Source organism: Sinocyclocheilus grahami, unplaced genomic scaffold (assembly GCF_001515645.1).
Source record: "Sinocyclocheilus grahami isolate Dianchi unplaced genomic scaffold, SAMN03320097.WGS_v1.1 scaffold349.1, whole genome shotgun sequence".
In the NCBI taxonomy this organism is placed as follows: domain Eukaryota; kingdom Metazoa; phylum Chordata; class Actinopteri; order Cypriniformes; family Cyprinidae; genus Sinocyclocheilus; species Sinocyclocheilus grahami.
In genome coordinates this window covers 302,687-354,063 of record NW_015505528.1, presented here as the reverse complement: position 1 = coordinate 354,063, position 51,377 = coordinate 302,687, and the positions used below count along the sequence as shown (strand labels likewise).

General features: G+C 35.9%; 4 protein-coding genes across 6 annotated transcripts in view; 2 read left to right on the top strand and 2 right to left on the bottom strand.

Annotated features, from left to right (window-relative positions):
- Positions 1 to 6,819: 6,819 nt before the first annotated feature.
- cunh2orf68 (chromosome unknown C2orf68 homolog) lies at positions 6,820 to 12,465 on the bottom strand. 2 transcript variants are annotated; one of them, XM_016229230.1, is made up of 5 exons: positions 12,449 to 12,465; positions 11,605 to 11,723; positions 9,823 to 9,938; positions 9,086 to 9,231; positions 6,820 to 7,987 (listed from the first exon to the last, which is right to left on the bottom strand). In XM_016229230.1, exons 2-5 carry the CDS (start codon positions 11,712 to 11,714, stop codon positions 7,865 to 7,867), a joined length of 495 nt encoding a protein of 164 aa, XP_016084716.1. In that variant the 5' UTR covers positions 11,715 to 11,723; positions 12,449 to 12,465; the 3' UTR covers positions 6,820 to 7,864. The 2 variants fall into 2 exon arrangements, with proteins under 2 accessions (XP_016084716.1, XP_016084715.1); XM_016229229.1 differs by lacking the exon at positions 12,449 to 12,465 and having other exon boundaries at positions 11,605 to 11,802.
- Positions 12,011 to 23,159, top strand: usp39 (ubiquitin specific peptidase 39). Of its 2 annotated transcripts, none has more exons than XM_016229228.1 (13): positions 12,011 to 12,213; positions 13,540 to 13,621; positions 13,708 to 13,802; positions 14,046 to 14,182; positions 14,356 to 14,508; positions 16,591 to 16,816; positions 19,194 to 19,268; positions 19,401 to 19,468; positions 19,650 to 19,838; positions 20,080 to 20,222; positions 20,337 to 20,472; positions 20,568 to 20,654; positions 22,309 to 23,159. In XM_016229228.1, exons 1-13 carry the CDS (start codon positions 12,162 to 12,164, stop codon positions 22,360 to 22,362), a joined length of 1,497 nt encoding a protein of 498 aa, XP_016084714.1. In that variant the 5' UTR covers positions 12,011 to 12,161; the 3' UTR covers positions 22,363 to 23,159. The 2 variants fall into 2 exon arrangements, with proteins under 2 accessions (XP_016084714.1, XP_016084713.1); XM_016229227.1 differs by lacking the exon at positions 12,011 to 12,213 and adding an exon at positions 12,256 to 12,430.
- A 13,610-nt stretch (positions 23,160 to 36,769) lies between these two features.
- Positions 36,770 to 40,267, top strand: spaw (southpaw). Its single transcript, XM_016229211.1, has 3 exons — positions 36,770 to 37,043; positions 38,723 to 39,519; positions 40,115 to 40,267. The coding sequence occupies exons 1-3, from the start codon at positions 36,770 to 36,772 to the stop codon at positions 40,265 to 40,267; spliced, it is 1,224 nt and encodes a 407-aa protein (XP_016084697.1).
- A 5,032-nt stretch (positions 40,268 to 45,299) lies between these two features.
- The window catches only part of ank1a (ankyrin 1, erythrocytic a), an 84,822-nt gene continuing 78,744 nt past the window's right edge, over positions 45,300 to 51,377 (bottom strand). Inside the window, exons 38-40 of the mRNA XM_016229209.1 lie at positions 50,639 to 50,782; positions 48,739 to 48,836; positions 45,300 to 46,392 (exon numbers count right to left, since the gene is read on the bottom strand). Of these exons, the coding sequence (XP_016084695.1) occupies positions 48,762 to 48,836; positions 50,639 to 50,782 (219 nt within the window). The 3' untranslated portion in view covers positions 45,300 to 46,392; positions 48,739 to 48,761. The remainder of the gene's footprint in view (positions 46,393 to 48,738; positions 48,837 to 50,638; positions 50,783 to 51,377) is intronic.

The following is a 51,377-nucleotide window of genomic DNA, read 5'->3' as shown; positions in this document are numbered from 1 at the left end:
CTTCCTGAAGACCCGGTTCACATCCTCTACACAGACCTGAAACACAGGTTGAATGGTGGGGGAGGGAGGGAGGGGGGTTTCAGGGGTGGTAGGTGAAGGTGTGAAGTGCAGATCAGAGTGGATGTGGGGTGGTAGACTATCCTTTTCAAATCTGCAGTAAAACACATTCAGATTGTCAGCCAGTTGTTGATTCTCTGCAGACTGTGCCACTCTGATCTCCTTTGTTAGTCTGTTCCTGGCCTGGTTATACAAGATTTTATCCCCACTTCTGTAAGCATCCTCTTTGGCGTGACGAAGCTGTTTGAGTTTCCCAGTAAACCACGGTTTATCATTATTAAATGATAAGAATGTCCTGGTAGGAATGCACATATCTTCACAGAAACTGATATATGAAGTTACAGTCTCTGTGAGCTCGTCCAGATCGGTGGCTGCAGCTTCAAAAACACTCCAATCAGTGAGGTCAAAACAAGCTTGTAAATCCTGCTCTGCTTCATTAGTCCATCTTTTAACAGTCCTTAAAACAGGTTTAGCTGATTTCAGTTTCTGCCTGTAGGTCGGTATAAGATGAACCAAACAGTGATCAGAGAGCCCCAAAGCTGCTCGTGGGACAGAGTGATATGCATCCTTTATTGCTGTGTAACAGTGATACAATATATTGCTGTCTCTGGTGGGACACGTAATGTGCTGCTTGTATTTTGGCAGTTCACGGGACAGATTTGATTTGTTAAAATCTCCAAGAATGATTCAAATAGAGTCTGGGTATCTTTGCTCCATTTCAGTTATTTGTTCGGCCAGCTGTTGCATCGCGGCGCTCACGCACGCGTCTGGAGGCATGTACACATTCATGAGAATGAAAGAGGAAAACTCCCGCGGCGAGTAGAAAGGTTTACAGTTTATGATGAGTGCCTCTAAGTTAGGACAGCATACCTTTTTCAGTGTTGTTACATCTGAACACCTTTCATTGATGTAAATATTTAGCTGATGTCAGCTAAGATAAATTATGTGGATGGTCCATGTTTGATATTACAATCCCACTTAAAAGTTTTTAAGAGATAGTACAACCAAAAATGAAAATTTGCTGTTATTTTACTGGTGCTCCACTACGGTTATGACCTCAAGCATAATCTGCAGCACTACGACTGTGACCGTAATGTCATAAATAGTCAGAACCGAACAGTCCATATGTTGTACAGTATGTTTAAGGATTAAAGGTTAAAATGGCTTTTCACTCAGCAGCTAAACTGGCAATGCCTCTAGGCAGTTATTTCAGTCATGCAAGATCAGCTCCCATCTACTTGAATAAGGAACTACAGAAATATTGCCAAACTCAATTTTAATAACATATTTCATCAACAAAATCAGACATAAACTGTCTTTTTTTTGCTCAAATAGTGTTAAAAAAAGCATATTTTCAGGTGGTTCCAACCTATGTGCAAGTGCAGTCCTAAGTATTCATCTCAGGATGTAAACGTTCTTTGCTAAGCGGTTAAAAGAAATTTGAAATACCTGAGCAGTGGTATAATGTTAGTAAACATTTTGTTGTCAACCACACTGTTAAAACCAATGGCATTTTGAAGTTGTAAGTTCTTCTGGAAATTTAGTGCTGGCGAGCTGTTCAAACCACTGAAACAAACTCCAAAACATCTTTATTTTGGCGAGATTTTATTACAAATGCCATCACACCCATTTATTGTTAAATTTTTGTTTTTCAGTTTGCTGTTCAATAGAATACTGCAAGGATGACGTACTTTTGGTCACAGACCTTATTTACTGTAGTTATTCAAAAGTCAATGGGAAAATTCTATTTGTGTTTTGTTGAGGGAATCATGGTAAAGATAACTTCTCAGTTGGCCTACAAAAATACGTCATCACTGCAGTGTCTCTAGTGGGTATTTATTATTTTCAAGATGCGACTTCCTTTATGAGAGCTGCCATATTGCATGTTGCAGTTTCTCCCAGTTATAGTAGCAATCTTTGCTTCCAAACAATTTTTTGTTTTGGTTCTGCCCCCCAAATTCCCCTGTAGAGTGTAGCGTCTGCGTAAAATCATGGATGGTCTTTGGGGTTTATTAACATTAAATCGTCCTCCTCCCATTTTCACCTTAAAATTATTTTTAATTAATTATTTTTTCTGCCTCCCCCGACGAGCCGCCACTGCATTTATATGGGTGCTAAATTGTCAAATGGTGCCCCCCACTATCAAGGAGATGCTAAGCAGTCTACCACTATCATCTCCCCATCTGACTTCAAACAGTTTCCAAAGAGAAGTAAATGACCCCCCGGTGCCAGGCGCCAATGGGCCTGGCTGACCTGCAAAACTACAACATACACACAATACACAACACACACACACATATAGACCTTTTCTTTATTTAGACAATAATTAATCAGTTACAATTGTATCTGGTATATGCATGTGTTGTTTGTATGTTTCCCTATTGTATTAGCCTAGTTACAACTCTTTATTTGTATTAGTTAGACTCTCAATGCTTATATTCAGGTATATGAGTGAATCTCTGCTTTAAGATCTTCTTGATGTTTCGTTCTTGGTATCAAAATGATTCCAAATGATTATTCCTCAAACAATGATGTACACTATGTGACCGTGAAATGCATCATACTATTTGAACCATATTTTGGGTAAAACTGCACCAATCCTCCAGACCTATATGCATGTGTTGTTTGTATGTTTCCCTATTGTATTAGCCTAGTTACAACTCTTTATTTGTATTAGTTAGACTCTCAATGCTTATATTCAGGTATATGAGTGAATCTCTGCTTTAAGATCTTCTTGATGTTTCGTTCTTGGTATCAAAATGATTCCAAATGATTATTCCTCAAACAATGATGTACACTATGTGACCGTAAAATGCATCATACTATTTGAAGCATATTTTGAGTAAAACTGCACCAATCCTCCAGACCGGCCATAAACATGCAAATGGGCCATAAAGGGAGACAAAGAAAACTTCTCCCGTTCAAAAATTCACGCCTGGCATTGGCTATTCCCCCCAAAGGTGGGTGTGGATTGGAACTATAAAACCCATTAGCTCAGACTAATCTCTGCTCAGAAAACCTCTTCTTTTGAGACGACACTTTCCAAGACTCCTAAAACTCTCCTCGAGTTTGATTTTCCGGCAGTTTTTCATCTTCAAGTAATTCTGTCGATCCGCTGTGGACTTTCCTATCTTCAGAAGAACCAGAAGTAAACTTCCAGCTCACTTCTAAAAGAACATCGAGAACCGTTGTCTACCGCATCAGGACTCTTGTTTCAGCAACGAAACCAATGCAAGTAACCGTTTACAACTATTTAGATGCGTGTTTAAGCTTGAGACCCTTGAAACATCCTGAGTGTGTATCAGTTGCTTATATTTATATCTTGCATCATATCAGTGGCTTTTACAGTACTGATATGTGCTGACTGATGTGAAATAATATCTTATATCTTTTACTGAAAGTAAGTGTCAACTAAATTAAAGGTTAGATCATTAACTATCAGGCAGTGTGTTAGGCCTACAAGTGCCTAGTGATGCATTGATGCAAAAATACAATACAGCTAGTCATAGGAAACTACTTTTTTTTATCCACCTTTCGTAGAATGTTATCACTTATTCCAGTAACAACTTTGAATTTAGTGAATGGAAATACTTTCTGACCTTCACAAACATCAGCTCCGTTTGGAAGTTTCACATACTGGCCATTATTGCATCATCCACAGTTATCTGAAGCCATGTGACAAAATAGGAGCAAGAACACACTACACTACACAGACTGAGCTTAATCCGGATGAAATTTCCATTGGACTGAAAGGGGTAATGCAGACCTGAAATAATCCAATCAATAGGAAAAAACTAAACATGTAAACACTTGAATAAGACTTCTCAATCAGAATCAAAAATAACTTACGCAGATGTGCAATGCCTTGATGCATATGTTTACCAGAACCCTTTTATAATAAGATCTTTGATGTTAACATACAATTTACTTCTTACTACCATGCATATTTTTATTTACATCTTATGAACTCAGTGGAGTGGACTGAATATTTACTAAATATTCGCTAAAGACAAAAGGGTCAGCTTTATTTTAGATATCATCAAGGCAAAAATGAATAAATAAAAATGAACTAACTAACTAAATAAAAATAAATAATATAAATAAAAATACAAAATGTAAAACAAACAAATAAATAATAAATGAATGAATGAGTGAATAAATCAATAAGTACATTTAATTAATTAATTCACAAATGTTCCCTACACTCAACAGTCACATGCTTACCTCGTGACTGGTTTTCCCTCAGCTGTAACATGGAGTGGTAGGGTTTATATTGAGTTATGCTGAGAAAAGAACATGCTCATTAAAGAGCACTGAGACACAGGTCAGGAAGTCAAGAAGTAAATATCACTGCATGACATACAACTGGAGTATGTGCAGCGAGAACAGGTGGAAAGGCCAAAGCATTTTAAACTTTTACATGCACTATGGTGTCACCCAACTCAAGATCGATGTCTTGGTATCTATGAAATCACACAATACCAAATTACAAAAATGTAAAACTAAAATGTCTTCAGTAAATGAAAAATGCAAATACAATATACATTTAGTACTATTATTACATATATCTATGAATACTATATCCTAAAAATAGTTTTTATTCATTTTTTTAGATTTTTGTTTAGAAGTAGATTTAAAAATCAAAACAAATTTTTTTATGCAACAATTTAACTGCAAAAATATAATATGTACATATAAAATATGCTAAAGAAGAGGGCAACGTCACATTTACTATTGAAATCCTGCAAAATCACGACGTGGAGACACGTGCAGGGGTGTGTGTCAGACTCCTAGCTGTCTTTGGTCTCTGAGCATCCAATCAGGACGGAGAGAGATGGGTGAGGTCTGTGGGCAGAGCTTGGTTGCATGGGAATGTGTACATTTGTCTATTTCCATTGGACTGAAAGGGGTAATGCAGACCTGAAATAATCCAATCAATAGGAAAAAACTAAACATGTAAACACTTGAATAAGACTTCTCAATCAGAATCAAAAATAACTTACGCAGATGTGCAATGCCTTGATGCATATGTTTACCAGAACCCTTTTATAATAAGATCTTTGATGTTAACATACATGTTGATCCAGTGCCATAGCATCACTTCCTTGAAGGGCCTCTAATTCCTGTGGTAATGGCCCCTCTTGAGGAATACTCTTATGTAATCTTTGCATTAAATACAAATGATGAAGTACCTCAGTTTTATAACTAACAATTTGGTGCGGGAAACTGTACCTTATAAAATAGATCCCTCTAGCTCTAAAATCTGATTGGATGAGACATTCAAAACCGTTGTCAAGTTGCCAATATATACATAACTGATCACACAGCAACTGAAACACAAGTCGGTACCTGCTAATCAGGGCTGCCACTCCCTGACATATTGTAACATTACATTATGTAACTTTTGTTTGTTAAAAAAAACAAACAAATGTTGTTAATGAAAGAAAAAACATCTCACAAAAACTGTCCCGACAGCTCTAAAATATAAATCATTAGGCTATAGTTTTGCAATTTATTTCCCAGCCGTTTGCCTTCACAGACATAACCGACTGTTTTCGTAACTCATGTGTTTTTAACGTAAACTTGTGTGTGAACGAGAACTTAGTTTAGTACTCACATGCTGTGACAGCCGCTTTCTGTCGATGTGCTTCAGATGTTCGCTCTCAGAAAACCGTATATATCTGAAGTTTAAACTCATATGGTTTAAAACGCATTATTTCAGCACGATAAACATGATAATCAGAACCAAAACAGATGTTTTTAGCAGGTACGAGCTGTAATGGCGCAGCTCTAATTTGGAAAAGGGGGCGGGGAGTAGCAGCTTATTTGCATTTAAAGACACAGGCCAGAAAAACAGCATGTTTCTGCTTCCACTCAAAATAGGCATTTTCAAAATAATATAATAAATGATCTGTGGAGTATTTTGAGCTGAAACTTTACAGACACATTCTGGGGACACCAGATACTTATACTACATATTGTAAAAAGGGGCATAATATGTCTCCTTTAAGTTGGCATTTATTGTTCTCATGACCATGCTATATTAAGAGGCGAGCATTTCAGATGTGTTATTTCAGTTTTAACATTAAATGTGTGTATATATTTAATATTTATACTATATATTTGCATTTTGTATATAATATTTACATTACGCTTTTATCCAAAGTGACTCACAAATGAGGACAATGGAAGCAATCAAAATCAACAAGAGCAATATACAGTGGGTACGGAAAGTATTCAGACCCCCTTACATTTTTCACTCTTTGTTATATTGCAGCCATTTGCTAAAATCATTTAAGTTAATTTTTTTTAATTCTCATTAATGTACACACAGCACCCCATATTGACAGAAAAACACAGAATTGTTGACAGTTTTGCAGATTTATTAAAAAAGAAAAACTGAAATATCACATGGTCCTAAGTAGTCAGACCCTTTGCTCAGTATTTAGTAGAAGCACCCTTTTGATCTAATACAGCCATGAGTCTTTTTGGGAAAGATGCAACAAGTTTTTCACACCTGGATTTGGGGATCCTCTGCCATTCCTCCTTGCAGATCCTCTAATGATTTTAGCAAATGGCTGCAATATAACAAAGAGTGAAAAATTTAAGGGGGTCTGAATACTTTCCGTACCCACTGTATATATCAGTAAATATAAAATCACTAATAACTGTTGCCTTCAAATTTTATTTTAAGAGCCTTATTTTGGTGTACCTAACATAAAAGAACCAAGAATACAAGCTCAATGAATGAAACTCAGAACCAGTTAAAGGAAAATGTATTTTTGCACAATGTAATCATAGTGCACACTGCCATCATCAGTCTGTATGACAGAATTAACTATTCATCCTGCAATCTGAATTCATGTTGTAATCTCTACAATAACACAATAGTACACAGTTGGAATACAATTACAAAAATAAAAATCTACCTGTACAACGAAGAGCTGAAAAAAGAGACAGAGACACATATCAGTCCTTTTTTGTTTGGACAACATCATGAGCACCAACAGAGGAAAAGTTTATATTCATATCAGTATATCAATATAAATATTTATGAACATTAAGGGAAAAAGGCAGATATCCAAATGCATGGATATACATATCAGAGCAATGAGGACCTCATTAGTATTCTTTAACTTTGCTTAAACTTCCTCAGCTATTTCCACTAGCATCTACATCACAGCAATAAGTTGACTCCTTCAAACCTTCTTAGTCTAAACAGACTGGAAGCATTCGATGTTTGGTTTAATTTTTGACCTGATTACTGTGGAGATTTAGCCTAAACTGTATTTAAAACACTCTTATCTGGAAGCCTATAAGAGACAGACTCATGGGACCTAGTGAAGCAATGTACATCTTGCAGTTATAAAATCCCATTAAAATACGAGTGCCAGCAAGTCACCTCAGTTGTAAAAAGCGCCATGGCCAAGCTGCACAACATTTGCCCAACAGCTTTCTCAATTGTGAAGTGAGGAGTGACAAGGATTTCAATTTCCAGTTGAAAAAAAATGCAGGTTCTGTTTTCTGTATATTACCAAAATACATCCTATTTTAGATCAAACAAGATTGATTTCATGCTTAACTGTGTCATTTCTCTTGAGGCTCGAGTCCACTCTCTTACAAGAGCTGCACTTTCACATATTAGGATACATGACATCTCCAAGACATCTGTGAATGCTGCATGCTTGGTGCCATCATACAGAAATGCAGTTCAGTTTCATTTCTGGCTCAGCGGTGTCTCAGTGCCTTGCTCTGTTATTTACTTTATTTATCTCCACTTTTATTTAAAAATGTCTCTCTCTTCCTCTCAGCATTTGTCACAGCGTTTGTCCATTTCTTGTCCCAAACGTGCCAACAGCGCCGCCCTCATGGCCGAGTCCAGAACGTTCTTTTCTGCCACGTGCTCCACAATAACTTCTGGCTTGTCCTCCTGGTTGGAAAAATATTTAATTGTTGGTTTTTGCTTTATCACATACATTAGGATGACAATTAACAATAACAAAAAAAGTCAAGCTTAACTTATTGTATAATGCTTTACAAAGCAGCTTTACACAAAATCATTGTTAATGTTTATAATAGCTTAATATCTTCATTCCTTATAGTTGCATTTAGAAGATTTAAGATAGGTGACAATATAAATTTCATTTTGCAATGATACATGTAGCTGAGATTTGCTATAAAGTATATATCGCTTTACATCTGTATACTGTATGTATGGTGATAAAGTTGAACATATATATCCAACTTCATATAAAGAGCTGGGCGATACTTACATTTTGTTAAAAAGTATTAAAAATTATATATATTTGCCTCCATCCAATCAACTGACGGACAGAACCAAGTCCCCACCCATACATTTTTTTTCTTTTTCCGATAATCTGTTTACTCAGATAAACATCCCAATACGAAGGAAACTCATATAGGAACTCATGTAGCTTGAAAAATTCTTGTAGTCTGTGATGCATTAGAATTTATGGAAGCCCGTTTCCACCACGGGATAAAAAAATAAAGGTAATTGCAACCTATGATTTACCAATTTTGACTTTTTTTCTTGCAATTCTGATAAGAAATATCAGAATTGTGAGATATAAACTTGGAATTTAGAGATGTAAATGTAGAATTTAGAGACTCGTAATTCTGAGAGGAAAAGTCACAATTACTTTTTAGTTTTTAGTCAATAGCAGAAATGAACAGAAAAACAGAAAAGCAAGATATAAACTCGTAATTCAGAGAAAATAGTGAGAAATACTGAGAATATTTTTTTTCAGAATTACAAGATATAAACTCAGAATTGCCAAAAAAATATTCTGAATTCTGAGTTTGTCTCACATTTCAGAATTTGTTTTCACAATACACACAAAAAAAACACTCAAAATTGCAAGATATAAACTCACAATTCTAAATAGAAAATTCCAAATTATGAGATACAAACTTGCAATTGCAAAAAAGTCCAAATTGTGAGATAAAAAGTTGCAAGTACAGGCAGAAACGGGCTTCCATAAAAACCTTAATACGCCCCAATACAAACCTTGTGAACAATGAATGATGTTATTTGCCCGTTGTCAGCTTGATAATCGAGCCAGAATAGCTCTGTGCCAGTGTTTTCCTGCTCTGTGCCAGAGCTGCTCTCATTCCAGTCCTCTGCCTCTGCATTCACACCGGGTTCAGATCCATCTGAAACAAAACCAATCATCCAAACATGAGCACAGTGGCAAACATCAAACTCCAACATATCGCAAGTCAAGCTTTTTGTTAATTTTGATTATTTAACCCTTTGCCAACCTGGCCCATAATATTTACAATTACTACCATTATAAATCCCTGTTTAGCTAGTTACTATCCAGATGCATTAGTTAATTTCTTATAATTTATTAAAATATATATTTTGTTTTGTGTCATTTCTTAAATCTACCAAGTGAAAATAATAGTACTGTCAAAGCAGTGGTTCTCATACAGGTGGTTTGCAGGTCTGTTCTGACATTAAATGGAAAGTAAAGTGGAAATGGAAACACAATTTGGCAGTATTCTGGCACAAACAGACTTGGTATATGGCTAATACTAATACAACACTTAGGCCAGTGTTTGTACGATGTCTTGGGAAAGTAAATTACAATTCTGCTACTTTGGATTTCCAACATTGTCAAAAATCTGTGTTTTGGCACCGTGTTGCTCCTCACTGGATCCTAAAACAAAACCAGTTGAAAACCACTCATCACTTTACATTGTGAAATAATAAATGAAACTCTTTCTACCTATGTAACTTACTCTGGTGGCGTGGGTGGTACACCTGACGGTCAGGTCTTCGTGGACGCCGAGGGGTGTTGGTGTGTCTGCGCTCCTGTTTCTCCTTAGCCTGTTTTACCTCTCTGTCATAATCATCCCTGTAGAAAGATTAAACATGAATGTATATTTAATCTGTTGTACACAATTTACTACACGCCGTCCATCATCCGATTGATAGTATTAGTGTTGTCAAACGATTAATCGCGTCCAAAATAAAGTTTTTGTTTACATTATATATGTGTGTGTACTGTGTATACACACACATACAGTTTATATTTTGAAAATATTCACATGTATATTCATATAATTTATATAATGTATAAACAACATTTTTTTTAAATATATACACATGTGCGTGCATTTACATACATACAAATATACACAGTACACACACATAGGTGCAAAACTTTTATTTTGCATGCGATTAATCACGATTTATCTCTTTTGACAGCACTAGATAGTTTATCCTTTTTTTTTTTTTTTTGCAATTCATTTGTAAAAATGTGCTCCTTCAGCTTGTGTTCCACCGGTGAAATCTTTACTGATTTTTATAAAGTAAACGAAAGAAAAACGTTTATATTGTTAGTAATATTTCAGGATAAACATTGGACTGAAGCGACTTAAGTTTACCAATCATTTAAATATAGTCTTATTACGACACATTATTGAAATATATAGAGTGACATCTAATATTCATATGCATTTCATGCAAGTAGTTTGTTAAAAAGATCTAATTGATTTACATTTTGATCATATCAATGTCAGCATCTGCAACAAATCGCATATTTTTGCTCAGTTTGTGCCTCTGAATAATACTGAGGTGTTTTTCCCCCCTCCATATTCTCACCATATTATTTATTTATTTAATCATTTAGCAGACGCTTTTATCCAAAGCGACTTACAAATGAGGACAACAGAAGCAATCAATTGTAGTATTAAAATAACTAAAAACAGATCCAAAACGAAATGCTAAAACTTTATAAATACTACTTATACACATAACATTTAAATGAAAAACAAAAAATAAAGCTAAAAACAATTCAAAATATTAAAGAACAAAAGGTATAGGAGTATAATAATGATTCTAACATAACACTAAGCCAAACACCAAAAAAACAACTACATATATGTGTATGTACAACCACACACATACATATACATATACATATACACACATATATATATATATATACACATTTATAAATTCAATATATATATTAGTTCATTTCCATTTAGTTTGTTGAAGTATTAAAATAACTCGAATTAAATAAAAATAAACTTAATAAAAGACCTACACAGACATAATAAATTCAGACATAATTTAACTGAAATTAAAATAAATAACAAATAATACAAATCAAACGACAGTAGTTTATCAGTAATCCTAAAAAATAACACTGCCAAACACACATGCTAAAAAACAACAACTTACTTACACGTAGTAAAAAATGGTTATAAAAACTGAAACAGAGGTGAAATAAGTAGTATATTATACTATATGAGCCATAAAATCTTGATGTATTAAATATGATATTCAACAAAAAACACATGCAAACATTTTTTTTTTGATTTCTTCTATGTTTTGTAAAAGGTTCAATAAACTGTTTTTTATCTGGCCAATATTTATCAGGCTTTACCGCGTTAAGCTTGCGAACTACATATTAATAGGCTTCGCAGAAGCGGATCCAAAGCAACGTCCCGAGTAAACAATAACTAGCCACTTTACTATCAACTGACTGTTAGCGCGTGAGAGCGAGCAGAGACCTGGCCATCTGATTCCTCCTGATGTGCTTCAGGAAGCCGTGGCTCATGTCCAAGCGCCCGCCGGGCTTGTATTTGACACTCTCCCCCTCTGCATCATGCAGGACCTCCATGGCTATGCTCTGTAGATTTAATGTTTCTCAAAATAAATCCATTTTTAGTACCATGAGAATCATTCTCTTTACAACATCTCTCCAAACACTAGGGTAAAAAAAACAACACGTTGGCCAATAAAAAACGCACTCTTAGTTGTCGGGGTTGTTTGTTTGCTTTTTCTACAAACGATTGCGCTTGAATATTGTTCTTCCTATAACCCAAAGTGCGTATTTCGATGTTATAAAGTGAAATACATCCTATAATAGGTAGTTGGTACTCCAGAAAATACATTACACGACAAAGCCAGTGGTTTATTTTATTTCGATCCCGGGTTATTGTGTTCACGGCCACCGATTTTTAGAGCGGAAGTGAGGGCGGGAGATTTGTAACACTCGCAGAAGGCGTTTGAGAAGTGTTCATTCAACACTGATTTGACTAGAAATCATCTTGATATTAAACGTAAAATGATCGCAGGCGTGAAACGGGAGAGGGATGTTGATGAAGACGAAGAGGAAGGTATGTTCGGAGCGTTTATGAGCTTGATAGTTTAGCAGCAGTTTAGAGAATACCGTTTAAAGAACAATGGAGGCCCATGTTTCCAACGTAACGTTAACGTTGGTTGCTAAAATACATTTAACGTTACTGTTATGCAACTTATTTAGCAGATGCTTTTATCTAAAGCGACTTAGAAATGAGAAAAGGTACCAAACAAGCTATTTATGCTTAGGAGATCGTAAGTATATGCTTTCACCTGTGATGGAAAGGTGCTTGGCGCAGGAAGACAGATGGTCAGATGTGTTTAATATCTATCATATACATATCATATATCTATCTATCATATATACATATGATACTGGGTATCATATGTTTTGCGTGTCATGATTTCTAAAATGTAAACCTCTTCTTAGTTCAGTTGTCGAAATTTAAGTGAAACCTAATTTTTTTTTAATGCTGTGGGTTCCATATATTATTATAATTAATCATTTATTGTAATGTTTGCGGGTTAAACTGAACCTAACTGGCTTTAAAAATGTCATCAAAAATCACTAAATAGTAATCATTGCTAACCGAAAAGACATTAAAACCTTATTATATTACCAGAAAAGTGACTTTAAAAAATAAATTTTATTTAGTAAACATTTTAAATATTAAAAAAAAAAAAATTATTGTGTAGAATATTTTCATTTTCACAAGCTGTGTATACTGTATACAGTAAATACTTTTTCCCCATTCAAATTTTTTATGTTATTTTATTTTTTTGCTTTTTGAGGCTATGTTGGTCAGGGTTTTGAAGCTTCTTTAAAATGGGGCTCTTTTCTGGTTACAAACACTAGAAATTGGGACTGTCCCTGGAAAATGGGGACATATTATCACCCTAAGTGGGGAAGTCGTGGCCTAATGGTTAGAGAGTCAGACTCGTAACCCAAAGGGCTCAAGTCTTGTACCGGCAGGGATTGTAGGTGGGGGGAGTGAATGTACAGCGCTCTCTCCCAGCTTCAATACCACGACTGAGGTGCCCTTGAGCAAGGCACCGAACCCCCAACTGCTCACCGGACGCCGCAGCATAAATGGCTGCCCACTGCTCCGGGTGTGTGTTCACGGTGTGTGGTGTGTGTGTGTTCACGGTGTGTGTGTGCACTTTGGATGAGATGCAGAGCACTAATTCCAAGTATGGGTCACCATACTTGGCCACATGTCACTCACTAATGTGTTGATATCCCTTTTCAGAGCTGAGAAATCCTCACTGAATGGAATGGAGATCTTCATGTTTTGATGTTATTGACTTGAAACTGAAAACAGGATTCAACATGGTTTTTACATGTGGTCTTCGCTTAATTTCAGAGGTGCGTGTGAAAATTGGTCGTTCTCATGGTTTTGAAGATAAAAGAAGCCGCCATTGTCCATATCTGGACACGATCAACAGGTAATTATGACTAAGAATGTGTTTATTATTGTTAATCACTATTGCTCCTCTGCTATAACACTCACTCCGTTCTTGTCTTTTCTTAGGAGTGTTTTGGATTTTGATTTTGAGAAGCTTTGTTCAATCTCTCTCTCACACATTAATGTCTATGCCTGTCTGATCTGTGGGAAATATTTCCAAGGTAAGTGTGACGGGTAACCTTGTTTAAAAAAATGTAATCTTAGTTTTTGTAAGTTAGTGTCACAAAATTTCCCTGGTGTGTTTCATTGTCATTTTGAAAAGCCAATTATAGTGTAGTCTGTATAATTTAATATTAAAAATCCCAAAATATTTGATATTATCTGAGCTTATGCACCTCAGTTTGACTATGTAATCAGTGTAAATTTGAAGCACATTACTCCGTGTTGTATTTTATTTCTGTCAGGTCGAGGTCAGAAGTCTCACGCGTACATCCACAGTGTTCAGTTCACACACCATGTTTTCCTGAATCTCCACACGTTAAAGTTTTACTGCCTGCCAGACAATTATAAGATTATTGACTCCTCGTTAGAGGACGTTACGGTGAGTACATTCAAATTCTGTCACACGGGTTTCCTTAATTCAGTATATTATTACTCATTACATTGGTAAAAGCAATGACATTTTACTTTTATTTCAGCAAATCATGTGCTATAGAACAACGATGGTAAAAGACTAACATCTCTGATTCTTTCTACTTCATTTCTTTATTTCAGTATGTGCTGAAACCCACATTCACCAAACAGCACATCGCTGGTTTGGATAAGCATGGAAAGCTGTACAGAGCCTACGATGGCACTACCTATCTGCCAGGAATTGTGGGTCTCAATAATATCAAGGCCAATGACTATGCTAATGTGGTTTTGCAGGTAAGATGATCAACCAGGTATTTATTTATTTTTTATGTTAAAATGCTTTCTCCTCTCACAGCTTAAAGGGCTTTTCACACTGAACGTGAAAATTCGGCGCGATGACGCTTTTGAATAGAAACAATAGATCCCTTTGGGGCTATTCGCAGCGCGAAAAAGCGAAGATTTTTTTTTTGTCCTGTGTGTCGATTTTTTTTACCTGTCGCTTCGCGATGCAACAGGCCGTCCAATAAGATTTGAGCTGAGATCACGTGCCCGGAGCAGCTGCTGTTGCACAAAAAGGCAAAGAGTGGTGGTGCTGTTTCGAAAACCAGTGTAAACAAACACCGAAGAAGAGTATTCCAAGCGATTCCGAGAGTGGATGCCGAGCTCTTGTTATCTTTGGTATCTGAGAACAGATTTATTCTCACATGTTCTTAATATAATTATTAATTCTCCACTGAATTAATTAATTAATCTTAATTTAATGCTGTATATTGAGCAGCGGACGATGTTAAATCCATATACGAGATACATATCTGAAGAAAAATGTATTGTTGGTTGGCGCCACCTAGCGTGCAGGCGTGAATTAGTAGAAGGCGATCAATCGTTTCGCGCTCTGTGTGAAAGCAACGTTCGTCAGTGATTTGCCTCACTTTTTCGGATCGCGTTCAGTGTGAAACGGCCTTAAATGATATGGCTTTAAGTGAGCCATCTGTGGGTTGATTTTTACTCTGCTTACACTTTATTTCATGGTGTCTTTTGTTACAATGTAGTTATTCATTTAAAATGTTCCTATTATGGGTTATGAAAGGTTAATATGTTGGTTTTGGGAGTCCCCAACAACAGGTTGACATGCATGCAAGGTCAAAAAATACTTTCATTGTCTTATAATATGCATTTATTTTTACCTTATTTGCTCAACGACTCCCAAACGATTCAACGATTAATTTTTTCTAAACCCCTCCTTTGTGTGACGCTAATCTGCGGTGATTGGTCGATTGGTCTCATTTTCGTTTCATCATGCTTGTAATGCTTGATAAAGTAGCGTTTGTTCAAGTTTTCCCGGGTCTGAGCGCGCAACAAGTGGGCGGGCAATATGCTAATGTTTCATGTTGACATCAACATGAAACGGCTTGGGATTCGTTTTAAAAACGACTCGTTTAAATGATTCAGAGTTGACTCTTTCTTTTGAGAGACAATAACTATATCGTTATATCATTTTGAGAATATATTTTGCATGTAGTGCATCAATTCTGCATGGTATGTAAGACTCTCTCGCTCTGTCTCTCTCTTTGCGTGTGAGAAAAAAGCAAAGTGACGGTGAGTTGTGCGCCTTCACTCTAGAGTTTACGGTACGCGAAATACAGGTGCGCTGCGCATCCATTCAGATGAACTGAAAAATATCACAGATCGCTTAACTGAGAGTGAAACTCTGAAGCATTCAGGCAGAGTGTACTGTAAGTGAAAATATATATGTGCTAAACTTATACTTAGCCTCCAGCTCACACACTGGCGAGTAAAATCTGAGAATTTATTAGCCAGAGGCTAATATTAGACATAATTTAGTTGCCCAGAGTGAAGATTTAGTCACAAATGCGAGTGATTTACTCGCAATGTAGAGGGTTGACTCATACATAAATGAAACGGGTAAGATTTCCGCTCTCAAAGAAGACATGGCATATTAAATATTGAAGTTTTGATTTTATTTAAACAATCACACTTTCAAAATCCATTTATTCTATTGCTTAAAATTGGCATAGATCTGTTCAATATGAAAATACATTTATTTAGTTAAAAAAATTTACAATTAAAATATGACTAGCTGTTAGTTCAAATACATTTGAAAATTGAGATTAGATTTATTGATAGCAAAAATATATAAACCTGGTTATTGTGTATTTAAGATGCATTTAGTTTAATAGTACTATTACAGAAATCTTACCTGACTGAGAGAGATGCATTACATTAGGTTTATCAGTTTGTTAAAACAATGTAATCCAAATGGTTCAAAATTCGATTCAAATACATGAATCTTACATTTAGGCCTAAATATTATTTTGAGTGTACTATGGCACCACTTGTTTTTTTTTTTCCCCCAAGGCGCTGTCAAACGTGCCGCCTCTACGAAACTACTTCCTCGAGGAGGACAACTATTGCAGAATCCGCCGGCCACCGGGCGACATCATGTTTCTGTTGGTGCAGCGCTTTGGGGAGCTCATGCGCAAGCTCTGGAACCCACGCAACTTCAAAGCCCACGTGTCGCCACATGAGATGTTGCAGGCTGTGGTGTTATGCAGTAAAAAGACCTTTCAGATCACTAAACAAGGTATAACACCAAATTCTGAATACTACTGAACTGAATGCTGTGTGCACACTGACAAATAAGCTGTTATTAGGTTGTTGTCAAATGATGTTGCATGTTTAATTCAGAAAGTGGTGTAATATGAATAGTCTAGTAGTATGCCAATCAAACAGCAGTCTCTGTTATTCTTATTAGACAGGAACTTGTGCATGTTAAGTTTCGAAGTCGTCATTGGATTGGTTGAATTATACAGGATTTCCGGGAGACGTGTGTGTCGCGTTCTTCCGCCTGGAAACAAAGATGCCGTGGCACCAAACCCCCTCACGAAAGAAGAAAGCCATCGTGTTTACAACTGTGATAATAAGCGCTTATCATGATCAACTATACGTTGGATTTTTTTCAAAAGTATGTGAAATATTTAAAGTTCACGGCATAGAATCTTTAAAATACGTCCGAGAGTTTTACACACCGGTCTGTTATTGTGGCGACATTTCCACGCCACGAAACGTGACGCTGAACGAAACGAACTGTGATTGGTTGTTTGACATGTCGGTCAAACGGCCTCATGGGCAGGCTTTGGCCAATGAAAGCTGCCATGGATTCCAGACCTTCAGCCGTCAGTCTGAAGGTCTGGCTCAAGCGGCAACCTCCCGCTCTTTCTTGTGAAGCCAACATGGAAGTTACTAAAACTGCAATTCATCGACTGGCCGCTAGAGGCTGGCTCCAAAAGGGAGTCAGTCCCATAGACTTCCCATGTTAAAATGCCCAACTTTACAGCAGAATTTTTTTTTTTTACAGCCTGGTACAAAAAGGTTTTGGTCTATATAGCTATATAGCCTTCATGACAACTGTGAGGGGGGTGAATTTTTTTTATAATTCATCCGTTTAAATTCTATTAAGCCTTAAAGTTCTGCATAACTAAGGGCGTGACCACTTAGGCGACAGGTAGACTGCCGCTCTGCTCCAGAGAGTGAAACTCGCTAGACTGTGAAATTTAGAAAAATGGCTTTAAAGATTTTTATTTGTCCAGAAAAATTCATTATGGGTAGGACACTGGAAATCTGCCAATTAGATGTTTTAATGAAAATGATCTCAAACTTGATTTTTTTACCGCTATTTTGAAGTTATTGTAGGTACTTTGCCTTTGCACTGTCTGCAAAAAGTGAGATGTCCCGCCAAGGCAAAAGGCAGTAGCTTCCACATTATATACAATATTTGGGTGCTGATCACCATTTTTCAGAATCATTATAGTAACATCTGTATAAAATCTAGTGATCATTGGCTAGGCTATAACATGTAATGTGATTCAGTTTGTTTTTCTGACCGTAACAACCAGATAAAAAGTTAAACGTGAGTGGATACCGTTTTGCAACCAATTTATTTGCGATGTTCGCTAACATTAATGCAAGATGCAAGACATAGTTAGCCTATTGTTTTTACATCGAACTGAATGAAAATAGCTTAAACTATAAGATCGACTTGTAGATTGATGTGAACGCCAGCAGGAATAATGCTCAGAACATCTCCAATGACGTTCATTGCAATGGTTTTTATCGAGTTACAAGAAAAGGTAGGAAACAGATTTAATTGTGAACAGTTACTGATTTTATGTGATATTCTGTCATGGCATTCGACACGTGCAGAAGTGGGTAGCCCTAGACTGACAGCTGGCATCTGAAAAAAAAAAACCTTTAAAGATGATTTACGATTAATTATTGTTGCCAAGTTATCTAGTTGTTGCTTGTTTACAGTGCTTTGTTATATAAAGCAGTTTGTTAGATCGCGATCTATCTAATTTGTTTGTCTAAAGAAGTGCCGACAGATGTATGAAAGTACAAAAGTTGCACCATAATTTAAACGCGGCAGACTTTAATGTACAGTAAAATAAAGGCAGAATACCGTATAACTCCAGGCTGGCACAGTAATATTACCGAATACCGTAACTTAATTTGAGCGTTCTAAAACAAAGTCAAAGAGAGGTAACTGATGATACTGTGTTCTGCCTTGGTTTCGCCAGGGCTTTTCTCCAAGATACTTACACACATGATAAAGGAGGTCATATATGTCCCAAAATGATCAATAACTCATTTTCGACCGAAAACAAAGTTATGGTGTTTTGTCTTTGCACGGCAGCACTGCTGTCACTATAGACGGGCGTGGTTTCAGCAACCAGGCACCTCAGCTTCACCCACGTACCGCCTTTTTGCCCATTTTCGATTAACCGGGAGTGACGCGCTGCCAAGATGGCGACGGTCGGTTCCGCCCACTTTAGGCTTCAAAAATGCACTTCAGAAAACTACGAGTGACGTCACGGACACTACGTCCATGTTTTTTTTACAGTCTATGGTCTGGCTATGCGAGACTAATGTGTTAACCTGATGTTGTGCTTTTTGCCCTCTAGGGGATGCTGTTGACTTTCTGTCCTGGTTTCTCAATGCATTGCATGGTGCTCTTGGTGGGACAAAGAAGAAAACTTGTGAGTTTTGATGTAGATTTTTAAGAGGTGTGTGTTTGTGTGCTAGTTCACCTTCTGAGGTGTATCTTCATAAGTACAGGATGAAATCAGCTCAGTTGGCGTTTTTTTTTTTTTTTTTTTTTTTTTTTACAGCCATCATCTCCAAGGTGTTTCAGGGGTCCATGCGAATCTTCTCAAAGAAACTTCCTCATCCAGATTTGGTAGGTGTTTCTTACGTTAATAACTGTCTGATTTGTGCTTATACCATTTAAGCAGTTTAGAAAGCCTTTCTTTGTTATTTTTTGGGATTGACAGCACCTTAGGAACAGTGACACTTGTGTTAGCATCCAAAAAATCAGTATTTCGAGAAATGCTGTAAGTTTCCGTGCTTGTTTCTTACAGCCTGCAGAAGAGAAAGAAGCCCTTCTGCTTAAGGCCGAGTACCAGGAGAAGATGTCTGAGTCCACCTTCCTGTACCTGACGCTGGATCTGCCCACCGCACCTCTCTACAAAGATGAGAAGGAGCAGCTCATCATTCCTCAGGTTCCTCTCTTCAACATCCTGGCCAAGTTCAATGGAAACAACGAGAAGGTGTGAATTCATTTTCACATTCTTCTTTTTTTTGTTTTGTTTGCTTGTATAATATAATTTGTTAGATTATTTATTTTCTTTATCCACTCAACCTTTTGAGTGGCACATGTACTTTTTTGTAGAGATATTGGTTATGCTAATTGAAGTCTTTTCATGTAAAATGTTATATACTTATTTTTATTTGTGTAAAATAACATGCATTATATTATTTTATAAATGATTACCTTTGACTTTGTCACAGGAGTACAAGACATACAAAGAGAACTTTCTGAAAAGGTTCCAGCTCACCAAACTTCCTCCGTACCTCGTCTTCTGCATCAAGCGATTCACAAAGAACAACTTCTTTGTGGAGAAGAACCCAACTATTGTCAACTTCCCTATCACGTATGTGACCACCAGTGCTAAGGATAAATTAATTCACACTCTTTTAGACATTTCTATATTCTCTGTAAATGTATTTTGAAATATTCTTGCTGTGAAAACATTCATGCACAATAGGAATGTTGATTTGCGCGAGTACCTGACAGAAGAGGCGCAGGCCACAGAGAAGATCACCACCTACGACCTGGTGGCCAATATAGTTCACGATGGAAAACCCACCGAAGGGTCCTACAGGATTCATGTTCTGCATCATGTGAGTGTGTCACCAGCATTTGATTCCATTCCGAGCGTGGCAGTACTGTTATTGGGATGGTTTGTATAATATGGGTGGTCTGTGATGTTTGACAGGGCACAGGGAAGTGGTACGAGCTTCAGGACCTGCAGGTGATTGATATCCTTCCACAGATGATCACGCTCTCAGAGGCGTACATTCAGGTTTGCTGCTCATTACTCACATTTGTTATTCGCTAAGTTGATGAGGGTGCCTGAGAGTGATGTCTATCAATAAGTGGGCATTACATGAAAATTGTAGTTTTGTTGGCAGTAACCTGATTTGGTTTGCTAGCTTTTGATGTTTTGGTCATGCAGCAGCTGCAAGACCCATGATTCACAAGTCATCCTTCACGAGCAAAAAAACCCAATGAAAAAATAAGCTTCCTTTTAAACATAAGACTCCTTTTTTGTTATTTTCAGCACTGGTCGATTATCAGAAGTACTGGTTCCCTCTTTCTTCTTGACTCTACAAACTGTCTGTTAATTAATAATGCACACTTTCTATTTCCTTATTATGCATTTTGAGGAAATATTTGAACTGAAGTACTGTTGTGGACCTAATCTTATTAAATCATATGGGTACTGTAGTTGTTGCTATCCAAAATAGTTTTTTTTATCTGTGCATCACAGGGTTTCTACAGGTTTAATGAAGGTAAATAAAAAAATGTAAGACCTTTTAAAGAAAGGAATCAATTGAAGGAAACTCAATACTTTAATATGTTCTTTAAATGCAGATGTCTACACAGTGAAGTTGCATTAGCAATACTTCAGGTTTGAAGACACCTTCCAACCAGTGTTATTTTAGTCACTGAGATACTGTTAATATTTTTTTAATTCATATTTTAGATCTTTATATTTTGAGTTTTTTAATTAAAGTAAATTTTGTGGTTTTTGTAATTTTTACATATGTAACATATGTATTATGTAATATGTATATTATTAAATTATGTACATTTTAGTAAATTATATAGTTTTTATAATTTTTTTTTATTTCGGTGTTTTTTTGTAGTGTTTTTTACTACATCATTTAACTAAATGAACATTTTATGGCAGTGGCTATGAGTAAGTGAAAATAGCAGTATTTTTTAGCGATATGCTATTTATACTAATTGCAAATAGTGGCAATTATCTGCACCTCAGTATTGTACATTATAAAACAGAACAAAGAAATAATGCATTGAATGTAAATTATAATTTCAATTCAAATTATTAAATGTATGCCACCTCATTGGGACAATAAAGCCCTCCTTACACCTACCCTAACCCTACCCAATACTTTTCAACTTTTTATTTACATAATTTTATTGAAAATAGATGCCTTCCCGATGTGATATGAGATTTGAAACGGGAGACAAAAAGTGGATTCGAACTTGGGACGGTTGCATCAAAAAGCATGTGCTTTACCATCTGTTCCACTGGAGCTGTTGTTGGATGATTGTCTTTTATAGTGTTGAATAGCCCAATCACACATTGGTGGGCGGAGTTAGTGTAAATAGCCTCTGCCAACAAGGCAGGATATTTGCACTTAGTGTAACTAGACACTATGAAATTTTATTGGAAAACAAGACCAAAATACAGAGGAAGGATATTACATTTTTTACAGTGCATGCAACATTTAATGTCATGACTTTATGAATTTAAGATTTTCTGCTCCGATTAAAGACATTTTCAAAGCCTTGATTTGTGGAAAGGTAAATAAAGAAAAAAAAGCTGCAGAAACCCTGTATTATGTCTTAAAGATCTCCTAAATCATAGAAAGTTGAAGTTTTTGAGGCATCATCACCCAGCCTTATTTCACCAGATTCTTCTTTTGCAGATTTGGAAGAGACAAGATAAAGACGAGGGAGCAGAAAGCCATACAGGGGCATAGGAGGCCCAAAAACACAGCATTGGTGAGATGTAAATGAAATGAGTCATTTCTGTTAAGGCCTGAATGCACACCAAGGCTTTAAGTATGAAGAGACTGAGTTACAATGAGAGAAGACATTAAATGAAAACCCTGATGTGTTCAATTTCATGTAACTGTGCTAAAAAGTCTGTAAGGTGAACATAACACATTTCTGTGTTCCGCTGTGACCTTTTTTGAATTATTTCAGTTTGATTGCGACTGTTCCTTTGCCTGTGATGTTTGGCAGTTTGTAGGATGAGACTTTTATTAAAGTTTTAAAGACTATACAGTGTCTTTCATTCAGCTCTTTAGAAAACATGTATTGTGAATAATAAGCTAGACTGAAGCCTCTAAAATTAAAGTAGAACATATCTGATGTTGCGTTTGTTCTAGAGTTGTTCTAAATTGAAATTCAATGGAAATTAAAAAGAAACATGTATGGTTTTGTTGGTGAAATGAATAGAATTCATCTGATATTCTGTATCAGATGAATTCTGGTATTCTACCTTTTTTTTAAGAGAGATTTATTAAATGTTTTCAGGTATATTAGAGAAGATTATTAAGGCCTTCATTTGATTTGACAAACAGAAATGTCAGTTTTCTCTCAATAAACTGCGTACAATGCCTCAAAATATTAATCTATACAGTTTATTTCTTATGTCATTTTAACACAAATGTGAGGAAATAATTATTTTATATAATGTTACACTAAATGCAAGCTACTTTAGGATTTCCTATGTTAAATTGACTAGTTTAATGTTTACTCGGTGAGGTTCAGAGTATGGAAATACAGATAAACATAATAACATAATTGATAGGAAGTAGTTAAGTACAGGTACATTAAATACAAATTGGCACATGAAGGTTATTTGAAACTGATTGAACAGTCATTGTCTCCACATTTACTGTATGTCTCAAATTTCACTTGATTTTATGTGTGGCAAGGGGAGTGGATAGACAAAGCTTGGTTAAGTACAGTAAAAAGTTGATGCTTTTCTGATCTTTGAGTCTTGCTCGAACGATCACTTTCATTTGGGTCCCTTGCAAAGGTAATCTTCCTGTTGACAACACAAAAAAAATTGTTACTCATGTCTGAATCTCTCCAGTCCTCCTAGAACACATGAAGTGTTTAACAGCCCCAAAGTAAAGTTAATTCAAATGAGAGTTATTACCTCACATGCAGTAAGGGCTGGTTGTTTCCCATCGCTCTTCAGGAGCCTGTGGCCATGCAGCTTCACAAACCCTTCACACTAGGAGAGAACAAGGAGAAACACTCCAAAGAGTCAGACCATTGCATTTTATTGTGCATCACTGCAGGAGATTGTGTCAGATAATCTTTGAGTACTTCACATGTGTCAATTCAAATACTGAAAGAGCTTTCAATATATCCTTCATTGCTCAAATCATATAGATATTTAAAATAATTTGGTCCCACTTCACGTGTCTCTAACTGTGTGCTAACATTAAAATGAATAATTTAATACAATGCATCATGTACAAGCATTTTTCACATTGTACTTAGTTTTAAAATGCCTCTATGTAATTGCATATGCAGTTTCTGTAATTACATCTATAATTACATTGTTTGGTAGAATGCACTAATGTTTATATTGTATTGCAAAACACTTTTGTCACTATCAAGTTAGGTCAACAGTTTTATGTAAGTGCATAGTACTATGCAGTGAGATCAAGGATTTTCATAATGTATTGTGATCATTACTCGAGGAATAGCATTAGAGTGGAGGTGGCACATCTTCTGGAGCAGGTCAGAGGTCTGGATCTCAGTGGCATTGTGACTCAAATGAAACCGGGAGAGGACTGCAAGTATCTTACAGGACTCGCAGTCTGATACTAGAGAGGACACATAAAATTCATATTAAGAATGATCTCAAGAGTAATTTACACAGAAAGAATGATTCTCCAATTAGTTCTGGCCTGAGAAAAACTTCCACGGCAAGCACCAAGTCAGAATACCATTCAAATTCAGTACCACCTATAGTCACATTGAGTGTTTTGCGCTTTGTAATTTTTGTCATCAGCACAGTCTGTTAACGTCCATGCACACAGTAGCTGCATGCAGCCTGATTTGTGTCCATGCGAACAAAACCGCAAAGTCCCTTTAAGGAAAGTCATTTTACTCGGCAGCCATCTTTGAAACACCTCTAAGGCTGATGATACAGGGGGCAACTTTGGTTAATGTTGCCATCAACAGGCAACCAGGTGAGACACAGGGCCCACGATTGATCTAAAGTATCCAGATTGAAATTTGTTACCCATTCTCGATGGGAAAGTGCCCAAGAAACATTGCTCAAAAAAAGTTGCCCAGCAAAATTGCTCAAAAAGTTGCCTCGTGTATCATTAGCCTAAGGCAGCTATTTCATGCAAGATCCTATCTCTTTGAATAGAGAAACCAAATCAAAACCAAAAATTCTCCAAAGCTGTTCTCCAAGCTTACGATTACATTTCATATTTGAAATCAATAGGGAAATCTGACAGCAACTGCATCACAAATGTTGTTTTTATGCTCAAATAGCATTTTAAAACGTTAAATTCTGATTGTTTCTACAACAACCGGAGCTTCTAACACAGCTGCAGTGACGCGATGACTTTACCAATAAGCGATTAGCTCTTTTATTCAGAAGGCGGAACTATTCTGCCATATTGTGCTTTGCACTTTCTCCCATTCATTCAAGTAACAGAAGTGCACTGTCTTTGAATATCTAAAGTCTTTGACAACAGCGCGCAAATAATGGTGCAAATAATGTGAAAGCTATTTTTAAAAAAGCAGGTTATATTTCGCAAATTGTATTTTGAATTTCGCATGCCATTGCTTTGTATTTTAAGGTTAACGGAAATTGAATTGCGTAAAATTAATAGATTATGTCCTGGCAACAAATTATCAGTAGGCTACTTTTTTTATATTTTTTTTTTACAGTGCATGTGCAAGTGATTTGCCTAATTGAAAACAAAGATCCAATAAGTATGCAAAAAATGTAAAGATAAAATTAGGTCATATTTTGTAAACATCCAGATTTATATTGATTGTCAAAGTTAAAAAAATCTTTTCTGCAATAAGACTGCTCATTAAACATCCCATTCTCACGAGAAACGATGTGATATGATACATTTGAAAACATGCAATTTTTAGAAAAAAATAAAATAAAAATCAAGCATGAAGCTCCACCCTCTAAACCTAACTGCAATGAAGTCTAGGCAGAAACCATATGAATGTGATTGCACAAATTCATATGAATTGACCACAATGTAACATTTTTATAAATTGCCTTGAGATTTACATTGATTCGGCAGATGCTTCTATCCAAAGCGAATTCAAGGTGCACATTTTTATTTCAAATTTCAGTTCTTGCTTTTCTTGAGAATCACAACCATGACATTGGCATTGCTTGCGCCATGCTGTACAGTTCTGTTTGAACAGGAAGAAAGATCGCATTACTCTGCTGTCACTCATGCTACTCACATAGTGGTGTCTCTGGGAACAGACACAGGCCCAGCGCAGTGCAGATGGCATGTGGAGGGAGGATCGAAATCCTCTGACATTCTTCTTTACAAATCCTCGTTTTGTACTTCTAATTAGTGACCGTTGTTTTGTTTTGATCTCGCCGCTGCGCTTCCGCGTTCGTCACTTCTGAGCAGCGCATACGCAAAGCTGACCTCATACTTCATCCGCACGGAGCTGCTTCCGTGTACAACAGTGAGCGCAAGCTACATTAAAGTGATTATTACGTTTTGAATATGGATATTTTTCTTACAAAAACACATCGATTCACTACAGAAGGCCTTTGTTCACCCCCCGGAGCCGTGTGAGACACTTTTTTTTATGGATGGGAGCATTTTATTTAACTTCTTTTGGACTGATGCATGCAACACCCGCTGAGTGGCATTAAACAGCTTGAAAGATCAAAGACCATTTTTTATATAACTCCGACTGGATTCGTCTGAAAGAAGAAAGTCATATACACCTAGGATGACTTGAGGGTGAGTAATTTATGGGCTAATTTCCATTTTTGGGTGAACTAACCCTTTAAGCTCTAACCTGCTATAAATAGCAGTTTAGAGCTGAGCGATAGAATAGTTTACTGTTAGCGATGATATAAATGACCAACCAGATGAGATCTGCTATAGTAATTATCGCCTTTCATTTGAGTGTATGTGGGTAAAATTGGTTATGCATGTAATACATTTTTTTACGCAGTAATATTGAGTATAATGACATTTGCATGGTTTTGTTTTCAATTAATAACATTTGGTGTAGTGACAAACATATTTCAGATAGAAGTACTATACACTCTTAAAATAAACGCTTTTCAGAGCTGGGTAAGGATTGCATGTAATCTGGATTACGTAATTAGATTCCAAAAATCAAGTACTCATAACAGTATATTATATTTTATAATGCTCATAATCAGATTACAGTTACTTGTTATGTATTACATATTATTCCCACAATGGCAGTAAATCATTCATAATTTATTGATTCTCCATTTTCTCTTTGGAAATTTCCTCTGTAAAGATCGTACTGTGTCATACCATTTAGCGTTGACTATATTCATAATATAGAATTATCATGTAAATAATTTTGCAATACATTGCGTCCTCTTAAGCAGTTAGACTGTGTGTGTGAAACAAATAATTATGCAAGTAAAACACTGGTGATGTATAGCTGTGAAACAATATGTCTTCATATGCAGTAACCTTCAGTAACTGTTGATTCTGGACAACAATATTTCAAACCTGAAATACTTTGGGCATCTAATGTCATTGTTTTCATGTTTATTAATGTTTGTTAATGTTATTCGGGGATTCCCAAATAATTTTTGTCAGCTAAACCCCTCTGACTTGAAACATTAACTTGAAATATCTCTGAGGAAGTTAATATTTCAAATTAACAACACATTTGCATTGTTTGCAGTTGGAGGGTGCTTAATGATCACACTGACATGCAGGTAATACAAATTAAATATTTTTATTTTTATTGTTCAAGTGTTAAAATGATTTACATTACATTTTTATGACCTAATCAATCATGTGCTTTTTATTTACTCTCAAACCCACTGCAGTTCTTACAGCCCAGTTTGGCAAACCCTGGTTTAATGGAATGTTTAATGCATTTTATGATGCTGAAAAAAATGTTATTTCTCGGTCCCACTTTATATTAGGTGGCCTTAACTACTATGTACTTACATTTAAATTAATAATTTGGTACAATGCACTTATTGTGTACATACATATTTTTACATTGTACTTATATTTTTTAAAAATACCTTTATGTAATTACATTTATAATTATCATCCCTTACACCTTAATTTAATAATTAATGCATTTAGCAGACACTTTTATCCAAAGCGACTTACAGTGCATTCAGGCAATATATTTTTTACCAGTATGGACAACAGTATTCCCTGGGAATTGAACCCACGACCTTTTGTGCTGCTAACGCAATGCTCTACCACTGAGCCACAGGGACACTTAAACGCTTAAACTTACCCTTACCACCAAACCTGTCCCTAACCTTACCCATATCCCACCTCAATGCAAAAGTGTTTTGCAATACAATATGAACACAATAAGTACATTGTACCAATTTTTTGATGTAAGTACATAGTAGTTAAGGCCACCTAATATAAAGTGTGACCTATTTCTCTTAATTTTTTTTATATCAATATGGTATGTTTAATGGTAGGTTTAAAACAAGTTAGATAAAAAATTTTCTAAAAGTAACTTAAAAGTAGTCAGAAAAAATGACCTAAAACGAGTAACCTAGATTACGTTACTAACTACAGTTTTCATCATGTAATCTGTAACCAGTGATGGACTACACTTTGTAAGTAATCTACTCGGCTCTGTTTATTGGCATTGATGGTTCCATGAAGAACCTTTAACATCCATGTAAACTTTCCATTGCACAAAAGGTTTTTTATAGTGGAAAACGGTAGGCTATTTAAGATGATTAAAAGTTTTTCAAAAATGTTCTTTTAAGAATTGCCCACTTAAAGGTTCCTTTGGGAAACCAAAAGAACCTTGCTACGAAACCCCCCTTTTAAAAAGTTTAAGGTGATGTGTATCACTGCCATGTTTAAAATATTACGGTTTAAGATTTTGGTTGTATTGTCCACCCCTAAGCAGCTTCATTAAGTCAATTGACAGACATGCCATAATACTTTTATCTTTAGTCCACAAGTGTGCAAGCAACTTTAGGAATGAAACAATCCCATTTGAAGATGGATGTTGGAAAAAAAATCCTCAAAATCTTTTATACATAAACACACACACACAAACTTTGACCTAACTCGTACCTCTTGACTAGTTCCTCTTGAGGGTTTTGCATAGAGCAAACCATGCTCATTCAGGCCAACGGTGAGCTCTGATGGTGCTTTTCTCTTATTAGACTGGCTGCCACACAGTCTCAACACTGTACATATGTCACCATTTTGATTCTGTGATGAGGGCAAAAACATTCTGTTTCTTAGTGAATGGATTCTATTATTAATGTAAAAAATATATATTACTCATGTTTAGATATTTTAGATATTTAGATTTAAGAAAGAAATTAAGTCAGATCTTGGATGATAAATCTCCATTGTAGTCGGATAGCACTGCAATATTCAGCCAAGTGTTTAATATAATAAATAAAACCCCTAAAATTGTTCTGGCTTCTAAAATCACCCACTGTCATGATGTTAAACTGAGAAGTACTCACTGCAAATGCACTGAAATGTCTGATGATCACATGTACGTATGTCTTTGCTCCATCCATACACAAAGGGATGACGGGGTGTTCATAGCAAAACGTGTCCAGAGCTTTTTCAATGAGATGCTGTGAAAAGGGAACAATCAAGATCGTTGTACAAACAACTCCAAATCATTCGTAACAATGAGTTTAAATAATGTAATTCAGTGGAAACATCCATTCAAAGCAAATTATTACAGTGACAAACACTACCTCACATGGCTTAACTGCCATAAGAAAACAAAACTATCTTTTTAGTTTGAAAATAATGCAACTGCAAATTTCACTACTCTAAAACAGAAAATAGATATGAATTGCCATGAGATTGTGTTGTACAGGAGGTATTTACTTGGTCTGGCATATAGAAAACAAAGAAAAGGTATAATTCAAACTATGGACTAAAACGACTTAAACACTGATTTACCAAAAGTGTTCAATTAAATTAAATGAATATGAATGAAATCTAAGTATTAGTAAACATCACAATCACAATTTCACCTGTGAGTCTTGATTGGAGAGGATTTCTGTCAACAACTGTACAATCTTCTTGCAATCGGTGCACATGTTCATCTAAAGAATGAGGACAGTGGAATATCATGTTGACTTACAGTCATCAAAGTTATATTTTGTGGACTATTTGATGTAATATGAATAAAACCTGACTAGATATTTAACCAAATTTCAATATGAATGCATTTCAGTGCTTAGTTTGTTGGCTGCACTGTAAAATGTGCAAAGGAATAGTGTATACCATGTGATACTGTTTCTATCATAAAACCACAACCTCTATTTTAGGGTTGTATGTGTGAAAGAGAAATCTATCTTTACTAGAAAGGAGGAAGTGTAAAATATTCTCAGATCTTCTTTTAAGTTTCACAGTTCACAGATGTTGATATGATCTATCAAGAGCTGCAATTCTCTGCAACCTACCTTATAAGTATAGCATTCTGCAGCCTGCAACCAACCTTATACAAATAGTATTCATAAGACAGGATACAACATACTGACAATTTATCTACTAATGGTCCAAGTGGAGTAGAACCTGATGAAGTAATCTTAGTAGAACCCGAACCTATGTTATTGATGTGATGCTTTCCAGATTTACGTGTTATTTATTTAGATTTGGATCAAGCATGTACCTGTATGAGGAATAATGTGTAATGTTATTAGCACGACCTTCACTGCTATTGTGCAACATAAGAAATAACGTTAGCAGCCACTTGCAAATAATAAACAAAGATAAATGATCAGAAACAACTAGGTTCTATATAGACAAACAAACATATTTACATATATTTAAATAAGTAAATAAGACCTTTGGTAAATAATAATAATAATAATAATAATTGTAAATTCAGTTGATTACACCCTAGTCTAGTATGTTCAATTTGCCTTTTTTTTCCCATGGGGAAAAAACAGTATTAAGAGTAATCTCTTCAAAAAGTAGTTGACCCGAAAATGAAAACTGGTCGTTATTTTAAAAACATTTGAAATTAAAAGTCTATTAAATATAATTATATAAATTAACTTAAGACAGTGTATGCCAGTAGTTTATAATATAAACAAAAATATAGGTTATGTAATCAGGTAGTCGCAGCATTCTCAGTTTATGAACAGTGTAAACCAGGGGTGCCCAAACTCGGTCCTGGAGGGCCGGTGTCCTGCAGAGTTTAGCTCCAGCTTGCCTCAACACACCTGCTTGGAAGTTTCTATGCCTAGTAAGAGCTTGATTAGCTGCTTCAGGTGTGTTTGATTAGGGTTGGAGCTAAACTCTGCAGGACACCGGCCCTCCAGGACCGAGTGTGGGCACCCCTGGTGTAAACGAACTGATCCACATAGAATATTTATTTTCATCCGCATTTTACTGTACATGCAAGTTGTTGTTTTTCAATCATTGGTCACTCACCATGGAAAGGCTGGGTGTTTGTGGTTCTGTGAGCTGAAGGTCTACACTTCTTGCCCATCCTATAGAGAAGCCAGAGCATGTAAAGTATTTAAATAACTAATATTTTGTAGTTTTATAGAAACAACTTGACTTTGAAACACCAGGAAATCGACTGCCTTCGAAAAATTGAAGAGCTCATTTGAGGTATATTAAAGCGAAGAAATATATTGAAGGCTATTATTTAAGTCTTAATTTAAAAAAAATGATGCATTATAAAATTATTTAAGTATAAATTAAACCTTAATTTAACTCCTAGCTTAATCCTTTTTTAGTAATATTAAGCGTTTTAATGATTCAGTTTAATTGCTATGGTCATGCAAAATATAGTCGGCTTTATTTAACATGTAAAAACTCTTACCTAAAGTCAAGGTAGAAGTGAAGAGAAAACAAGTGATGCAGACAAACTGCATGATGTTTTAATCAGTGCTCTGCAGTGAGAAGTGCTCCTGCACTGTAGTCAATATACCACAAACCTCTGCGTTCACCTGATGAGCCGCACAAATGTTTTTATAGTTTTTTGATGAGGAAGTAGCTAGTTTAATCACCAGCCAGCAATCTTCCTGATTCGCTAGATAGGTCTATTTGCATAGAAAGCCTTACATGACATAAAAAAACCCTTACCATTCATTGGTTATTGTTATGTAGTTATGTATGGTAAGATTGACCTTGTACTAAGGGGCGCCATGCACAGAGGGAGGGGCTAATTTTGGAAGTTATTGGCAGTTTTATTTTGAGGAAATATCAGTTTCCTCCAGAAGGGATTTTGCTTGAGTATCGAGACAGACACACACATGAAAGGTTATTGAACAACAATAATGTACAAAACAACAAACCCAGTACAACACCGACACCCACCGACCACACGGCGGAGATCCACCCTCGTCCTGACGGAACGCCTCAGCCTGTGGTTATATCAGTGAGGGAGGCGGGAAGGAGAGAGAGAGAGAGCGAATCCAAAGAAAAAGAGGCAGAAAGCATAAGTAGGAAACGAGGGGTTTCGGAGGTTTGCCTCTTTTTTTCTCTTGTTTGTTTTGCCCCAAGTCCATCAAAGCTCAGGGTGAGCAGGCGGAGCAGGGTGAGGTGGACCAGGACACTGATGAGGCCCCATCCAGGAGGTGATGGTAAATGACAAGCTTTCAACATAAAACAAGTCTCTTTATCGTTTACACACAATATAAAAAGCACCATCACAAATTATTAAAATGTAGATTGATTGCTTTTCCCCCACGTGATAAATATTATATTTACACACACACACACACACACACACACACACACATGTTGTGTTTCCATGTTTTATGGGGACATTCCATAGGCGTAATGGTTTTTATACTGTACAAACTGTATGTACTATTGCCCTACACCAACCCTACCCCTGAACCTACCCCTTACAGGAAACTTTGTGCATTTTTACTTTCTCAAAAAAACTCATTCTGTATGATTTATAAGCTTGTTTCCTCTTGGGGACCTCAAAAATGTCCCCACAAGGTCAAAATGTACTGGTATTACTATCCTTGTGAGGACATTTGGTCCCCATAACGTGATAAATACCAGGTACACAAACACACACACACATTATTTGACCCAAAAATACAGCAAAAGCAGTAATATCTTAAAATAATTTTACTATTTAAAATAACTGCTTTCTATTTGAATATATTAAAAAATGTAATTCACAGGCGTAATGGTTTTTATACTGTACAAACTGTATGTACTATTGCCCTACACCAACCCTACCCCTGAACCTACCCCTTACAGGAAACTTTGTGCATTTTTACTTTCTCAAAAAAACTCATTCTGTATGATTTATAAGCTTGTTTCCTCTTGGGGACCTCAAAAATGTCCCCACAAGGTCAAAATGTACTGGTATTACTATCCTTGTGAGGACATTTGGTCCCCATAACGTGATAAATACCAGGTACACAAACACACACACACATTATTTGACCCAAAAATACAGCAAAAGCAGTAATATCTTAAAATAATTTTACTATTTAAAATAACTGCTTTCTATTTGAATATATTAAAAAATGTAATTTATTCCTGTGATCAAAGCTGAATTTTCAGCATCATTACTCCAGTCTTCAGTGTCACACGATCCTTCAGAAATCATTCTAATATGCTGATTTGCTGAAACATTTTATTTTTATTATTATCATTATTATTATCATCAGTATTTAAAACAGTTAAGTACATTTTTTCAGGATTCTTTGATGAATAGAAATATATATATATAAAAAAAAAATCAGCATTTATCTGAAATAAAAAGCTTTTGTAACATTATAAAACGCATAGTTCCGGTCCTTGATTCTGATTGGCTGAGCAAAGTTCAAAGCTGTTGTAAATTACTCTACAAACATACATCTTTTGTTTACATTTGTGTGTTGCTCGCAACCACTTTGTTGGAACCACAACCGTTTCTGAGGAACTACATTGTTTGGCTGAAGAATAATGTTTTTATTAATATCATAAAACTTTTTTTATTTTGTGAAACCTTACTACGTATATGGAATAAGTTAACCATTTTTATAAAAGCAATATGCCCCAAGAAGCTGTGGTTTACAGTGAATTTCTAACAGCTAAGGGGCGTTGTTAGTGCCTTTACACTGTACTGTGTACTTCTGACTCACAGACTGTAAGTAAGTTTTTTACATTTAAAGAATTTGTCACTGATGATTCAAACGCGAGTTTTGAGCAGTGTAGAGTAGCACTTGTTGTTTGTCATTTCTCCGATCACAAATGCAGACATGGTTTTATGTTTACGCGATGCAACGCAAAGCATAAAAAGACAGTATAAGTCATTATAATCCGTAATTATGTCCCCACTGGATGCAACAAATGCCTCGTTTATAATTGGTTTTAATGTTTTTGTCTCGTCGCTCCGGCCGGACAGGGCAAGGGGTGTAACATTTCCGTCACACGCTTGAGGTATTCGGCCCATCACATCGCACTGGATAGCTGGATCGCTTTTCAGACCGATGAGCTTTGTAAAAATCGACGCGTTTCAGAAAGGCGGAGCATAGAGGAGAAACAATAATGTACGATATGTGGAAAATAATGTTTTTTGAACCTTAAACCGCAAAAACACATTTCATTACACTAAATACACAAAAGAATGTTCTAAAGCATAAAAAGACAGTATAAGTCATTATAATCCGTAATTATGTCCCCACTGGATGCAACAAATGTCTCGTTTATAATGGGTTTTAATGTTTTTGTCTCGTCGCTCCGGCCGGACAGGGCAAGGGGTGTAACATTTCCGTCACACGCTTGAGGTATTCGGCCCATCACATCGCACTGGATAGCTGGATCGCTTTTCAGACCGATGAGCTTTGTAAAAATCGACGCGTTTCAGAAAGGCGGAGCATAGAGGAGAAACAATAATGTACGATATGTGGAAAATAATGTGTTTTTTGAACCTTAAACCGCAAAAACACATTTCATTATACCAAATACACAAAAGAATGTTCGTTTTAGCAACATCATAAGACCCCTTTAAAAATAGAATCACCCAGAGCTCTCTGTCAAGCTCGTCCACAAGTTCTTTTCACTGCTGCTCCACTGGTTCCTGCCTCTGGCGTATGCGTCCCAGAGATCTGTGTCATGGATGCATCAGAGGTTTCAGCCGTGCCCACAGAGCTCCCTTTCTCAGCTGCTTTGGGCCCAGAGATATTGTCAGGGCCGCCCAGAAATCACTGAAATCTCTAGAAATTGCCCCGGAAGATTTCTGATGCTGCTGCTCCAGAACCTGCTGAGGTCAGAGAGGACAGAATCAAAGGAACCACAGAGGTTACTTATAGTGCACATTTTCAGAGCCACCCTGGTCCCAGAGCTTCTTGGCCTGGCCTGCATGTTCCTGCTGCTGCAAGCCCAGAACCCGCTACAGTTCCAGAGCTCTGTGTCATGGCAGCCAGTTGCAAAGTTTATCAGCGGTTCCTGGCATGACAGACTGGGTCACACTAATGCCCGCTGGTGTCCAAGCAGCTGCAGTTCCAGAGCTCCTCTCTTCCCTGGCCCCAGATGTTCAGTTCCAGATCTCCTCTCTTCCCTGGCCCCAGGTGTTCAGTTCCAGATCTCCTCTCTTCCCTGGTCCCAGATGTTCAGTTCCAGAGCTCCTCTCTTCCCTGGTCCCAGATGTTCAGTTCCAGAGCTCCTCTCTCCCCTGGTCCCAGATGTTCAGTTCCAGAGCTCCTCTCTCCCCTGGTCCCAGATGTTCCTACTAAAGCTGCTCTGGCACAAAAGGATTCTGTCAAAGCTGCATCATAGGACCCTCTCACAGCCGCATTGTTCACTGTCATCGGGATTGATTCCATATTACACCCGTGTGCCACATTAAAAAGACTTTGTGACTGTGAAAATACACAAAAATGTGTTATTTTAATAGGAAAACATCTGGAAACATTCTTATGCTTCAGTTCTTGAGAGGTAAAGCCTTTTGTTTATATTTATCACTTTGAATGTTAATTTTAATAATAAACTCACCAGGTAAGTAAAACCTGGCAAGTAACAACAAATAAATACAGGATTTAAAGGGGTCTAAGGGAATAAAAAAAAGGACATTTAATTCTTCTATCGTAAAACAGTTTTGCTGCTGTATACCTTATATCTTACCTCGCATTCTTTCACCAACTGCATCGCGCTGGAATTCATGCCGGGTTTTGTGAACTAGAGGTTGCACCCGTACTATTTTCTACTTTTTATATTTTTAACTTTTTAAACTTTTCATAGTCCTAAAACACATAGATCCATGCTTTGCAGCATGAAGAATATCAAATATTGGGAACGTGCCCCCCTCAATGACTACAGATATTGTGTTAATTAAAACAGTACACAACCATCACACAACAATATCATTCTTTGTCTTTTTATTCAATAGTAAAATTTTCTTTCATTGCAATATACTTAACATACTTAATTGTATAAGTATATAAACAGTATATATATATATATATATACATTATTTCAAGGTTCAATTCTCACTATTAACTAACTATTAACTACAACTTTTGTCTCAATAAACTACTAATTTGCTGCTTATTAATAGTTAGTAAGGCAGTTAAGTTGGGATCATCTAAAATATGGTAGAATAAGGCATTATTATGTGCTTTAAGTACCAATAAACAGCCACTGTGCTAGTAATATGTAGCCTATGCTAGTTTAAATGAGAATTGGGCCTTAAAATAAACTGTTACCATTATTTTAATATTACAGAATACCTGATTGCCACTTAAAATATAAATAAATACCTAATTTGATTTCAAAGTAGTCACATTCGCTGTTAAAAACATATTGCATATAGTAATAATAGCCTCAAAATAATAGGCTAATTCGTAATTTAATTAGGCCTGTGCTGAATTCATATAAAATTTTGAATTAACAAGATCGTCTGACTTTGGGTGGCCCAAAATCAAAGGATGTCACTGGCACATTAGAGCACGAGAGTGTCACGCCTCGCGCAAATAAATGCCTGCACAGTTTCGAGAAGCAGTGAACTTGACAGCTCTGCTCTCCTCTGATGTGCCTCATGGATCAGAGGGATTCCGCGGAGACTACAGGATGACAGGGGTCATCAGGGGCCGGCTGAACACTTTAAAAGCACTGTCCACAGCTCTGCCACCCTGATCACTCAGACGAGCCAGGAGGAGGAATCGGACGCGATCGATCGGTTCACTATTGAAAACTTTATTGAATCGCAATGGAAACCCTGCCAATATTGCACGCTGTCTTGGTAGTTTCCTTGATGCACGCTGGCTGCGTGAAGATCGATAATCGCGGCGCACTCATGGGAGAACATCGTAAAGTCTTCGCAGGTTCATATTCCGACTTAAGTCTCCAGTCGTATCCAAGGTCCCCGCTGTACATGATGCAGTTATACAGAGACTTCAGCGGTACGATGGCAACTACTCCAGCCAGTGTCGACAACCCAACTCTTCATCAGTCTGACTTCGTCCTAAGCCTGATTGCACAAGGTAAAACACGCACTACAATACGCATTTTTCTTTAACCTTCCTAAATAATTTTTGTATGCAAAATGTACTTAATGATACAACCATGTCATTTGGGCATGTGCTATCTTGGAAGCAAGTCTTTACCTTTTAGTGCATGCAAATTGCACATGAAATGACTAATCATTCATCAGCACCATAGTTTGTTTTTCATTACATTTTTGTATGTAGGCCTATTTAGCAGACTCTCTTATCCAAAGCGACTTAGATTGCATTCAAGGTATACTGTACATTCTATCAGTAGGTTACCATAGGCCACAGCAAAATCCCCAGAGTTAAATCAACTCTGCTCAGAGTACATATTGTCCCAATCTACGGAGTGTTAAAGTAACACTGAAGCAGAGTTACCACTGTTGAGGATTATGTGATATATTTTCATGTCTAAAAACCTGAGCTGTAGTTGTTCATCTTCAACATTGTTAACAGCGGGTTTTCTTTACTAATGCTCCCTTATCAATTAATTAATTGCTTAATTATCCCATTAACTTTAACTCGGCTTCAGTGTTACTTTAACACTGTAGATTGGGACAATATGCACTCTGAGCGGAGTTGATTTAACTCTGGGGATTTTGCTGTGTACCAAAGTACCATGATATTGCATCCGCCTACAAGTAAGTTTGTAATTTGTCAAGAATAGTCTATAGGTCCAAATACAAGCAAGCAAGTAAGATTTTGTGTTAGTAACTAGGACGTGAATATCTTAGGTTTGTTCAATAAAAACACATGATTTTTAAAGGGAGTAAAGCTACAGCATCTGGGGTACTTGTGGGCTCATTATCAGGTCCGTCGCTCTCGTGCTATCTGACCCTTAGATTTTACAACTCAGTAGTGTCACAGTGCTTATTCAACTTTAAAGAGCTGGCTGTTTTATGTACACGGGTGTGTGTATTAGCCCTTCAGACGTCTGTTTGAACGCAAGGTTCAATACACATCGCTTGTCAAGCAGCTCGTCCTTCCTGACAGTGTGCTGACATTTGGCCACGCTGACAGAAACTCTTGTTGCGGTACTGAATCAAACTCATGAAGCCTGGTGAAAATAAACTGACTACATTTCACTACCGAATTTAAATGAAGAATTTTTTAATAATCTCTAAAAGTAATGGGAAGTGTAAAAGTAAAACTTTATTAGCCTACAGTAATTGAGAAAAGGTCAATTTAGTTATGCTGAATACAAAAGGTGGCACAATTCAAAAGAAGTTAGACATTCTACATTTAGGCTTCATTTTCTTTATGAAAATTATAATAATTTATTTGGCTATATTATTTACTTAACATTTTGTCAATGACTTAGGGGATGTTCACACATGACGCGTTCTTATTAAGTTAAAATAGGACTATTACTAGAAGCAAATCGATGCAATGATCGAGTTTGAACATTTTTTTAAAGGAAGATAATTCTTTTTTTCTTCTTTTCAGAAAATGTCACTTAATTAACGGGTTTTTAAAAAAGTTTTTTTTTTTAGAAAAGTGTCAGATAATTCTTAAAATAGCTAGTTTGGAGCATTTCATTGTGCTTCGTCAACCTTTGAATGCAAGAAATCATATTTTGTGTGAATGCTCCATTAATTTCTATGCTGGGTAAGTTTATTTGACCTAATGTGTAGCTAAAGAGGGGATTCAAATATTTTCTGTTTATTTTCCAGACTGTCATCAAATTGGTGAGCGATGGTCCGTCACTTTCGACATGTCTTCCCTCTCAGCGAGAGACAGCATTCAACTTTCAGAGCTCCGCATCCGGCTGCCAGCGTTTTCTGCATCCAGACGCGTTATTGTGGACATCTTCCACTTACAGACACAGGATTGTGAGTCTGACTCTGTGTTTTGTCACCATAAGCGACTTTTTATAGGCAGCATCAAGTCGGTGCCCGGCACTTCAACATCGTCCTGGAGAGTTTTCAATGTCACGGAGTTACTCGAGCACTGGTTGAATCAGAGAACCGAGGCACCTGAACAGATCCCGACACCTGATGCCGGAGAGGACACCGGAAGCGGGGAAGACTTACCTGAACCTGTTACAAATAGCTGGAGAAGAAAAATCCAGCATCCCACAGCAGAACGAGTTATGATTGTAGTTTTCTACAAAAACAAACTTTCCCACAGTGGCCAGCAGCGTGCCTCCAGCTTGATCAATACAGTGGCGCACTCCAAATATGTCGTCTTGAACCGGGCACCAGACGCAGCTCAAGCTCGTCGCCACAAAAGGAACCGGGTCGAAAGGATGCGCACTACGGATGATAGAAACGCGACGGGAATAATATCGCCTCTAGAGCAACAACAAGGATCACTTTGTCGTCGAGTTGATATGTGGGTGGATTTTGATCAGATTGGATGGGATGAATGGATCGTGCACCCTAAGCGTTATAATGCTTACCGCTGCGAAGGAGAATGTCCAAGTCCATTGGATGAGTCTTTCAACCCAACAAACCATGCTTATATGCAGGTGAGATACTTAACAGTAGGCCAGCAGCGTGCTTAATTCAATGTCAAAAGTAAAAAAAAAAAAAAATTTTGCGCAAAAAACCCCCGGAAATTTCAAACAGCGTTTGTTTAACATTTTTAACATTAGGCTACTTTTTGTTTCATAACATTCAGATAGGCCTAACATTCAACAAATCCTATAATTCACATGATAAAAATTATAAATGGAGTGTTCCTTAGCATTCATATAAAATGTTTTTCTAAACAAGCCTATTAAAAACATTTTTAGTGTTAAAAGAAAATTCAGAAATAACGTTTTCATAACTTAAGCAAAACGTTCTTAGAAAATATTTTGTTAGCTATTTAGTATTTGTTGTATAATTCGTAATTTTATGTTGATTTATAAAAAAGACATTTGCGTGTTACAGGAAGATGTTCATCATTATGCTACTGTATTATTTTAATAATAAAATAGAATGCATTTTTTTTGTAATCTCTTTTTTTTTCTTTCTTTCTCTATTTAGTGGACCAACAAAGTCTAGAATTAGTCTTTAGTAGCGTTTAAATAAGGAATAGTTAGTGGTACCGGGTGCTAAAATGTTGCTTTCTTTTTCCAGAGTTTGTTGAAGCTTTACCATCCGGAGCGCGTTACCTGTCCGTCATGCGTCCCGACGCGCCTCAGCTCGCTCTCCATGCTGTACTATGAAGGCGACGGTGTGGTCATGCGCCATCACGAGGACATGATCGTGGAGGAGTGCGGTTGTCAATGAAGTGTGTTGCTGTGTTGTCATGGAAGTCTGACGATGCACTTTCAGTGGACTACTCTGATAACACTTAAAAGGTTTAATAACATTCCATTCCATTATTCTGAACTAAAGTCCGTGCTTTTGGAGAATTTCAAATGAGAACCACTGAAATGCTGTGCAAAATATGAGAATATTTAATATTTAAAAGAAATAAATGTAAATATTTTGTATTTGGAATTTTTAAGGAGTGTATATTTTTACTTAATGTACATGTGATATGTATTGTGATAAAATGTGATGTGAAATGTGTTAGTTTTTTTCCTTATCAGCAGGCTTGATAAAGTTTTATATAAAACATACAAAAAACTAATAAAGCAAAAAATTATTTCTTATTTTGTTTTGTTGACTTTATACTTTGTAGTTTGTATAATCAGCATTTTTAAAATATCCCTACATTATATCCCTATATTATTTGTATATTGGTTTACTCATTGTTCCTTAAATCTAAAATGTTTTAAAATTTAAAAGAAAGTCCGATAGCTAGTAAAAACTGACATTTATAATGCTTGATGACATTTGTGGCTATAAGAACCATACTGAACAAACACATTGTTAAATTAAAAGAATTGTTCACCCAAAAACTGAAAATTTTCTGAAAAGGTCATCCAAGACGTACATGAGTTTGTCTGTTCATCAGAACAGATTTGGAGAAATGTAGCATTGCATCACTTGCACGCCAATGGATCCTTTGCAGTGAATGGGTGCCGTCAGAATGAGAGTCCAAACAGCTGATAAAAACACAATAATCCACAAGTAATCCACACCACTCCAATCCATCAATTAACGTCTTATGAAGTGAAAAGCTGTCTTTATAAGAAACATATCCATCAAGACAACTGTTGCTTCCAGCTAAAATATGAGTCCTCTATCCATAATATTGCTTTCTCCAGTGGAAAAAGTAATTTAATCTGAATCAGGAGAGAAATATACACCGATATAGACACAGGTATTAGAAATGCATAGTTCTAGACAGTGGGTGGATTTTGATGTGAGACGACAACTTGGACTTTTTCACTGGAGGAAGCGTTATTATGGATTATGGACTGGTATTTTGACCAGAAGTGACAGTTTATTGTTAATATAATGATAGATTTGTCAGCCTACAGATCCTCTCCACCAGGTTGGGAGCTGTGAGAATGTGTACTAAATGGTGCCAAGAAGGAAAAGTATTTGAAGGGCGGGTGTTATGTAAAGGTGGCGGGATCATCACATTGTATTTAGATGTCATTATTAGAGTTGGGTGGTCTGTGAGGTTGGTGTGCAATAAAGCTGTCGTTAGGCTTTGTGTCATAGGCAGCCTAAATGTGAGCCTGCTAACATGCTTACTATGTCAAGCTGCTTCACTTAAAAGGGCTTCAAGATTATAAAAAACCTGCAACCAAGAGAAAACAAGCATTCAGCTGTTTGGACTCTCATTCATGACGGCACCCATTCACTGTACAGGATCCACTGGTAAGCAATTGATGCAATGCTACATTTCTTCAAATCTGTTCACATGAAGAAACAAACTCATCTACATCTCGAATCACCTGAGGGTGAGTAAAATTTCAGAAAATGTTCATTTTTGGGTGAACTATTCTTTTGATGCAATATATTGCAACTACAAGAGAACAGTAAAAAAAAAAGGGTGACCAAAAAAATCCATTTGTGAGTTTTTATTTCTTTATTAATTCTGTAAATGTATCTTCAGCTGGTGTACAGGGTTGAATATTTCTATATATTTATATAGACATTTAAAATCTTGTCTGATTCAAAGACCTATAGTAGCAATAAAAATAAATACATAAAATGAAAGAAACTTTAAAGAAGCACAGTGCTTCTATATTCCCACAGGCACCCCCTTGAAGTCTTGTTTGCTAAGATGCTATAAGTACATCCATGACATTAAAGTACTCCCAAGTTCCCAAATAGCAGATCATAAATTCCCATTTGCAAGTGCAAAGCATTCTAATTAAATATAATTATATATACGTATTAAAAGATGTATTAAAAACATCTTTTCTGTGCAAGTGTGCATTTTGCATTCCTTTTTCATAAGTAATATGTTATTGCGTTTATATTGATTTCAAATCATTCGGTAGTAAATAGGAGTAAATATATTCTGTCATTTTGTAACAGTTCACATTTTTGCAAGAGGTTGGTTTAAACCATTGCTTAGACATCAAACAATTGCATGGTTAATTTGACCTATCTTTGCTGCCATACTGGAATGGACCCCAAATACTTTTTACGCAGCCACTTTGATCTGTGCGTTTCAACTTTTGTTCAGGGAGGGACTCGAGGGAGGACCCATCTCATGCCAGCAGAGTGGCTGCATTTATTTTGTCCTAGAAATTCAACCTTAAGTGCTGGAAATCTCAAACCACAGAAATGAGAATACCTGAAACTTTAAAAAATAATAATAAACTTGAGAAAAAAACACAAGCACATGAAGGATATGAATAAAGAGCTTGTTGAATTTTATATCCAAGCTCAATAAAAATCTTTTAATAATCCCATCTGTAAAACTGATGATTAAAAAACAATAATATAATATAAAATAATAAATTTTAATGGAAGACATGCATTTATTGTTTATGTCTTTATTATTATTGTGCATCCTTATATTAAATGATTTAATGAACAACATTAAAAATGTTCAAAGTGATGCATTAAAATGTAGATTTAGTCTTATTCATGTGACTTGAATGTGGTGCACAAATAACCACAGACAATGCATATTTAAATAACAATGCTATGGTACAACATAAAATGCTACATTAAATGGCCTGTATTTGGTATTATGCTCTTAGGTTATCAGAATCTGAATTTTATTCCCATACATATGAGATGCTTGATTTGAGGTTTTTAAGATTATTTTGTGTCATCCTTTAAATTCACTGGATAATTTCAGGTTGAAGTTTGTGTTTTATACAGTATAGTGTCAGTAGAGATGCCAGCCAGTGCTGCGGTGATCACTGTTTGCATAATATAATATAATGAAGAGAGGTGCATACAACTACAGCTCTACAACTGGACTGGCTGTTGTTTCTAAAAACCTCCGGAAGATAGATACGAGTGCTTGAATTGCTGGAAAAGATTAACCTAAGTGCAGCAGATCCAGATAATCCACATTATATTTAGTTTGTGCATGTATGTGTGTGTGTGTGCATGAAGTCAGCTCTGTTCTGTTGTGGGAGAGTGAACAGTCTGATCACAGTGCTCAGTGGCTACGTGTCTTCATCAAGCTTAAGAGAGGCAAAGAATGTGTCTTGAGTGTTCACACCTTTTTGTCAAGCATGTGTGGAGTGCCTAAAAATGATTACACATCTAATCATATCAGTGAAAATGTTTGGCATCAAAAATGAGAACCAATACAGATTGTGTTTTTTCCCCCTAAAAACAATATATAGTGCACACCATGAGTATTTGCATCATCTGTATAAAAAACAAACAAACATACTGTTAACAAATGTTGTCTGTTATGCTGAAAAGATGAGAAAAAAATCTAACCTTTCAGTAAAGTTAAAATATTATTATTATTAGTAATAGTAGTAGTAGTAGTAAATATTTTGCCAATATGTTTAGCAAATTTAGCAAACCTAGCAATCTAATTGCCATTAATTCTCATTTATATATATATATATATATAATACTTAGGACCATGTGATATTTCAGTTTTTCATTTTTAATAAATCTGCAAAAATGTCAACAATTCTGTGTTTTTCTGTCAATATGGGGTGCTGTGTGTACATTAATGAGGAAAAAAATTAACTTAAATGATTTTAGTGCAATATTGCAATATAACAAAGAGTGAAAAATGTAAGGGGGTCTGAATACTTTCCGTACCCACTGTATATATATATATATATATATATATTTGTATAAAAATGATCTAGAACGCTTATGAGTTATATAAGGCAAAAGATAAGGCAAACACATCAAAATATTAGCCTTATTTAGCATGGGGAGCAAAAACAAAAACTTAAAAGATTTTTAGAGGTGACACAAAGGTAATATGTGGGCCGCTAGAAACATGACAAATGGATGCACTTGGTCACTAATTCAGATTCCACTGCAAATCTGTAGAGTAAAGTCTAAAGTATACTTCAGTTGTCTATGTGTGTACAGTATGCTTGTACTATGCTTATGACAATATTTATGCATAAAAGTATACTTTTGGATTAAGTTACAAATGGATATGGAATATAAGGGATTTAATATTGTGTAAGAGTATAGAAAGGTCTAAGGATGCTGAGGAAGACTCTCAAAACTGGATATACTGGCCTCAGAAAAGAGAAAACTGAATAGAAATCACTGGAAGGGCGATAACTGCAGGGATGGCAATAATTGTGACATGTCTAGGAAAAAACGATGTTGATTTTTGGGCTCCCAAAGTTAGTGAGTTTAATGCCATTCAATCTAAATATATATAACTGATTTCATTCTCCTCTAATGTCTTTGTGACAAGTGTAACAAGTAGGCCTGTTTTTAGTAATGGGAAGTTATCAATAAAACATCTGGTAACACTTTACAACAAGGTCCTATTAGTTAACGTTAATAACACATTAACTAACGCTGAATAATTTGTTACAGTATTATTCATCTTTAATAACATTAATAAAAATCCTGTTCATTGTTCATGTGAACTCAAATCTGTTAAATATATTATGAAAAGATACAACTTTGATTTTTAATAAAGTATTAGTGAATTGAAATGAACATAGATTAATAAATGCTTTATAAGTAGTTTTCATTGTTAGTTCATGTTAACTAATATAGTAAACTATTATTAACAAATAGAACATTATTGTAAAGTGTTCTAAAAAATCTTTGCAATGTACCTTATTAGGTTTTTATTAATTAATAATGAATATGCTAAATTATTACCTACAAAACAAACCACATTTTTAATTGTGAATAATAATTTTAATCTATTGACAGCTTTTATCTAAATTTTTACGACTAATTTTACTTCAATGAAAGGTTAGACTTTTTAACTATCATTTATAACAAGACAAATAAAAATTATTGCTTTTTTGGTTCTAAGGATTCAAAAGAAAGTCTTCCCACTATAGTGGTTATTTGGAATAAAGCAAATGCTGAAGGTGGATAATGCAAATGTTAATATAACGCTTATAAGCTCCTCTGTGCATATTGAGTTATTAAGAGGAAGCTCAGGGTTCGTATACACAAGAGGTATGCAATGTATATAGAACAAAAACAAAAATCTTGCTGCAGCGCTGCAAACGTGTACATATAGAGCCCCACAGTGATTTTAAAATATGTCCAAAGTACTGTATCCCACTGAAAACATTTCAACTGCACAAATTGTAACCCTTGAGCCTAGTATATCTCAGGCAACACAGGACTTCAAAGCTCATTTGCTACACAATTATACCTTTACAATACACAAGACACATACTATTGGACTGAACAAGAATTCAGGAGCAAGTATTGAGACAGCAGCATAATCATCGCATAGGTTGTTGTCTTTTTTTTTTGGGGCTGTGGAAAAGAACACACGCACACGGAGAGTACATTCACATCATATTTGAGTGCATATTATGTATAATACCAGTACAAGAGGGTCAAACTCCTCCTGGTGGGAAACCTTTTCGGTAATAGTGTGTTCTGGACTCGCTTGGAAGACTAAATTTCAGGAAACTCTTGCTGGATTTTACTAAAACTAACTTTCGTGTCCCATGTGCCCCTATACCACGATGTTAAGCGTATGCATCCAGTTGGCCAAAGTCCTTCCTCCCACCATTTTACAGCCTTTGCGGTACGACAGTATATTCTCACCTCATAATTGCTTGCAGTCTGTGCTGTATGTAAAGGCAGGCCATGCGACAGCACTTTCACATGCTGATATTGAGATTACAGGAAGCACTTCTCAAATGCTTGCTTTTTTTCATTGTTTGGTTTCATTTGATAAGAAATCATGCCTCTAGCTGCTAGTGTTTGTTTTGCTTGTTACAAAAAGTCCGAAAATCTCTTTTCGTAAGTTTATATCCATTGCCTATCGCCCGTGCTCTAGTTCAGTTTTCTTCTTTATTTGACGCCCATCATGTGTCAGTGAAGGATGGTTTGGGTGTAGGTGTCAAGTCCTAGGTTGGAAAAATAGAAAGGAAGGTTACAATGAATCTGCGATCTTACAAGAATAATGACATTCAGACCAAAATAGCAGCTTGACGTGGTCTATGTTTTGCAGCATGGTAGCTGGTCCAAGGTGATTTACCAGGTCAAAACCAGATCTACTATAGCTGGTAGTTCAACCAGAGAGTTGCCATAAATGACCTTCCAATTTAAACTGTACCTTCATATAAGAAAAAATACAGCATGCTTTTATACAGGTCTGAATGACACCAAATACCAGTAAACAAAACTTGAATAAAATGTGTACAGGATCTTTGAAAATCTACAATGGGATAAAATATCTCAGCAGAACATCAAAATTATTCTTTAGAAATTTAGGAAAAATGTGTGCTTTCAGTACTCTTATTCTTCTTTATTGGTATCAATGGTTCCATGAACATCCACGGCACCTTTGCAGGTTCTTAGTAGAAAAAGGCTCTTTAGATGATTAAAATATTCTTCACTAAGAAAGAAACTAGTTCTTTTAACAAGGTTCTTTGAGGAACCAGAAATTCTTTAATGGCATTGCTGTGAAAACCCATTTTGGAACACTTATTTTCAAGAATGTAGCAAGACATTATTTCTAAACCAATTTAATGTTCATAAACATTGCACAACATCCAACAAGAATCCAAATTTCTGTAATTTCAATTCTAGTATGATTCATAGAGGATTCTTATTAGATCCCATTAGGATTCCAAATTATGAGAGGACGGGAATAGGATCCTGTATACATTTTTTTATAGTTTTTTTTTTTTTTACCATAGGTAAAATACATAATCAAGAGTTATTCTGTAGCTAAAAGAGAGGGAGGGTTGACAAATGCTAACTGGACACTTTCATATATTAGTTGGAAATGGATAAGATGTCAGAGGAGTTTAGGAGTTAATGCAGTGAGGTGATACGTGTGTTTTTAATAAAGTACAACACTCAATAGCATAACTGAGGGCACACATTATACAAAATTAGTAGATGCAACTCTATGTTTGAATAGTTAACTTTTATTTGAAAATCCAGCTTTTACTACAGCTTTGCTCAATCAGCTGATTTATAGGCCCCCATTGCTTTCATTGTCCAATAAATATCAGAGACATTGTTCCATTCAAACGCACTCACTAGCTGTAAATAAACAAGTTATCAGTATGTTTCTGGAACAGCACTTCTTATATTTTTTAGAACTTATTATATATTTACAAAGTTGGATCTGATGGCTTCAATACTGCTGGATTATTAAATACTATGTTTTAGTTTTCTATATTTTGATTCATCTTATACGACATCTAAATTCAAACAACCTTAAACTAAAATACCTGGTTCATTCTCAGGAACAGTGCATTATGTTTTCATGACTTACTATTGATATTATTAACAAGAGAGGATGTAGTCAAATAATTTATTAAAATTGTTTAAAATATTAATTTATATCAGCACATTAGTCAATTTATTAGTCAAATTCATCAAACCTTGCAATCTACCAAAATTCTTCAATTCTTCATTTAGCAAAATTATAATATTTTATATAAATAATTATAATAATGGATACTAAAAGAATTTATATAGTTGTCTAAAGTATATCTGTTTAGAAGTTTATGGATTCCCGATTTTTAACTAATGTACTACCATTTTTTTTTAAAATTCAGCAAGTATGTATTAATTTGATCAAGAGTGACATTTATAATTTTGCAAAATAATTATTTTCAAATAACTGCTGTAAAAAAATGTATCATAGCTTCCACAAAAAATATGAAGCTGAACAACTGTTTTCAACATTGATATTAATCAGAAATGTTTCTTGAGCAGCAAATCAGCATAACATTAGAATGATTTCTTAAGCATCATGTGACACTGAAGACTGGAGTAATGATGCTGAAAAGTCAGCTTTAACATTACAGGAATAAATTACATTTTAAAATATTCAAATAGAAAAAAAAAATTACATTTAATATTTTACATTTCACAAGATCACTGTTTTAGTATGTGTTTATCAATCAAATGCAGCCTTGGTGAGCTTAAGAGGCTTTCAAAAACATAAAAAATCTTAAAACCCACAAACATTTGAACAGTAATGTAATACTTTAGGTACTTTCGACTTAGTAATGATAAATAACTGTTGGTACTTAGGAAGGCTCAAACTGCATATTTAGGAAAAAGGGTAATAGTTAAAGAATCTTACACTGAGAAACCCATATTTGTTGACCACTAATGGTGTCTATAGTATACTTAAGGCCTGAGCTGGAAAAATATGATTTCTTGAAATTTGACTGAATCCCATTGGTTAGCAGGATTACATTAGCACAAAGTGCAGCAATGTCCTGTACCTGCAGGGAGGAGTGAGTCAGACTCACTGCTTTACTCTCCGCAGACTCACACATTTGACTATTTGAGCACCTCCCCACTTCACATCCACAACATCCGGCTATGACGGAGAGCAGGTGGGGCGGGAGAGGAGAGGAGCAGCGGAGAGCAGCATCCATGGGAGGACAGAGAAATGAAGGGACGGGAGTGTGAATGAATAGAAACAAGGAGTAACGGAACAGATGGAGAGGGCAAAGTGAAACAATTAGGTGATGTGTTAATGGAAAAGAGATCAGGTTCAATAAGCAGAACGTGCAAATAACACACAAAACAAGAAGATAGCATGGAGAAGATAACGAAAGAGAGGCATGGTCCAGGGGAAAATATATAGGAGAGGATAAAGAGAACAAGAGAGAGAGAGAAAAGCAAATAGCATCAGAAAAGGCCAACACAGAAGGACGGGCACAGTCTGGGCAAAGAGATGTTTAATTCAAGTCGAGCGTTTACAAGGAAACTTGTCATCAACCATAGAGAAATGAATGATAATGAACATCAAATTAAGTTATCAATGAGGGTTAACTGGGACGCCCATAAAGAGGAATCACATATGAACCAACCTGGTGATGTAATTTCCTCTACAAGATCTACAAGACACAAGATATACAGTGCATAGTGCTTACTACACTGTAAAAAGTGGTAACCTGCAATAATTACCTTGCTTTAAAATAGTTTTGCTGGTATAAATGTACATACGTTGCTTTAGTGATGTTACAGAATATATCTGACTTGAATAAAACTGGTTATTTTAGATGTTACCATATTTAGGTTACCATTTTTTCAGTGTATTTTAAAAATAGCATGTGAAACAATATGTAGTATGCTTTAAACAGTAGTATGCAACATAGGTAAAATTAATTTGAATAAATTAATTCTGCAAATGTCTCATCATTTGTCAGATTAAATAACGAGTAAAGAAAAAGATGTTAAATATGGGTTGATGGTTTTGGAAATGGATACTTCTGTATACTGCAAAATTGGGCAGATGTAATAGGTCAGTATTCCATGCACATAGATGTTTGCATAATGTGCACAGTACTGCAGAAATAGTAGTAGGAGTAGAGTAGCATGGTAGAATATTATATTTAGTCCAATTAAATTATACCGCATTAGGTCTCCGAAATGCAACGTTCAGTGTTATTTTTTCTCCAAATAACACTGAGCATCATTAATCCTGGTTCTGACTGATTCCTCTTTTTGGAATGGAAAGAAATTCAGGAAATGAAAAAAGTGCCCAAAAGAAAGAATAATGATGCATTGGGGTGAAGTTAAGCACTATAATCCAATGATATGATTACCAGTTCTTCATAACCAATTCATATCTGACCGGAGTGACCTAAAATGAAACTAAGCCATCACTTTTAAAAAATGTTTTTTAATAATATAAAGGACAATTATAATAAAGTCTAAAAATTCTAATATTAAGGACAATTTTAATAAAGTTTCTAAAGTTTAAACGAAAGTGTATCAACTGTATACAGGCTTACTAGCTTCTCACATCTTCCAGAGCATATTTTGTCCTCCCAACACTTTCAGGACCTTGGAACATGCTATTTTTTTCCATTCAAATGTCCTTTTCCTCAATAAGCTGAAGAACTCTTGTTGCATTTCTTAAAGGTGAAGTGTTTAGTTTCCTTTAAAGGATTCATGGTGTATTCTTGCAGATACATTATATTCAGGCTGCATTTATAGGCTGCATCTTCAATGCCAAAAAAACAATGCCAAAAAAACAAAACAAAACAAAAAACAAACAAGAAAAGAAAGACACAACTTTGGTGTTTCCTGGTTTAAGCCTTCAAGCATCTAGCAGTTTGCTTATTCTCCTTCAAACCACACTCTGTCAGCCCAGCGAACTCAAAAGCCCACCTTGCTGTCACGGCCCAGGACGGCATAGCTCATGAACTGTTCTCCATCAGCGTCTGCCTCATTGATATCCTTCGGCAGCCCTTCTATGATGAGCTCCTGACCCCCTTCCTCCCCTTTTCCTCTCCGGACCACCTTCCTCACAATCTACATCACGGATGGGTGAGATCATTGAGAATCGGCGGATGAGCAGAAGGTGCATGAAAAGGAACGAAGGAGAGGAAATGAAGAGATGGGAAACAGTGTAAGAAACATGCAAAAGTAATGTCTTAGGATGTTTGACAGAAAGGAAACGTGTACTTTAAAGTTGCACTAAATGTAAAATTGTGCAAACCATCTATTTTAATTCCGGATATGCTGAAGGTCTCAAGAGCATCTCAACATAACAGTGAACTTCTTTGTCAATTATCATTAAATTACTCTTAAATTTTTACGTCATGTTGACTTTACGAACTGTTTCAAAATTTATTGAGCTGCCTTGCTGTCTACTATCTTCGTAGACACTGTCCTAACCCCATATGTGACATTTAGATTGCTTTACATAGACAGCATCTTTTTCACTCAATATATATATATATATATATATATATATATATATACAAACCCGATTCCAAAAAAGTTGGGACACTGTACAAATTGTGAATAAAAACAGAATGCAATGATGTGGAAGTTTCAAATTTCAATATTTTATTCAGAATACAACATAGATGACATCAAATGTTTAAACTGAGAAAATGTATAA

Excerpts from the sequence above, each read along its gene's own strand:
- cunh2orf68 (XM_016229230.1), bottom strand. The coding sequence starts at position 11,714 with ATGGAGGTCCTGCATGATGCAGAGGGGGAGAGTGTCAAATACAAGCCC. Across the intron at positions 9,232-9,822 it reads GTACCACCCACGCCACCAGA|ATGGATCTGAACCCGGTGTG; the intron begins GTAAGTTACATA and ends GTTTTGTTTCAG. Across the intron at positions 7,988-9,085 it reads CATCATTCATTGTTCACAAG|GAGGACAAGCCAGAAGTTAT; the intron begins GTTTGTATTGGG and ends TTTTCCAACCAG.
- usp39 (XM_016229227.1), top strand. The coding sequence starts at position 12,280 with ATGGAGGCCCATGTTTCCAACGTAACGTTAACGTTGGTTGCTAAAATA. Across the intron at positions 14,509-16,590 it reads ATGCTAATGTGGTTTTGCAG|GCGCTGTCAAACGTGCCGCC; the intron begins GTAAGATGATCA and ends TTTTCCCCCAAG. Across the intron at positions 19,469-19,649 it reads AACTTCCTCATCCAGATTTG|CCTGCAGAAGAGAAAGAAGC; the intron begins GTAGGTGTTTCT and ends TGTTTCTTACAG.
- spaw (XM_016229211.1), top strand. The coding sequence starts at position 36,770 with ATGGAAACCCTGCCAATATTGCACGCTGTCTTGGTAGTTTCCTTGATG. Across the intron at positions 37,044-38,722 it reads CCTAAGCCTGATTGCACAAG|ACTGTCATCAAATTGGTGAG; the intron begins GTAAAACACGCA and ends TTTATTTTCCAG. Across the intron at positions 39,520-40,114 it reads CAAACCATGCTTATATGCAG|AGTTTGTTGAAGCTTTACCA; the intron begins GTGAGATACTTA and ends TTCTTTTTCCAG.